The 71,850-nt window shown below is 32.4% G+C and overlaps 6 protein-coding genes across 10 annotated transcripts in view; 4 read left to right on the top strand and 2 right to left on the bottom strand.

The window, feature by feature from the left end:
- Positions 1-19,134: 19,134 nt before the first annotated feature.
- On the top strand, positions 19,135-24,022 carry LOC137826948 (protein TPX2). 2 transcript variants are annotated; one of them, XM_068633114.1, is made up of 18 exons: positions 19,135-19,494; positions 20,219-20,301; positions 20,382-20,477; positions 20,556-20,936; positions 21,012-21,110; positions 21,192-21,311; positions 21,410-21,562; positions 21,642-21,704; positions 21,819-21,899; positions 21,974-22,132; positions 22,213-22,347; positions 22,465-22,548; positions 22,627-22,746; positions 22,839-23,005; positions 23,095-23,203; positions 23,276-23,335; positions 23,433-23,527; positions 23,618-24,022. In XM_068633114.1, exons 1-18 carry the CDS (start codon positions 19,338-19,340, stop codon positions 23,718-23,720), a joined length of 2,265 nt encoding a protein of 754 aa, XP_068489215.1. In that variant the 5' UTR covers positions 19,135-19,337; the 3' UTR covers positions 23,721-24,022. The 2 variants fall into 2 exon arrangements, with proteins under 2 accessions (XP_068489215.1, XP_068489222.1); XM_068633121.1 differs by having other exon boundaries at positions 19,142-19,494; positions 21,977-22,132.
- Positions 24,023-32,967: 8,945 nt separating this feature from the next.
- LOC137837883 (uncharacterized) lies at positions 32,968-35,391 on the top strand. Its single transcript, XM_068647051.1, has one exon. It carries the CDS (start codon positions 32,968-32,970, stop codon positions 35,389-35,391), a length of 2,424 nt encoding a protein of 807 aa, XP_068503152.1.
- Positions 35,392-36,747: 1,356 nt separating this feature from the next.
- Positions 36,748-38,811, top strand: LOC137837876 (uncharacterized). The gene is made up of 8 exons (XM_068647039.1): positions 36,748-36,900; positions 36,988-37,441; positions 37,527-37,720; positions 37,825-38,059; positions 38,145-38,313; positions 38,387-38,494; positions 38,571-38,646; positions 38,723-38,811. The coding sequence occupies exons 1-4, from the start codon at positions 36,748-36,750 to the stop codon at positions 38,026-38,028; spliced, it is 1,005 nt and encodes a 334-aa protein (XP_068503140.1). The 3' UTR covers positions 38,029-38,059; positions 38,145-38,313; positions 38,387-38,494; positions 38,571-38,646; positions 38,723-38,811.
- Positions 38,812-44,717: 5,906 nt separating this feature from the next.
- Positions 44,718-51,045, bottom strand: LOC137824034 (putative E3 ubiquitin-protein ligase RING1a). 3 transcript variants are annotated; one of them, XM_068629460.1, is made up of 10 exons: positions 50,704-51,045; positions 50,572-50,614; positions 49,365-49,423; positions 47,146-47,227; positions 46,810-46,930; positions 46,697-46,738; positions 45,788-46,309; positions 45,594-45,701; positions 45,090-45,311; positions 44,718-45,000 (listed from the first exon to the last, which is right to left on the bottom strand). In XM_068629460.1, the coding sequence occupies exons 1-10, from the start codon at positions 50,837-50,839 to the stop codon at positions 44,974-44,976; spliced, it is 1,362 nt and encodes a 453-aa protein (XP_068485561.1). In that variant the 5' UTR covers positions 50,840-51,045; the 3' UTR covers positions 44,718-44,973. The 3 variants fall into 3 exon arrangements, with proteins under 3 accessions (XP_068485561.1, XP_068485568.1, XP_068485574.1); XM_068629467.1 differs by lacking the exon at positions 49,365-49,423 and having other exon boundaries at positions 50,704-51,016; XM_068629473.1 differs by lacking the exons at positions 49,365-49,423; positions 50,572-50,614; positions 50,704-51,045 and adding an exon at positions 47,763-47,941.
- Positions 51,046-53,523: 2,478 nt separating this feature from the next.
- Positions 53,524-54,084, bottom strand: LOC137837867 (secreted RxLR effector protein 161-like). The gene has a single exon (XM_068647027.1). It carries the CDS (start codon positions 54,082-54,084, stop codon positions 53,524-53,526), a length of 561 nt encoding a protein of 186 aa, XP_068503128.1.
- Positions 54,085-66,475: 12,391 nt separating this feature from the next.
- LOC137830387 (mitotic checkpoint serine/threonine-protein kinase BUB1) overlaps positions 66,476-71,850 on the top strand; it is a 7,649-nt gene continuing 2,274 nt past the window's right edge. For both annotated transcript variants that reach the window (XM_068637687.1, XM_068637699.1), the window contains exons 1-11: positions 66,476-66,632; positions 66,722-66,863; positions 67,771-67,928; positions 68,006-68,096; positions 68,240-68,350; positions 68,444-68,531; positions 68,970-69,073; positions 69,176-69,247; positions 69,323-69,412; positions 69,495-69,652; positions 70,193-70,253. In XM_068637687.1, the coding sequence (XP_068493788.1) occupies positions 66,550-66,632; positions 66,722-66,863; positions 67,771-67,928; positions 68,006-68,096; positions 68,240-68,350; positions 68,444-68,531; positions 68,970-69,073; positions 69,176-69,247; positions 69,323-69,412; positions 69,495-69,652; positions 70,193-70,253 (1,158 nt within the window). In that variant the 5' untranslated portion in view covers positions 66,476-66,549. The remainder of the gene's footprint in view (positions 66,633-66,721; positions 66,864-67,770; positions 67,929-68,005; positions 68,097-68,239; positions 68,351-68,443; positions 68,532-68,969; positions 69,074-69,175; positions 69,248-69,322; positions 69,413-69,494; positions 69,653-70,192; positions 70,254-71,850) is intronic.

The following is a 71,850-nucleotide window of genomic DNA, read 5'->3' as shown; positions in this document are numbered from 1 at the left end:
TGCACCTTCAAGGTCACCACCACTCTTAGGAGGACCTTGTTTCATCTTCAAACCGTGAAGCTTCCGCAACTCATCAACAAATCTGAAAATAGGAAGGCACAAATCCATCATGGATAAACACTCTTAACATTTTCCATAATGTTCTTTAGAATCTATGTATTTTGGCCATGTTCCTTCTCTAAGCTCTGGAATCCTTTTCTAAAGCTTTTGAATATTGCTCTATATTTTAACAACGTTTTGGCATTGTGCAACATATGCTCTCCCTATCTTCTTCTTGAGGGCAAGCTTTTTATAGGCACTCAACGAAGATATTCGTTGAAAGGTAGTTTATATTTGTTGAGAAACTTTAGTTCTTTTGATATGTCTTCCTTGTGTCTAACGAGCTTCAATGTGATAATTGCATTAAATGCAATTCATAACAACTTTAAATGTTCTTCTTCTTTATGCATCATCCTGGATTACTGGAACTACACACTTCCCTTGGTAGAAGAGCCTTTTGTACCATCTCATGGTAAAAGTGCACATCGTACATGGTAAATAGTTGTGTCAGGAGAGTCGGTGATCATTGTAGCTTAAACACACATCCCAAGAGATATTTGAACGTTGACGTTTGGTGTGGATCTTCTTGGGACAGACGTAGAAGACAATCTTTGTGATATAAACTCAAGTTTTAGGAATATTCTTTGACCTTATGTCAACTTAAAATTTGTATTGAGCTTACCATCTAATGCTTTTTCACTTCTTTTTTAAAATGGTCTGGTTGGTCTTTATGATGCTCTCTTTGTCTAACATTCATCAACATTTATTAGATGAAGTGAAAGATTTGTTTAATGATCTTTCACTTGTTCTTTAATATTCAACTAATAAACATTGTATTTTATCAGTAATCTCTTGTCGGCAGACAGACGATGCGTTAATATGATCTGATCTTCCTCCTATCAAACACAATTACATGCTTTGTTGGTTTAAGCACTAAATCAAAATTGTAGCTTGTTGAACTTTTACCTTAATTCATCACCTTCACAAATCATCGAGCATTCTCCACTCCTACAAAGTGTAGCATGATATCAATATGTTTTATTCTTTCGTGGTAAACTCGGTTCTTTGATATGTGTTATTTTTGTCACATTAGCAATGACAACTAGGTCTTGTGTGACATTTCTTAATTTTCAAAAAAAGCTTGTAGATTTATTTATTTATTATTATTATTATTTTGATAAAACATAATACTTTAATTACTATTAAACATTTTACGCATCTTTATTTTTGCAGATTACCATTTTGTTAGAGTCCTAACTACAATTATACATTTCCATACCCTTGGTAATATATATATATATATATATATATATATATATTTATAAGGGTTCTAACTCTCCCGTTTCTTTTGTTTTGAGATTGTCTAGTCCAAAGGCTTGGTGTACAGAAGATTGACATGAATTGAAGAGGCATAAATACTAAAAGTGATACTGATAGGGCTCGTCAGGTACTGCAGTGCGTCAGAGAGGGTAAGGAGTGTTGATCCTTATCCCCCTAAAAGTTACTATGTTATTTTGGGCCTCCACATCCCATTACATGCTCGAAAATGTAGCTTATTGTTGGACATTTCAAGGATCCAACTTTGTTGTTTGATGAAGCTATGTTGAAGACTTGTTGCCTTAAGTGTATAGCTAGTTTAGTTTTTATTTTTTGAGTCTTGATTTATCTTTTGACTTAAGAAATGATGACGAATCCAAGAACAAATATCTTTTTAACTGGTTAAAAAAAATTTCAACTGCTTTTAAATTGTTTTATGGAAAGTTACAAATTTTCAATATGTTATCTTTTAAATCAATTGATTGAAAATACTTAAAAGTTTTAGATTTTTCTAAAATATGTTTCACAAACTGAAAAATTCATGTTTTAATATGTAACAAATAAATTTTTCCAGTTTGAGTACTTTCTATTTGAGAAAAATTAGTTTTCACGCATATTAAATTTTCTAAGTGAAATCAATGAATTGTTTCAATTTTTTAACAGGTTGATTTTACTTAACTGCATTATTTCAGAAAAAGTTTATTCATACAAATTGCAATTTTACATTCGTAGGAGCCTTTGTGATTCAAGTTTTGAAAGAAATAGTCTTTGAAAGATCTTTAAGGTTTCTTGGAGCAAAACTTTCATCATCTAGGTTGAGGTGAAACATATTTCACTATTGTTGTGAATTTGAGGAATCCTGTTGTATTTCTTTATTCACATGACTCACATAACTTAAAAATCTAGAAATTTCTTTTTGTACTCCCATATTTTCTTCATGCAACCTCATATTTCACATTCCAGAATTTTTACTCACATTTTATTATGCATGTATCGTGAGAATAATATTATGAAAGCATTTACCTAATGCTTCTAAATAAATAAAAAATTATTCAAAATTTCTATTTAAAAATATATTTTTTATTAATTTAAAAAAAAAATATTTCTTATGTAGGCTGATCCACGGGGCAACCCTTATGCAATGTAGGATAGTAAAATCAACCCACATATTCTATGCGGAACAGGCCCAATGCGAGGTGGGCTAGCCCACCTTGTCATCCCTATGTTGCAATGAGTGACTTATATTCTTGTAGTGTTCAAGAACTGTTTTGTATTTCTCGTAAAGAAATCATGTTGTTTTAGTGAAATTCATCTTGGTGTGAGGTGGGACTGGATGTAGCTCTGTTATGAGTGAACTAGTATAAAATCTTGGTGTATTTTATGTGTTCTTTATCCTTGCTTTATAATATGTTTATATAATAATTTGTACTAGTATAATCTGTTAGAATGAATGGCTTTAAACTAGAGGGGGTGAATTGTTTAAAGAGGGTTTTCGCAAACTTTTAAAACAAGAATGAAATTATCTCAAGAAACAATTGATAAGAAATTCAGTTTACCAAAACAGCAATAAAAAACAACAGTACCATAAAAACAATCGGTTGTTTCACAGAAACAATCGATTGTTTATACCAGCAAACAACAAACAAAACTGAATTTAAAGAGTTAGGGATAGAGAGATTGCACACAGATGTTTATACTGGTTCACTCCAAATCGAGAGCTACATCCAGTCTTCTCATAAAACCTCTGAGGAAATCCACTAAGCAATCACACCTTGATCACTTACACCACAACCAAGAAAGTGACCTTGAACACCTCAAGACACACACTCTTCCTGGCCAACACACCAACACTAAGATTGATGATCTTGATCACCTCAAGAACACACAGCCAATCTCAGGAAACACAGAAACGAAACTTGTTCAACAGAGTACAAGGATTATACTTGTTACAGAAGATAATCTGAAATCAATACAAGCAGAATCCTATTCCACACACTTTGATCAATCACAAACTCTAAGCAATCTCAGCTCTTTGAAAAACTCAAAAACTCTATTCAAAAACTTGTTACTCAAATCTATTTTTCTGAATATATTCAAAAATTTGCCTTTCTTTTCCTTGTAGCTAGGCTTTTTCTCCTTGCTCTTGTTTGGACAATCTGCCTTTATATGACCTTGCTCACCACAACCAAAACAAGTATAGTTATTGGAATTAAAATCATTGGATTTCTTGTTTCCATACCTATCTTTGTTGTTGTCTTTGTTGCGGTTTCTCTTTAGGAATTTTCTGAATTTTCTTGACAGCAAGCTAAGGTTTTCCTCATCACTATCATCACTGGATTCTTGTTTTCCTTTGTGCTTGGAAGCTTGTTATGCTCCTTGTGTGCTTGTCTTTACTCTCTTGAACATTGAGTCTATTCATCTCTAACTCATGTTCCCTAAGCTTTCCAAACAAAGAAGTAACACTTAATGATGTTAGATCTTTAGATTCGGAAATAGCAGTTACCTTGGGTTGCCATGCTCTATCAAGACATTTCAAGATCTTGATGTTCAGCTCTTCCTTATCAAAGGTCTTGTCAAGACTCATGAGATGATTGATGATGTGCGTGAATCTTTTCTGAACCTCAGCAATTGTTTCTCCTTTAAGCATTCTGAACATCTCATACTCTTGGATTGGAGCATGCTTCCTAGCTCTCTTCACCTCATTTGTTCCTTCATGAGTGACTTCCAAGGTGTCCCACATTTCTTTTGATGATTTGCATTGAGAGACCCTGAAAAACTCATCAGAATTTAAAGCAGAGGTTATAATATTTTTGGAAGTGCAATCGAATTTGGCCTTTTTGCTTTCTGCATCAGTCCATTGAGACCATGGCTTCTCAATGAAAGATCCATCTTTTTCAAACTTTGGGACAAAAGGACCATTTTCAATTGCATCCCAAATTCCTTTGTCAAGTGATTCCATAAATATTTTCATTCTTACTTTCCAAAATTGGTAGTTCAAACCACAAAACAGAGGTGGTCTGTTAATTGAAGCACCTTCCCCAAAAGGTAGTCTATCAGCCATTTTAAAAACAGTTTTAGGATCACCTTGAATAACTTTTAAGAACCAAGCTCTTAATGCCAATTGTTAGAATGAATGGTTTTAAGCTAGAGGGGGGGTGAATTGTTTAAAGAGGGTTTTTACAAACTTTTAAAACAAGAATGAAATTATCTCAAGAAACAATTGATAAGAAATTCAATTTGCCAAAACAGCAATAAAAAACAACAGTACCAGAAAAATAATCGGTTGTTTCACATAAACAATCGGTTGTTTGTACCAGCAAACAACAAACAAAACTGAATTTAAAGAGTTAGGGATAGAGAGATTGCACACAAATGTTTATACTGGTTCACTCCAAATCCAGAGCTACATCCAGTCTTCTCAGAAAACCTCTGAGGAAATCCCCTAAGCAATCACACCTTGATCACTTACACCACAACCAAGAAAGTGACCTTGAACACCTCAAGACACACACTCTTCTTGGCCAACACACCAACACTAAGATTGATGATCTTGATCACCTCAAGAACACACAGCCAATCTCAGCAAACACAGAAACGAAATTTGTTCAGCAGAGTACAAGGATTACACTTGTTACAGAAGATAATCTGAAATCAATACAAGCAGAATCCTATTCCACACACTTTGATCAATCACAAACTCTAAGCAATCTCAGCTCTTTGAAAAACTCAAAAACTCTATTCAAAAACTTGTTACTCAAATCTGTTTTTCTGAATATATTCAAAGATGTTGTTTGTTATCAAATCTTAACAAACTCTTTTATTGCATTTAATGATTGGTCAAAGCATTTAAAGACTGGAGCGTAAGCAGTTAAATCATTTAAAGCTCAGTCAAAGATAAAACAGTTTTTTTGTTATGGTCCCAAAACAAACAATCGGTTGTTTCTTCGAATCAATCGGTTGTTTTGGTTCTAACAGTTCAACCATTTAAAAAACAGTTTTCAATCTTTTCTCAAAACATCTAAGTATAAAGAATCGGTTGTTTCGACAAAACAATCGGTTGTTTTAACTTAGTTTGAAAAAACATTTTTCTTTTACAAAGATTAAGAATGCCTATGCTTTAGATTTAATCAAGGGGTGGATTACAATACTCAAACTACCCCAGAACTAAACTAAAACAGCACAGCAACAGCAAGCTCAGCCAAGGCTTCAACATCCTTCAAAGGGTTTGGATTCTTCAAAGCTTGAACACCACTTGGTTCAACATAATCAATTGGTTGTCCTTTGCAGACTTGTTTGATTCTCTGTAATAACTGAAATTGTTGTGATAAGGGATATTGGGTGTTACATTGAATATTGATATATTTCATATCAATTTATATTAGTTACTGATTAACAATTTACATTGAAACAATTCACAGTTTAAGAAGTTTTCATTAATTTTGATATAATCAAAGGTTTTCTGAAAAACATTGATTGATACTTTTGAATTCTGCACTGATTATATAACCTGCAATTCTTCATCATAATAACAATCTTTTAATTCCAAAAATAACGTGTTGAAATTAATTCAGATATTTTTTTCTTTTAAAATAAATTTAGATCTTTTCAAATTGCATTTCTGATTTACAAGATTGTGTTCTAAGATCTATGTATTGAAGAGTTTAATCAATTGTTTTTTATATTAGTGTATTTCAACTACAAAATCAATTTGTTGTTTTTGAAAATAATCTATTAAAATTCTTTCTAAATTGTTGTAAACAATTATTTGTGAAAATCTTTTTAAATACAATTCACCCCTCTTGAACTTGACTTCCCCTTATTTCAACAATTGGATCATAGTATAAAATTATTCAATGTATGTGAATGTCATCTATTCACTTGAGGCTATCTATATATGTTTTATGTTATCATTTATGAGGAACATAGAAAAAGTGTGAACAAAAACCATAAAAAATAGATTAAATAATATAAAATTAAATATAATACTTGTATAAAGTTTTCATTACATTGAGGTACATAAGTATAAATTATTTTTTTTGCGATGACTAGTTAGGATAAATGAGACTATTCTCATTCATACAAGATTATTTCATATTCTCCAATTCTCATTTAAATCTTAAAGGTAACACCTCCAACTACATAAACTTGAGTGGACGTATATTATTAATTCTCCTTCTCCTAAGATATAATTTAAATGATTTTTAGTTAATAAATATTTATACATATAATTTCTAACGTGTATATATATAAAAACAAGTCTCACGTAATTGTATATATACTACAAGAAAATCATTAAATAACAATTAATTTTTAAAGACAATTTTTTTTATAATATATATTTAGAAACTAATTTATAAGTTTTTATTAATAATAAAAATTACTTTAATAATAATACTCTTTTAGTTTATAAAATAGTATTTATATTTAATAATTTTTTTAATAATAATATATATATATATATATATATATTATAATCCATTTATATATATATGGTATAAGTACATATATTTATTTTAAAATAGAATTTTAAAAAGGAAATTAATTGTTATATTTGTTTGTGTCATATATAGTATTTAGGGATAATGTTGAATACTATTATAGTCATAAAATAAATAACAATTTAAAAGATGACGTCATGGCACCTCACCTCACCCTTTTATTTGTAAGGAATGTGAATGCACTTAAATTGGAACAAGAATCTTGAAATACTTTTCCTATTTTCTTTTACTCTCTCACTCCTGTTTTTTTCTCTCCTCTCTAACTCTCTTTTTTTTTACTTGGTGATTATTTGTTTCACCGTCACTCGTATTTATAGGGTTTTTTCCCATATTATTGTAATTTTAATCCTAATTTCTGTAAATGGACAATTTTTTTTTTTTAATTTCAGAATTACATAAATCATATTTAACGGAAAAAATAAACTATAAACATTAACCAGAAATTAATATACTCTCAATTTTAAATTTTTAATTAAAATGTCCGATTTAATTTTAAAATATATGTTTTATTATTAATTAAATTATATTAAATATTACATGTAATTCTAAAAATCGCATTTTACGTGTATGATTTACTCAATTTTCAAATTAAAGTTTTTTTGTCCATTTATGAAAATTGGAATTAAAACTACACTAATATGAAAAAAAAAACCCTATTTATGGACGAGTATACGATGATTACCTGGTTTGTTTTGAATTGATTTTACCATGCAACTTGGTGTCATTTGGATTCATTTCAATGTTCAATTTCTTAGAGATTGGATAGCTAGCAGAGCCAAGGTTGTGCAGACTTATCATCTTTTTGTTTTTATTTTATTTTACACAAAATCATCGTTAATCAATTCTTCCATTCCTATTTGATTACTTTTAACTGAGATAGTATTATACAATTATTACAAAATATTAAATTTTAATAAAGTATGACTTCTTTCAAATAAGTCTAAGTTTTTCTTAATTTTTCATTTGAAAATATTTATTTCTGCTTGTTATATTTTGTTGGTGTTTTTGTGTTGAATAAAACATGACATTCAATAAATTAATCAACTAAAAAGAAAAAGAGCAAGAAAATATATAGGTATGTTAAAAATTAGAGTTAAATATATATTTTTATCTGAATATTATAACGCAAATTAGTTTTTTTCCTCGTCTAAATTTTAGATCTCCTGAATAATTGTAATAAGGAAATTGTTGGAACGGATCACTATCACTGTTTCTTTTAGGTAACAAACGAATTATAACATCTATGTCAACGATGAATAAACATGAAATATTTTAACATTCTAGTCCACTAGAAATCTGTCCGTCACCTAACAAAAATTGGCAAAGATCCATTTGAATAGTTTCCTTACCACAAGTACCCAAAAAGTATAAAGTTTGGACTGGGATGAAAACCAATTTCACGTGAAAATACAAAGACGAAAAATATATCTAACAGTAAAGATTATGATAGCAATAAATTAAAAAAATATAAATCAATGGTAATAATTAAGATGCTAATATCATTTCAAGCAAATTATTTATTATACGAATTAGGTGTAAATTTTAATTGCTTTTAAAAAAAATATTTCAATGTTAGTTTATATAATTTTCATATATAAAAGAAATTAAAATATATTTAAGTGAAGTAAAATCTTGAATAATTTATTTAAGTTATAAGATAATAAATAAGAATTTAATATTGGGTTACTTGAGTTGGTTTTAAACATTAATTTAGCTTCAAAGAGGAAAAAACACTCGTAGATTTAATGTATACATAAAATAAATAGATAAAAGAAATTTATAAAAAAATAGATATTACATCTTGCAACCTCAACTCTCTAGTTAAACCCTACCATTATAAGGTTTCTTTAACCAATTTTGTCATGACAATATACTATACTTCAATGATTGAAAAAACTATTACCTTTTTTAGACTAGCATTTAAGCTGATAGTAGTATCATATGTAGGAAACACATCACATGTTAGTGATTTTCTAGTGTCCAATCATCCATCATAATTTAAATACACAATTCCTTCTATTAAAGCATATCTAGCATATTATCTAATTATACTATAAACTAGCATTCTATCAACTAATCTCTTTAAATGTGGAAGGATCCACTTAAGCGTTTGTTAATGAGCTTGTTTAGGATTTGACATGAACTTGCTAGCAACACTCATAACATATATTATGTCGAGGCGAATGCAAACCATTGCATGCATCACAAAACCAACAACGTTTCCATATATTCCTCTAAAGTTTTAGGTGATTGTGTATCACTTAGCTTCTGATGCAAAATAAAAGGTTTGAAAATTGGTTTGAAGTTTGTCATACCACACTTGTCAATAGGGATGACAATGCGGGACAAGCTCACTAATATAGCAGGTCGACCTGCTTAGGCTCGCCCCACATAACCCGCAACCTGCGCGGGCCAACAGCGGGGCGATGTGGGTTGCCCCCTGGCCCTTATAAAAAAAATAATTATTTTATTTTTTCTACAAAAAAAAATCATACCCCACCCACCTATTATTGCACTGTGACATTTATTTTATTTTATTTTAAAAAAATTGAATTTAATGTACTAAGAAAATGAATTTTTTATTTTAATCATCTAAAGGAGTTAATATTAAGAGTGACAGTGGATTTAGTTTTAAGTAAAGTCTTATATTTAAAATTTGTTAATAAAAAAATAATATAAAGAAAAGATTTAGATACTCGTTAAAAAATTATTCATTTTCATTAAAATATTGTTCACCAAAACTTTGATAAGATACTTTGATACATTTACATACATATATAGGGAAAATAGATGCAAAACAAAACTTTAATTATTTTTAATCAAGCCTTCTAACAACCCTCATACTTGAATTCATATTTTTATCTTAATTAAATGAATTGAAACAATAAAATTTTATTTTTTTATAATTAATGAAAATTTATTTTATTTTTTAAATATTTTCCTTATGCGGCCTGGCCCGTGGGCTACCTCTTATATGAGGCGGGCCAGTCAATTGAGCTCGCACTCCTTGCGTAGGGCGGGTCAGCCTGCATTGTTACCCGTCCTTGTCAAGGGACTTTCCTAAGGTAGGTATCTTGAGACACTTCAAATCACACCATCTAACTATCTCAATCACTAGAATCTTCTTAGCAACTCCCAAATGCTTCATATCAAATTCATCATTCAACTCAACATTATCCTTCTCAACCTTAGGCTTACAATTGATCGTTATTAGAATGTCTTCAACATACAATAACAATATTACGAAGCGAGCTTGAAACTTGAAGTAGGGACAAGTAACATACAAGGATTTTTTTCAACTTACAAACATGATCCTTCTTGTCTCCTTACTCAAATCCTTCTAGTTGTTTCATGTAGATGATATTCTCTAAGTCTCCATATAGAAAGGTAACTTTAACATCCATTTCTTCTAGGTCAAGGTTAAGCTCAACAACTAGGGTTAACAAAATCTGAAGGGATATATGCTTCACTAAAGAAGAGTAAACATAATTATAATCAACTCATTCTCTATGTATAAACCCCTAGGAACTAATCTCTCCTTGAATCTTTGTTGATCAATTCCTGAATTTCCATCATTGAGTTTAAAAATCCATTTACAACCAACCAATCTAAAACCCATAAATCTACGAATCAGAGTCCAAATATTATTAAGATGAAATGACTTCATCTACTCATTCATGGATTCTACATTAAGACTTCTCCTTACTTGCAAGGGCGGATGATACACTAGAATATTCATCTACTAACACCTCACTTGCAATCACTAAGGAGAATGTAATAAGTTTTGCATGTCCATACCTCTCTAAAGCTTTGCTTGTTCTCCTCATTCTATCTCGGGAAATATTGTAATTATGAGTTTGTCTATCTTCATTTGGAAATTTCTATTCTTTCTTCTACTATGTAATAACAGTATGTTTCTCCTCTACCAGACTCCATCTTAATGTTTGTCTCTCACCATAACGACTAAACCAATGCTGACATTTTGAAAAAAATTGCTTATGAGTCATATTCGTTTCATTAAAGATGACACCACGATTCATTATACATTTCTTAAATCTTGGCTCAAGACATCATAAGCGATATGCCTTCATGCCTTCTAGATAACCTAGAAACATGCATTTAACAATACATGTTTCCAAATTTCCCTACTTTATAAGAGCATAAGAAACACAATCTTAGGTTTTCAAAGCTAGAGGAATGTCCTAACCAAATTTCTTGAGGAGTCCTCATATTTAACGTAATTGAGGGACATATGTTGATTAGGTAAGTAGTTGTAGTAATAGTTCAACCCAAAATACCTTTGGAACTCTATTACTCAACAAACATACATTTACTCATTACAAAATTGTCTTATTGAATCTTCTAGCTAAATCATTTTGTTGAGAAGTTTAAACTATAATCCAGTACCTCACTATGTCAATCTTCATACAAAAATTGTTGAACGATTCTTGTTCTCGTCGGTTGACCTCGAGTTGATTGGATGGGCAAGCTCCGCTTCTAGTTTGTATCCTCCTGACGCACTGGAACAACGTTCCTCTAAGACAGAGGGGGCTCTACCTGTTAATCACACTCTGACGATCAAGTCAGTGAGAGCATACAAAATAATAATAAGTTTCAGTCTCTAGTACTCAGAAACAGCCTACCTTTACCGGGGGTCTCAAGCCCCTTTTATAGTTATCCCTTTAATAACTTTCTCTCCAAAGAATATAATCTCAACTGAAAGCATAACAGAAACAATATTCTACCTACGAGTACCTTTACTCACGGTGCTAACAGTAGAAGAAAATCTCGTGCACCTTTATTTTCGGGTGCTCACCACTTAGCTAATATCTCTATATATTCAAATAACGGTTTTATGCATCTTTATTCTCGTATGCTCTCCACTTATTTAACATCTTTATATATTCAACTAACATTTATTCATATATTTATTTAACTAACAGTTTTATGTATATTCACATATATTATATTCTAACACCTTAATATATATCGACATATATATTTAACTAACAACTTTATATTAACATATGACCAAACTTATTATTTTCTCTATTTTAATTATTCTCCATCGGGCTTACCAAGCAACAGTACTTCCTTTGAGTTTGGTAGACGAATCTCACAGGAGTTAGTTTTTGAATGTGACTTGGTATCCTCTATCACAAAGTTGGCTTATGTTGAGTAGGTTATGTTTGAGGCTTTCCACATAGAGAACATCATGAATTAGAAAGCTATTTTCATTACCTATGGTGCCTTTTCCAATGATCTTTCCTTTGCTATTGTCTCCATAAGTCACATGCCCTTCATGTTTAAGAGTGATGTTAACAAACTTTGATGAATCTCCAGTCATGTGCTTGTAGCAGTCATTGTCCGTACCATAGATGTTGTTTTCACATCAAGAAATCCTGCAAAAATTAAATTCAGGTGGCAAGATCTGGTCCCCTAATAAATTTGGGTCCAGGAATGTTAATTTGATTGTTAGGATCTTAGGATTCTTGGGAACCCACTTTAGGAAAATAAAATTTGTGAATTTTACAAAATCTGACCGAGTAACCCTTTCTCATACAATAGAAACAACAAACAACTGGTTGTTTCGACCTTTCAATCGGTTATTTTTTGTAATGGTTGAAAAATGTTTTAAACAACCACTATTCTTGCTTCGTGGGATAAAACCCAAACCAAATTTTCCAAAAACACAACTTTGAGATGCTAAAACATTCTCAAAGTTGGATTTAACTTTTGAAATTTTGTCTACTGTTTTCATAAGATACAAAACTTTCTTTTGAAGAGATTCACAGTTTTTGCAAGAACTAGATTCACACTAGCAAGAAAAAATTTGATAAATGATTTCTAAGTTTTCAAAATCAATTTTTGAGTTGTTCAAATCTTTTTCAAAAACCTTGACTCTATCTTTCAACCAATTGTTTTTACTTTTCAACTGATTGTTTGAAAGGGTTAATCTATGAGCTTCTTTACGAGTCTCTTTAAAAGCCTCAAGAAGTTGATAATAACTATCACATTTGGTAGAGGAAGATGTACTTAGATTATTTTATGCAGACTCTTCTTTTGCCATCAGACATACAACCATTTTAGAAGCTGCAGTGGATGATCTAGCAAAGGACTCATCACTGTCTAGCCAAGCATTTCTTGAATCTTTATGAATTCTTTCAAGAGTATCCCACATCTCTTTAGCTGAGACACACTTTGAAACTTTAAGATGTTCATTAGAATCAAAAGCAGAAACAATGATGTTCTTAGCTACACAATCAAGATGATTTTTTTCATTTTTAGATAAAACAAAATTAGTTTCAAGCAAGTGTATGAAAGAACTGTTTGTAATGACATCCCAGATTTTTCTATCTATTGAGTCAACAAAAAATTTCATTCTTAAACACCACAGTTGATAGTTCTCACCACAGAATAGAGGTGGTCTATTTAAAGAAGCACCTTCCCCAAAAGAAAACTTGTCAGCCATTACAATAGTTTTAAAAAGAAACAAAACTTGAATAATTTTCAAGAACCTAGTTTTTTATGCCAATTGTTAGAATTAATGGCCTAAACAAGAGGGGTGAATTGTTTGATAAAATATTTTCGCAGAGATTGGCTAAGAATGAAGATTTATCAACAATCACAGAAAGAGAAATTAGGGAAGCCAAACAATCAAAGCAATTAAAACTGTTTACAGAAAAACAATCGGTTGAAATTTCGTTTTAACCGATTGTTTATAGAAGCAGAGATAAAAATCAAATCAAACAATTTATAATGAGTAAGAGAGAGAGAGAGAGAGAGAGAGATTGCACAATCAATTTATATTGGTTCACTCAACCCCTGAGCTACATCTAGTCCCCAGAAAACCACTGGGTATTCCACTAGCAATCAATTACAGATTACAAACCCTAAACACCACAAAGTGGTGATCTTGACCACACAAGAACACTCACCATTTTTGCTTTTCACACAACCACAGCCAGAACAACCTCTGACCTTACAGGTTCACAAACTTATGAGTATAGAAAATAAACAATTACAAGAATAAAAAAGGAACAAACTGTTGTTGATCAAGAGTGATCAACTGTTTTGAAGAATCCAAATCCTATGTGTTTGATGTAAGGCTGGTGTTGCTGCTGTGTTTTGGGAGGGATCTGGGTAGAATAGAATGTGATCCACTCCTTTGTTGAATCTAAAACTAATGTGATTTAAAACCTTTTAGAAAATAAAGTGTTTTTCCAACTAAGTGAAAAACAACTTGTTGTTTTGTTGAATCAACCGGTTGTTTTACTCTTAGGAGTTTTTGATAAGGTTGAAAACTGTTTTAGTTTGGTTGACTTAACAACCAAACCAAACAATCGGTTGTTTCATGGTTTCAACCGATTGTTTCTTTGAAAATCCTAACAGAATTTTGTTTTGGTGGTTGAATGTGCTTTAAATGATTTCCAACTGAATACGCTCCTTCATTAAATGCTTTGACCAATCTTTGGAAAATATAAATAGTTTGTTTATGTTTTCAAACGTAAAAGAGATAAAGATTTGAGTTTTTCAGTTGTGAAGAAGTTGATTTCAAGATTTGAACATTCACATCAAGCTTTGGGTTTTCAAAGAGAGTGGAATAGGATTGCAATTGTATTGATTTCAGTTTGTTCTGTAAACAAGTGTAATCCCTTCTCAACCTTCTGTATTTCTAGTGTTGTGTTGCCAAGGAGTGTTGTGTGCTCTTGAGGTGGTCAAGATCAATACTCTTGGTGTGTGATTTGCCAAAGGGAGTGTGTTTCTTAAAGGGTTCAAGGTCACTACTTTGGTGGTTTGTGTATTGTAATCTGGTTTGATTACTTAGTGGATTATCCAGTAGTTTTTTGGGGACTGGATGTAGCTCTTGGCTTAAGAGTGAATCAGTATAAATTGTTGATGTATCTCTCTCTTACCTTAAACTCATTTAAATTCTGTTTTAAGCTTTTCTGGTATAAACAACCGATTGTTTTTATGTTGCTTTGCTGGTTTAGTGCTTATATTCTTGGATAACCTAATTTCTGTTTTGGATTCACACAAAGAATTTTGTTAAACTTTAAAAAGATTTCAAAAACCTCTCTTAAACAATTCACCCCCCCCCCCCCTTTCTTTTAATGCCATATATTCTAACACAGATTACATCTGATATTTCAGGAATCACAGAGCTCCTAAGATCACTTCCTGAACCAATGCACAGTCTTTAGGCAATCTTGCAAAACTTTGAATCAAAACTCTTCTCAAAATCATTTTCAATCTTACTTTCTGTGTGTTTTTTAATATAAAGAGAAACCATATTTATAGCTTTTAAATCTAGCCGTTTTAGGCAGTTAATTATGAACCAAAACAGTTTTAATTCAACTGAAAACATATTTAACAGGTTTTTAAAAAACTGTTAAGAAATGTGACAATCAACCGGTTGAAATTTCGTTTTAACCGGTTGAATTGGTTTTGACAGTTAGTCAACCAAGTCAAAATCAATTTTGAAAACCTTCAAACAGCTGGGTGTAAAGCAACCGACTAAACCGTGAAATTAACCGGTTGTTTTTCACATGGCTTAGAAAAACATTTTTCTCTTTCAAAACAGATTGATTCAGCTTGTGCATAGGATTAAGAATGAACTTTACACAAATTCTAAACATCCTGAAACTAAGCTTCGATCAAGGCAGCAAAGCATCAAGCTCTTATCACAGATTTAGTTTCATCAAAGCTCCCATGTTCTACTAGTCGTACTGACACTAAGCTAGGTCGTCTTACCTGATACTAGATAACCAATTTACACGCAGGGTGCCTGTACTTGGATAGTCATACTGACACTGAGCCATGTCATCTTACCTGATATTAGATAACCAAATTTATACGCAGGGTGCCTGTACTCAGGTAGTCATACTGACACCAAGCCAGGTCGTCTTACCTGATACTAGATAATCAATTTACACACATGATACTAGATAATAAATTGGTTGTGTAGATCAAGATCACCTCTTTTGTTTTTGTTGCTGCCATAAACAACCGGTTAAAATGAAGTTTCAACCAATTGAAATTCTGCAAAACAGTTTCATTTACATTGTTTGATGACTTCCTTGATTACTTTTTCTATGATTGTTGTTAAAAATTCATTCTTAATCAATCTTTTCGAAAAAAAATTGACAAACAATTCACCCCCCCCCCCTCTTGTTTAAGCCATTAATTCTAACACTCCCTTGATCAATCAAGACTTGGTGCATCTTCCTTCCTACGGTGACAACAGATATCACCACCAAATCATTCTCGTGAGGAACCACGTCTTCCTAGTCGAAGCTCGCGAAGTAGAGAGTGGGCTCCGGGAGATGATCAAGTCTCCTCGCCTCCAGGGACATTACTACTTGCAAATATCGCTTACGTTTGGAAGCAGAGTTTCCTCCTCCTGAAAATCCTCCCAATATGGTGTTCATCTTTCCATGGACCGATATCTCATGTGCTGGGTCTGAGAGCAACCTCTCCTTTTGGCTCTCCCTGCTCAGCCTCAAGATACTCCTTCAAGAACCCTTCCTCCACCAAACTATCCAGATGGTGGCCAAAAGCTATGCACCAGGCATCTCTTCGTGATCCCACCGATCTGTCTTCTGGTGAAACTTCAGCCTGTCTGCTACCCCTGGCATACCCAACAATTCTTTGTAGGATACTCGGAACTTTGGTCGTGTATCTGACTCCTCCCTACCCTTTGTCTTGGGCTCGTCCCTCGTGGCTACGTATGACACATACCTCGAAACCATTCTCTTCTCGACCGAGGTTTCGTTGACTCGCAAGGGCCGAGCTCGAGCGCTTTCCTTAGTTCTAGGTTTTCTTAAATGCAAGTTTTCGTTCTTTCTGACTACGGCCTCATTTGCTCCGATGTGAGCAACAACTCGTTCTCGTACCTCAAAAAATGTCTCTGTTAGATTTCTAATTAACGAATCGTTGAATGGTCTCATCGCGATCCCTTGCTCGAAAGCGGCGATCATCATATCTTCATCATGCGTTTGAAGTCTTACCGTAAGTCCACTGAACCTAATTAGGTAATCCTTCAACAGCTCTCCCTCCCTTTGCCTCACGCCGAAGAAGTCATATATCCTCGGGTTTGATTGTTGGTGAAGAACTGCTCTCTAAACATCGATGAAAACTAAGAGAAAGAGGTGATATGACCATCAGGTATCCCACTGAACCATTGTAGGGTTGTACCTGTAAAAGTGCCCATGAACATTTTACATTGGATGGCATCCGTTCCTCCAAAGATAATCATTTAAGTGTTGAATGTCGTAAGGTGATTTTCAGGATCCTCTACCCCTCTAAAAAGGGCGATTTTCGGTGTGATGTAATGAGTTGGCACAGGCTCATCCATGATCTCCTTCGAGAATGGTTTGGGACTACTCCTTGTTGGAAAGCTTAGAGATCGCTCCCTAGTGGAATGTTGGGCACGTTGGTCCAGGCTCTTGCGTAATTCCTCATTGGTTTTGCACAACTCCTCATTGGCTTGCGTCTGTCCCTCCATTCCTACTCGAGATGCTTCAATTTCTACCATCAGGCGATTCTACAGAAGCTCTTGCTCAGCTCGGGCTTCTGCTTGTAGCCTATCCTGCTCAGCCCTAACTTCCGCCTGTAGCCTCTCCTGCTCAGCCCTGGCTTCCTCTTTGATCCGTTCTTGCTCTCGTTTATGACCCTCGTTGGCCTCCTGGATGGCCCTCATGGCATCCATGAGTTGTTGTAAAATGGGAGCATCACTTCCTTCAGATCTCTACAGTCTTTGCCTTGTGTTTCTCATCACGTCAGAAAGCTCAATTACGAATGCAAATGGGATCATGTTTTATCGTGTCCCACGGTGGGCGTCAAATGTTCTCGTCGGTTGACCTCGGGTTGACTGGATGGGCAAGCTCTACTTCTAGTCTGTCTCCTTCTGGTGCACTGGAACAACACTCTGTTGAGATAGAAGGGGTTCTACCTGTTGATCACACTCTGACGATCAAGTCAGTAAGAGCATACAAAATAATAATCAGTTTCAGTCTCTAGTACTCAGAAACAACATATCTTTTTTGGGGGATCTCAAGCCCCTTTTATAGTTACCCCTTTAACAGCTTTCCCTCACGAGAATATAATCTCAACTGAAAGCATAACATAAACAATATCCTCTCAACGGGCACCTTTACTCACGGTGCTAACAATAGAAGAGAATCTCGTGCACCTTTATTCTCAGGTGCTCTCCACTTATTTAACAACTTTGTATATTCAACTAACATCTTTATACATATGTATATTTACATATATCCTATTCTAACAACTTAATATATATCAACATATATATTTAACTAACAGCTTTGTATTAACATATGACCAAACTTATTATTTTCTCTATTTTAGTTATTCTCCACCAAGCTTACCAACGAAACTGTGTCGAGTCCATGACCTACCCTTTGGTCCAAAAACTAAGCTGATCATACCCAAATGCTTTGACCGAGGTCCCGAGCACACGAGCACTCTTGTCCAGTACACCTACAAATCAATTACAATAATTTTTACCTAAAAATAGAAAAAAAAAATTGTCGAAACAATAATAATGAAAGAAAAGAAAAATAGAAACAAAGTAAAAAAGAAGAAGAATTTCTTCATTTCTAATATTAAAATAAAGTGATAGTGACTTTTCTAATGATCAATAAGAAATATAGATTTACATTTTTTAGGAGTCAACAATATCAATAAGAACTTATACATATATTTTTTAATTTTTTTAAATACTATAAAATTGTAAGAGAACTTTAAACTGCAAAATAGATAATACCTCAACTAAGAGTATGATTTTATCAATGCTATCTCTTAAAATCAAAACTATACTAAGTATGATAAATGAGAGTAATTCCATTTTCTCATCACTCAAACTTATCTGTCACGCTCACATTTGATGAGCCCAACCAAATTTCTAATTTCCATTCAAGCAAAGAAGTTGTATTTAAAAATCAAATTACCAATTTATTTCTTGTTATAATACTATTGATTAATCATAAGTAATTGTAAGTATGGTTTTAAAATAGTTATTATAAAAGTTAACAATTTTATTATACATGTTAATCTATAATTTGTAATTAATCTCGTTTTAATTAAATTTAGTTATACTACTTGAATGATTAACTTTACAGCGTGTTCTCTTGCAACGTTTGCGATTCACCACACTCACTGCATGTTCCTCAAAACGGTGTCGTTTGAGGCGCGGTGTTGATGAGAAATAGCCGTTATGACACATGCGAAGCATATAAAGCAATCGGTTCGCTATATATGGGTTCATAATAAAGTTCAAAAAAAAAAAAATTGGACCGTTAGAGAAGTAACCGTTACACTTTCCGCTCAACATTACACACATTCCCTCTACCTCGTTTCTTTCCTTCCACAGAAGCACCAAATAAACACGCTCTCTTCCTCTCCCTCTCTCTTATTAATCATTGCCCGAATCCTCGACGTAAACCCTAATCGGAACGCAAAATGGCGGTGACGGAGGAAACCGGTGGTGCCACCGTGATGGACGAGACCTATGAGTTCTCGGCACCGCGATTCTTTGACTTCATTAAAGGAGAGACGGTGGAGGAATCGCAAAGGGTTGAGCTCTGGTTCGACACCGCTCTCTCTTACGCTCCTTCGCGTACGTTTCTGTTCTCTCTTTTATTTCTCTGTTCTTACACTACCTTGATCAATCGCCTTCATTCGATAATGGTGATAATAATATTGATTGGTTTCTAGGATTTTAGGAATTAGAATTGAGATAAGTTAGGGTTCTCGTCATTGTCTGGAGGTTTTGATTCGACGATGAGTTTAATGATGGGAAAACTTGGGGGAAATGAAGTGGGAAAATTAGTTTTTTCCTATTGGTTTGGATCATTGTGGAATCGCCTTTCTACTATCGAAGTAGAGAAACAAATTCTGTGATATGTTAAAATGACACACTATGGTGTGAATGCGAATTTTTCTTCAGTTTACGTTTCAGTTTCTCCAATCTTGCGTTTCGCTTAAGCTGAAGTTGTTTGATCTTAGCTTTGTTTCGAAATCTGTAATTTTGTCTTGTAGGAAATTGATATTCAACTCTTTCACTCACTCCAACAAAATTCAATGTGTCTAGTTGGTGCTATACATACATACATACACACACAAACACACACACATATATATTGTTATTAGTGAATGGCTCTCAGCCTTAACACTGTTCAGTTAAAGTATCCCGGGTTTATATATGTTCTGTTGTGAATGGTGAAATGGATCTCAGCCGAAACTTAGTGATTTCTCTACCATTTGTTACTTTAGAAAGTGATCAAAGTCTTTTGTGTTAATTACTTGGCTGAGCTTTTCTTGGTTTTCAAATTTTGTTGCAGCATGCATGCCTAAAATCAAGACTGCTAGATCTATTACCGTAGATAGCTTGTGTGATTTTAGTGAAGCAGACAAAATGCAGAAGGTAACTATTATTTATTTCAATTTTGGTCTTATGATACTTGAATTTTGACTCCTTTAACACACTATCTATTGTTTTGATAGATGTTAGCTAGTGTTGATGATAATATTCTGGAGACGAATATATACCCACAGATTACTGCCAAAACAGAGGAAGATGAAGTTCACAAAATACAGAAGGTACTGTTGCATTAGTTTTCATGATAGATGTGCAGTTTAGATTTGGTTAGTTTGACTGATTATATTTTATTTTACTAGGCATCAGCAAATGTTGTTGGGGAAGTTCTGGAAACTATTATTAAACCTCAGTGTGTCACTACTCTAAAGGAAGATGATGCACCTTGCACTGATAAGGAAAGAAGTGAGACTGATTGTAAAGGAAAGAGTGGATGCTTTGTTTCATCATCTGGAGGAGCATCTGCTGAAGTAGCAAAAGATGCTTGCACTCCAAAACCAACTTTGCTGAAAAAGGTCACCACTTCCACGAATTCCAAGAAGACACAGAATAAGAAGATTCTCACCAATACAAAACCTCAGCTAAAGTCAGCAACTGGGAAGAGCATTGCCGGGACTCTTCACTTGTCCCAAGAAAATCAAGCTATTAAGAGGCAAAAGTTGGATGCAGGAAAATCTAGACAGGTAATTTTGATCTTCTTTGTTGTTTTTATGGTCTTACATGAAATGTATTCTAATTTATATTTTTTAACTTTACAGATTCTGAATGTCAAGCATCAAACTTTGCCTCATGACAAATCAAAATTGGGTTTTACATTGTCTTCTAGCACTAGTAAAACTAACAAAGGGGACAGAAAGGTTTGTTTAGTCCCATTAAATCAAATTATTTATGCTTCAAATCTTTAGCTCTTTTGTTTACTTGAATTCATGTATTTGAAGGTTTATGTTCGTGAGACACCAACAACACCAGCCTCTGTACCATTTGTATCAATGGCAGAAATGATGAAGAGATTTCAGTCTAGTACAAGAGATCTAGCCCTGCCTAGCATTGTATCTCATGTATGGATCCAACTTTCTATTTCCACTTCATTTCTTAGTACTCTCCATTTGAATAATTTTTTCTACTAAATATTTATAATGGTGCTTCTTTCATTCAGACAAAACCAAAACTTACATTGACTAGACCTAAGGAGCCTGATTTTGAGACATCTCAGCGGATACGCCCAACTAGGGTGAAGAGTAGTCAAGAGCTTGAGGATGAAATGATGGCTAAAATTCCAAAATTCAAGGCTCGACCATTGAATAAGAAGGTACTATTTTCATTTTTCTTTTCTGTTATTTTTCTATTGCACGTTTATTTATGTGTTTTCTCTTTTTTTTCTATTCTAGATTTTGCAAACGGCAACTTTGCCTCCAATTCCAAGAAGTACACCTCAGCCACCAGAATTTAAGGTAAACAATCTCCAAAGAATAGAAGATTGAATTGCAAATTAAAATATACACACGTACTCACGCACATTACAAGTGCCAAATGGTTATATTTTGAAACTTCTTCATTCTCTTCAGGAATTTCGACTGGAAACTTGGGCTAGGGCCCATCAGAATGCAGATACAGCTTCAATATCTTCAACAGAGGTGTCTCATAAGGTATCTTTTGGAAACAACTGAATCAACTTTTGGTTTTCACTTCGATCCATTAGTCACTCCTTTTTGTTAAACAGCAGGGGAATTCATGGAAGCCTCACCTTACAGAACCAAAAACTCCATTACTCCAAACTTCACTAAGAGCCCGCCAACCCAAGGTGAAAAGCTCATTAGAATTAGAGCAAGAGGAGCTTCAAAATATCCCTAAATTCAAGGCAAGACCTATAAATAAGAAGGTAATAGTGCCAACTGAGATGTTTTACCCATTTCTAAGAATTTTATTTTATAAATTAATTAACCGAATTTTTTCTTTCAGATCTTTGAAAGTAAAGGGGATATTGGAATATTCTGCAATACCAAGAAACATGTTACTGAACCTCAAGAATTTCATTTTGCCACAGATAAAAGGATTCCACCACCTGCTTCTTCCATGGCTGATTTATTTGGGAAGGTAATGATGTCTGCTCAGAAAGATGTTCAGTAATCTAAAATGTTAAAAGAATATTTTTTTAAAATTCTGCAATCTTTTTTATCTGGTGAGAGTAATCATTTATTTCTCTGGTTGCAGCTTTCTTTGATGTCTGAACCTGAATGTAACCATAACCCAATTAAAAGAAACACAATTCCAAATCCTTTTCATCTCCACACAGAGGTTCATTACTTCCCCTTAGTTTGAAACTGCAGTGTTTTGCTAGAGTTCTTCTTATACCAACATTCTTAACCATGACAGGAAAGAGGTGCCGAGAAAGAGAAGAAACTGATCGTGGAACTTCTGCACAGACAGTTGGAAGAGGAAATCGCAAGGATCCCAAAGGCTAATCCATACCCTTACACCACCGATTACCCTGTGGTACAGAATTTTGTCAATCAGTGCTTTTTTTTTCTCTGTTTGCTAATTGAAAAAATAATTTGCTGATATTTAATGTGATTATCAATATGCAGATCCCACCAAAACCAGAACCAAAGCAATGCACAAGACCAGAGCCATTCCAATTGGAGAGCTTGGTGAGACATGAAGAAGAAATGCAAAGGGAGCAGGAAGAAAAACAGAGAATGGAAAAAGAAGAGGCCGAGATGAGAGAATTCAAGGCACAACCAATCTTAAAAGAGTAAAAAATCAAGACTTTTTTATTTTAATGTTCAGATGGGAAAACTACAAATAACTAATATTTTTTCCCGTGGATATTATTAAATGCAGGGACCCAATCCCTCTTCCAGAGAAGGTCCGCAAACCTCTCACACAAGTTCAGGAATTTAGTTTACAAGTGAATCATCGGGCTGTTGATAGAGCACAATTTGATGAAAGGGTAACCAAATATTCCGTATAGCTTTTTCTTGTGGTTTTACAGTAAAAGTACTCAAATAGCTTGTTTTTACAGATTAAAGAAAAAGAAATGGTGTACAAACGATACAGAGAGGAGAGTGAAGCAGCAAGAATGGTATGTTAACTTCACTCTGTTTAGTTGCATAGTTGATTGGTTGACACTGATAATATTGTGAACAATGATGAGTATATGTTCATGAACGTGTGCGCAGATAGAGGAAGAGAAAGCGTTGAAACAATTGCGAAGGACCATGGTTCCTCATGCTAGACCAGTTCCAAATTTTGATAATCCGTTTTGTCCCCAAAAGTATGCGTTTAAAACCGAACTACACTTTTTTTTCACTTTTAAACTGTACATTTCTAATTGCTTACTATATTCTCACCATGTTGCTTTTAGGTCTTCCAAGGACATAACAAAACCCAAGCCACCAAATTTGCGTGTACTCCACAGAAAGGAAAGCCGAAAGGTATTCAATGTTCCTGCCTCAAACATGAGATGATGAATCAAGTTTTTTCAGTTGAAACTTGTCTTATAAGTGTTCAAGAACTCTTGAATCCTCTCTCTCTAAGCTGTGTTGTGTGTTCAAGAAGAACTCTTGAATCCTCTCCAAGTGGGTGATGTGTCTGTAATACTATTTCTCATAGCTCCTTCTCAAATGTCAATTCTTTGATGTATATTTTTCTAAAACAAGTTAAATATGTAATAGTTTAAGCCGCAGAGGTGATGTCATCATTAACAGTGAGGTTTTTCTTGGTAGATTAATAATGCTAATTAAATTGATGTTCATGTGCTTTTACTTTATCATAATTTTTACATCTCTGCACAATGTTTCCTCTTTGTTTTATATTTTTTATTCACATTTTATCATTCTCTGTCATGTGTGTCTTTTCTATCATTATTTCATTAATGTAGGTGTACCTCTGTTTTTATCATAAATAAAATTGACTTAAATATGTATTAATATCTGAAATTTGATACATATTTATTTTTGGTTCCCAAATATTTTAATTTTTAGGATAAGATAATTTAATTTTTTATAAAAAAAAATTAAATGTTTCCTCTTTGTTTTATATTTTTTATTCACATTTTATCATTCTCTGTCATGTGTCTTTTCTATCATTATTTCATTAATGTAGGTGTACCTCTGTTTTTATCATAAATAAAATTGACTTAAATATGTATTAATATCTGAAATTTGATACATATTTATTTTTGGTTCCCAAATATTTTAATTTTTAGGATAAGATAATTTAATTTTTTATAAAAAAAAATAAAATATACATAAATTTCTTTTTATTTAAAGTACCATAAAAAAATAATTTATTTACTTAAAATGTAAAATTGAGAACTAGTCTAAAATCATAAAAAAAACAAAATAATGGCTAAAAAAATCTTAGATTAATTATGGAGATTCCAAAATAACAATTTAACAAAAACTTTAAAGGTGAGAAATTAGAAGTTATTTAAGCATTCTCTAATGTCACACAAAATTAATAAAATATGTTTTTAAACTCAACTTTATAAATTATGTTGTTTTACGTTTAACCTAATTACAAATAGAAAATGAATTGTTAACCAGTGTCTCTATAAGGAAAATAAATAGGTTTTTCTATGGGGTGGCAAAATACTTATTTTAAAATTTATTAATTATCATTTTTAATATTAATTATAAAGTGTAACACATTAATTTATTTTAATATAAATATAGGAATTCAATTTAATTTTAGTTCTCTTATTATTTTCACATATTTAAATTTGTTTCTATAGAAAATATTAAAAAAATTAAAACAAAAAACCTTAACTCAGTGAGTGTTGAATAGATTAAAAAACGATATTAAATATTTCTATAACTTGTAGTAGAAATATTTTATGGAAATAATTATAAATTATTTATGAGAAATAGTCAAAGTTTATTATATATGTGTAAATTAATAAAGCAGATATTTATTATTTTAATGGTTTATATTAGTTCACACTTCACTAGTTATCTTCAAGAAGTATAGTTATCTTCAAGAAGTAAGTAGTCAAGTTAAAGTCTATATTACACAATGAGATATTTGATGTCATACTAATTTATATTCGATTCTTCTTTTACGAATTTTTAATCAAATCATAACGACCTTATAGTTATTATTTAAATTCATCTGGATTTTGATGAGAATGTCTGGATTAGATTCAAATGTATGAGTAATATTTGAATTTTTAAATTAGGTAGAAAGGTGGAGACATCCACTTCTATTTTTTTTTCCATCTCAATACTTATTTTCGCTTTTTATTGGAACTCTAAAGAGATGGGTATGGGTATCCATTTCTCGATAGAGAAGGGAATTAGACAAAAAAATCATGCATGTTTGATAGGGGGATGAGGATGAGGATGAGATAGTCAAACTTGCACATGATCCATCTATTTGTGATCCCTACTAATTACAAATACTTAGGGATAGCTACATAGGGCAGACTATCTATTTTAACCCATTGGCAAAACCCGCCTAACCCGTAGCCCATGCAGTCCAAGTGTGGGGTGGAAACGGGTTGTCCTGCATATCTTAAAATTTGAAAATTTCTTTTTGCACCCCCATAAGTTCTTCCTACAATCTCATATTTTCAAATATTCTAAAATTATTCATTTCAAATTATATAATCCAGAATATAAATTTGTATTATGGATTGTACAATCCAAAACACAAATTTTAATTTCCCAATTCCATAATCCAGGAAGTCTCTAAATTCCACATTGTGAAATTAAAGAAAAGAATTCAATAAAAAAATGTCAAAGAGTAATTTGAGTATTTTTTGAAGTATAAGATGCAATAAGATATGGAGGTGTAGGAAGAAACTTCCTTCAATTCCTATTTCATAACATCTTCACGAAATTCAATAATGATTTTTTAATATTTAGGAGTTTTTTTTGTCTTTCTAAAATGCATAGATTGTTTAAATTTAAATACTTATTCAATGCAATAGTGAGATTTTAGTCTTTTTTATAATATAGTATTTTATGCTACTTTTCAAATTAAAATAGTAAGCATGTGTCTACATCTATTGCCTTTAAAAATATATAATTTAATGAAATATTTTATTAGTCAATTTATTTAATACGATTAAAATTTAAATTTCATTGAAAATCATAATATTATAATAAAAACAATTTACCCTTATCTTATTACACATGTGTCATGAGAATAATAATATGAGATCATTTATCTAATTCATCTAAATAAGAAAAATAATTCATTTAATAAACAAAAAATTAATTTTTTGAATATTTATTTTTTCATTAATTTAAAAAAAAATATGTAGGTTGATCCACATGCCCACATACATGCTAGTTTTTACGCGGGATGGGCCAATAATAAACCTACATATCTTATGCGGGACGGGAACATTTCTACAAATACTCTCTATGTCATGTGCATATTCACGTCCACATGTCAGTTCTTATGCGGGATAGACCAATAATCAACATGCATATTTTACTCAATGGAGGTCAAACCGCATTGACATCCCTACAAATACTCTTTATGTCATGTAATATTATCACGGTAAAAAGACAAGTTTTTTTTTTTTTTCATTAAGTCACTCATGACTTTTTTTAGGATTCTATAATTGTCACTTTTTATCTATAACAAATAAAATTGTTTGAAATACATACATCTAGAATAAGAGCATTTATTTATAAATGTTCTTTTGATAGATATCTTTACAAAGTAAATTTTTTATAAATGTTTTATAAATCTGATGCACTTTCTATATTGTTTATGACAATAAATCAAACTTAATCATTTGAAGCAGATAATGTATGCAGGGTATGCTAATAGGTGTAATACTGGTGAGACTTGCGCGTAAATCTTGTATTCTTTTATTTTAGATTTAGCAAAAGTTTGTAGTTTTTTAGTTAACATAATTTTTTGTTGCACTCAACTTGTAATACTTCAAAGTACATTTCATATATACTTAACATACATTTCTTGTACTCACAAGGTTAATCTAGCATATAGGGAAGTTGGTATACTGTGTCAATTACTTTATTGAGATATATAATTCAATGTTTTGGTAGTTTGTTCAAATGATTTGAAAAATTCAAAATGAATTTATATGTCTTGTAATAACTTTATATTAAACTTTGATTCTTTTTAAGTTTCTAATGAACTACGAATCTAATATTAAATGGATATTTTGATGATCTAACAAAAATTGAGTTTGTTTTCTATAATCTTGTAATTTTCCATCTTGAACATACTTAGAACAAAAATATTAGTTTATTAAAATTTGAAATTATTTGTTTATATCAAAATTGTAAATTTGTAATTATTTTGATAAATGAAGACTATAATATCATTTATCATACTATTAAAATAAGATCATTTAAATTATAAAATCTAATGATTATATATTACCGTGAGTATATTGTATCTCAAAAATCCTACTTAATCAATGGAACTACACTTCTTTAACTAAAATGGAACCGACCAGTCCTCGGGCGTTGACCGCTAGTAATGATGGGGCCTCATAAGTTGGTCCCACGAGCGGCGTGGGCCAATGTCTCGAAAAACATGTGAGCCAAGGTGGCGAAGAGTGGTCAGAGATCAATCACCAGGATGTGCTGATGTGTCCTCAGCAGCATGGTGAGGGCGATGAGACATCGGACATAGTGACTCAAACAACAGAGTTGGGCCACGAGAGGTGGGTCCCAGACCACACACCAGTTATCAGTTAGGGAGAAGCCTAGATCACGAGAGGTTCGTGCGTGTGGTGTGGATGACGCGTTCAGGCGTAACACAAGTAAAGAGTCACTGGAAGAGATACGACCCGTGAGGGTCACGTTCCAGGGGTGAGCTGCATGCATGACAAGTGAACAGCTAGGACACTCCCAGGACGGATGGCCCCAGAGATTAGGTGCACAAGTTGGTACCCAAGTGGTCATCCTGTCTGAGGTCGCACTCCAGTAAGGGAGCCTTATGCACTAGATTGCCCTAAGAGTGGGTGGTAGCGGCGCCAAGGCACACCCTCAGTAACCCTAATTGCAGTTAGCGGAAACAACGGAAACCCTAGAGTATACAAAGGGTAGAATTAAACCTAATAAGGTACGCAAGTTTTTACGTAGCCGTTACACTGATTACACAAAGAACTTTTTACAACTAAGTCTTGGTGTTTCCTAGCCCGATACTGACTTGAGCGTCAGAGTGTGAACGGCCTTTAGGATGCTCTTTGCCTTTACATTTTCAGGTGTTTGATTAGAGAAAGACATGAACGAAGACTGAGATAATTGGACGTGTGATCGACGTAGATGCACGAGGCAATCGAAGTCAACCGACATGAAAAAAATGGTTCACTTTTTTATATGACACTTCCCACAATCTTGAGCTTTAATACCATAATATTTCTTTGGTAAGCAATTTCTTTTAGTTTATTTTAAGATGGTGTATTTTTTATTTATTTTATCATTATGTTTTTTATTCATACACGTTACAAACACTTGTAAAAAATATTTAACAAATATTCATAAATATAGAGATTCATACATGATGAATTTGTTTGCTACAGGTGGGTAATGTGACCTGATGGCGTTGAAGGGGGAAGTTATCTCTTCCACTCAATTCTCAATACTTATTGCTTCCTTTTTTCATTTTAATCTCTTATGATAATAAATTAATAAAATTCCTTTTGGTATCAGTCTCTCTTGTATTTAAAATTTTATTTTACTGGCATTTCAGGAACATAATATTTCTTCTTTCTCTCAATTAACCAATTCATCACTTAGTAATAAAAAAATATGCAAGATCCAAACAAGAAAATTCAAGAAAATTAAAACAAAAATATTTTTAATTTTTTTTTATTAATGTTTGATAATAGATAATATAAAACTGAATATAAATTAGGTTGTCCACAAGTTAAAATAAGAAGAAAACATCAAATATGTTCATACGTAAATTAAAATTAGTTACTATTGTACATATTTTAACATATGAAAAAAGTTTTTTTTTCTTTTTATCTCTTTATTGAAAATATTTGTTCAAATGTATTCATAATCAATTATTAAAATATTTTACAAAATGCCTGAGATGTACATGAAATGACATTACAAATGAGTAATTAATTCATGATACATATTTTATTCATCTTGAGATACCAGGTTGACTTTGTGGTAAAAATAGAAAAAAAATTGAAGAAAAGAAGATAATATAGGTTGTGCTCCCGCCAAGAAAATTTATATTAATAATTATTTATCCAAGAATCATATGATACAGTTATTATATTAAGATTATTAGTATTATTATAATTACAATTATTTTTTTATGATTTTTACACTGAAAAGACATGCATTCATGGTAAAGACTTAAAAAAAATAGTTGCAAATAGAAGTGGTATAATTAAAATGACATAAAAATATTTTATTATTAAATTGAAAAGTGAAAAATTCATATAGATGGAGAAATCAATTATTCGGTTTCATTTTAAATTAATCATTATTTTTCTAGAAAATTTTTTTTTTTTCTAGAATTCTAACCACATCCTTATCGAAGGTTACCTTTGATCTTCTGATAGTGAATAGAGCAAAGTTATCCAATCATATTTTTATTAAGAGTAAATTCTTTTTTGTTTCTTTTTCTTTGAGTCAGTTTTGAGTATACATGTATTTGTATATAGTGTCTATGCCTTCAAGATTCGTCCATGTTAATTCAAGATCATAGTGTGTCCAGATCATTGATAAGGATTTTGTAATGTAGGTTAGGCTATCTCTATTTTCTTTAGGAGTTAACACTCTTTGTGAGTGCTTCTCCTTCTAGTTTTATTTTTAAAAACAAAACTCTGGGTTAAAGGATTTGGATGTGAATGTGACACTGCCACAAGTTCCAAAATTCTCTTGTAAGGTTTGTTTTGTTAAGTGAAATAGATGTCCTTTGATGAAAATGGTTTTGAAGTTAAACAATTTGATAGGTGGTTGAATATTTAAATTGATCATGAAGTGTATTTTGAAGTTTAAATCTTGAATTTACTTATTAAATTGTGATTTAAATGAGACATACTTGCTCTTGGCCTTAAATCTGCTCAATGACATTCCTTTGTGCTTAATTAGATGGAGATTCATTTTTAGAGGTTATCTTGACCTCAAATTCACTCAACGTCATCTCCATACGCTCAAGTAGATGGAGATGCAGTTTTTGGAGTGCTCTCTATCTCAAATCCACTCAGCACCAACACCCTACACTCAGTACCAACATCTTGCACTCACCCCGAGCCAAACCAAATTTTCAGCCCTAGTTATTTTTATTCAGTTACCTCTTGTTATTTTTCTATAAGTCATAAATTTAAATTTAATTTTTTGAAAAAATTTCAAAAAGACTATAGGTGATGAAACTCAATCAATAGTAAAGAACTGGGGTGTAGTAACATAAAAAATACGAAGAATCATATATATATATATATATTTTAAAGTCCCTGTATAAAAAGATAATATTTTATACACTAATACAAAAGATACATTTAATGATGACTTATTATGACGGTTATATTTTACCTGTCATAATAAGTGAAGCGGTGGCACAATGGTAATTATAAAAGAACTTATTATATCTTTTATCAAAAAAGCATCATAATAAATATATTTTATATCTTTTAATAAAGAACCATCATAATAAATATATTTTATATCTTTTACTATGACACCTGTCATAGTAAATTTTTTTTAGAGTTTTACCTTTTTACTAGTTCATCTCTCCATTCTTCCACTAACACTGTCTCCGTATTCAACAAATGTTCATGCTTATGCTTTTTTACTCACATCTTCCTACTCTCTTTGCCTCTCTACGTAAGTTCAGTTCTTCTCTTTTCCTAATTTCATTTTCACCCTAATTTCTCATGTGTGCTTTGTTTGTGGATGTCTCAAATAGATTTCCAAAGTGTTAGAGACATTGAAGGTCTACACATCTCTCTGAAATTTGCAAGTTTGCGTCGTCAAAATTTTTTTGCTGCTTGTGCTTCCATTGCGTTCAACAGGTATTTCTTCACTGCAAATCTCGTTCCATTTCTTCTTTTTGTGTCTTCCATTGTGCTCAACAAGTATTTTTAGTTGAAAAATATTATTCTAGTAGGAACTTTTTAGTATGTAATAAATTTGAAGTTGGGGAAAAAGAGAATGGAATGGAAGATTTAGGAGAAAGAGTGAATGGGAGCAATGCTGGGAGGAGTGTGCTGGGAGGAGTGTGCTGTAGCATGAGTGCCCAGAAATGAGATAGGGAAGCGTGAAAGTGCAAGGCATGGTGCGCATAATTTTTCAGAGATGTACGGATTTACTTTTTCTACTTTTTACACTTTCTACACTTTTTTATTTTCATTACCCACACAGAATTTTTTTAATAATAATATTACTATCTTTTATTTAGTCAATTATAATGTAATCTTTAAATATTATAATATATATATATATATATATGAATAACTTGAAAGTCTAATATCTAAATATTATATTATATTTAATTTGGGTATATTCTGTATTGATTTAAATTTTTGAACAAACAAAATTTAAAGGCAATTAGAATGCAATTAGAATTTGTCCTGTAAAGTGGTTTGTGCAATTAACTTAGCTTGTCTTGTCTTGTATAATATTTATATTATACATAAATATATAATGTGTATCATAATTTCCTTTCTTGTCAGCCAAAATATATAGTGGGAAAATTTGATACAGACTCCATGCATTGATCTTGTGCTGTGAAGACCAAGTTCCTATCCAAACTAAGTTTATTTAATAATCCAAAAAGGTATTCCCAAAACCTCCAAACCTTAAAATGAATAAGTGAGTGTATTGGTGATTATTATTCAATTTGAAGATAAAGTGAGGAATTTCGTTGAAAACGTAGAAACTAGGAGAAATTAGGAACACATGGATTTCTGCAAAGTTGGTTTTGTTTGCATTGAGTGTAATGTCTGATTGAAGTTGATTTCACGTGTCATTCATGAGCTCGTAGTATCATAAAACAAAACCAATAATCACAAAATCCAAATAAATACCATCACCAGGTTGTACCGGAGAGTACTTATAGGTCCTTATATATAATTTTGTGACATGATGATTTGGAATATTTTTTTTATTTAATTGTGTGTGTCTTGATCTCTTTCCTTACTATAAGTTGTTAGGAAAATTGATACATAAAAGTGTTTGTAAGATGTAAATTATTATGATTATAACAAAATATTTTTATACATTCTTACTTTTCTATGTTTTTCTTTCATTCTTCAAATGCACCAGCTTTCTTGTTTTGTCTCTTCCCAAGTTGTCGTTGACTCTTTAACCTACATTGTCTAAGGTATGTAAAATATTTATTTGTTATTAATATTTATTTTATTGTATTTATGATTTGTATGCTATTTCAAATTTGGCAACATTGTATGATGATATTCCGAAAGACAATCCAACCTGATCCGTAAATACACTAGTACCCATAAAGTTAAAATATATAGTTATTTGTTGTGTTATGTCAGAGAACATAACAATGGATCGAAGTTGGATCAATTACAAACGCACAACAAATGAATATGAGAATGGAGTACAACAATTTCTTGAATTTGCAAAGGTGAATGTTCCGGATAATAATGGAAGATTTTATTGCCCGTGTGTGAATTGTTTGAATGAGCGAAGACTACCGACTGAAGTTATTCGAGAGCATGTTCTTTGTGATGGTTTCCTAAAAAGTTACACAAAGTGGATATGGCATGGTGAATTAGTAGGCATACCAAGTGTTCATATGTCTGAAGTTGAAGCACAAGAAGTTGATTTAGAGATGGATGATCAACTAGAGGAAATGATCCGTGATGTAGGATATGATGCCTTCCAACATGCACATGTGTATGAAAATTTGTGTACTGATGCTGAAAAACCTTTATATCCAAGATGCACTAAGTTCACTCGATTGTCGGCGGTATTAAAATTATTTACTGTGAAGGCAAGAAATGGGTGGACAGATAAAAGTTTCACAGAATTGCTTGAGTTGTTAAGTGACATGCTTCCTGAAGATAATACGTTGCCAACACGTAATTATGATGCGAAGAAGATATTGTGTCCAATGGGTATGAAGTTTGAAAAAATTCATGCATGTCCCAATGATTGTGTGTTGTACAGGAAGGAATTTGATAAGTTACATCAATGTCCACATTGTGGGATATCACGATACAAGAAGAAATATGATGATTTTGAACATGATGTTAAGAAGGGTCCTCCTGCAAAAGTGTTGTGGTATCTTCCTATAGTTCCAAGGTTGAAAAGATTATTCAGTAATGCGAATGATGCAAAACTTGTTAGATGGCATGCAGATGAACGTAAAAAGGATGGTAATTTAAGGCATCTGGCAGATGGTTTGCAATGGAAGAAAATTGATTCCATGTTCCCAAATTTTGCCAATGATCCAAGAAACATTAGGCTTGGACTTGCAACAGATGGAATGAATCCATATGGTAACTTGAGTAGTAAACATAGTTCATGGCCTGTGTTGTTAGTGATTTATAACTTACCACCATGGTTGTGCATGAAACGCAAATATGTGATGTTATCTTTGATGATCTCTGGTCCAAGACAACCGGGAAATGACATTGATGTTTATTTGAGCCCGTTGGTTGAAGATTTGAAGATGTTATGGCAGGAAGGTGTTGATGTGTTTGATGGGTACACAGGTGAGTCCTTTAAGTTGCATGCCATGTTATTTTGTACGATCAATGACTTTCCAGCATATGGTAATTTGAGTGGATACATCACCAAAGGCCACAAAGCATGTCCTATATGTGAAGAAAACACATGTCATAATCAATTACAACATGGAAGGAAAACAGTGTACCTCGGACATCGGAGATTTCTTAAATCAAACCATCCGTATCGTAAATTAAAGAAACCATTTAATGGGTGTCAAGAAAACAAATTAGCTCCAACAGCTTTAACTGGATTGCAAGTATATGAGCGTGTGAAGGACATCCAAGTTGTGTTTGGAAAGACACAAAACAAAGCCACAGGAAGTAACATATGGAAGAAAAGGTCAATATTCTTTGATCTCCCATATTGGAGGGTGTTTGATGTGAGACATTGTATAGATGTCATGCATGTAGAGAAAAATGTGTGTGACAGTATTATCGGAACACTCCTCGATATTCAAGGGAAGACAAAAGATGGTGTCAATGCTCGTTTGGACATGGTTGAAATGGGTATAAGAGAACAATTAGCTCCACAGTCTCATGGTAAGCGCACATACTTGCCTCCGGCATGTCATACGTTGTCTAAACAAGAGAAAAAAAGTTTTTGTGAGTTTTTACAAGGCGTGAAGGTTCCACTAGGTTATTCTTCCAATTTCAAGAGACTTGTATCCATGAAAGATTTGAGATTAGTTGGCTTAAAGTCTCATGATTGTCATGTTTTGATGCAACAAATATTACCCGTGGCTATTCGAAATATATTGCCTAAGAATGTCAGATATGCCTTAACTAGATTATGCTTCTTTTTTAATGCAATATGTAGTAAAGTTTTGGACCCTGAGAAGTTGGATCAGTTACAAAATGATGTTGTAGTCATATTGTGCCAATTGGAGATGTACTTTCCTCCATCATTTTTTGATATTATGGTTCACTTGATTATTCATTTAGTTAGAGAAATTAAAATTTGTGGTCCAGTATTCTTACGATGGATGTACCCCATGGAGCGATACATGAAGATATTAAAAGGGTATGTAAAGAATCAATATCGTCCTGAAGCATCAATTGTTGAAAGATATATTGCAGAGGAAGCCATTGAGTTTTATACAGAATACTTATCAGAAGTTGAAGCTATAGGGGTACCTAAGTCTCGTTACCATGGAATAGGTGTTGGTAAGGGTACTCGAAGTGCAAAAGTTATAACATTGACACGAGATGAAGTTCTTCAAGCACATTTTTATATACTGAATAACACTAAAGAAGTCATCCCCTACTTAAATGCTCATAAAGATATTGTGAAGAGAAATAACCCACGAATGCCTGAGAAGTGGGTGATTAATGAGCACAAAAAAAGCTTCTTGAAGTGGTTTAAACAACAAGTTCAAAATGATAATACAACTTCTGATACATTAAATTGGCTAGCATCTGAGCCAAACTTTGAAGTCATAAGTTGGAGTGGTTATGATATAAACAATTTCATTTTACACAAAATTTGAAGATGAAAAAAGCACCATGCAAAATAGTGGAGTAATGGTGGTGGCTGAATCAATGCATTTCTCTAGTTCAAAAGATCAATATTCTGTTATGGCATCAATGTGCTACTTTGGTGTAATTGAAGACATCTGGATGATAGATTACACAATTTTTAGAGTGTCTGTCTTTAAATGTAAGTGGGTTGACAGTAATAGTGGCGTGAAGACTGATGATCTAGGTTTTACCTTGGTTGATCTGGAAAAGGTAGGTTATATTGAAGAGCCATTCATCATGGCATCTCAGGCAAAACAAGTGTTTTATGTTACTGATCTCACTAACAAACGGTGGTCAGTGGTTCTCCATGGAAGAATCATGCATGGTACTCATGAGAATGATAATTTAACATTCGATATAAGTGAGACTCCATCTCTCTCCACAAATATGCCAACCTTGAATGTCGATAATGAAGTAGATGATGTGCATGCCACACGTGATGATCATCATGAAGGATTGTGGGAGAATGTTCCAATTTGACAATGTAAAACATTTATTTATGTTTATCCTTTATATTTTTAATAACTATATCTTTAGTTTTTTACTAATAATTTACAATCTAATAATTTGAACAGAGATATGTCTAATCCATCTGATATCTTCCCTCCTTCACAAGATGGGGACAAGAGTCAATCATCTACCCATAAAAAAGGTAGGCGTGGGACTAGGTTGAGAGAGTTGACTATCAGCCGCGATGCTAATCAGAGATTGCCAATCCAGTTTGATATGCAGATGGGTAAAGCTTTGGGAGAGCATAGTACAAAATTTACCAGCTATGTGGCCTTGCTTGGTAGAAGCAAAGTTAGTATTCTTATTGATGATTGGGAGCATGTTCCAAAGATGGTGAAGAATCAAATTTGGCAGAGTATCATTGTACGAAATCTTAACTTATTTGTTTCATTATAAGCATACATAATTGCTATTTAACATATATAATTTATATTTATTGTACAGATCACATATGACGTCCCAAACAATAACTTATTGAGCAAAAAATGGATTTCATATGCTGGGGCACGATGGAGGGGTTTTAAGAGTGACCTTACTAGTCGTTATATTTATGGTGCATTGGGTGAAAAAAACCCATGTGAGCAAAATCAATTCCTCGATGAGGAAACATGGCAGACTTTTCGAGAAAGGCGATTAGACCCTACCTTTCAGTTAAATTAATATCATATGTTGGTTAAGTGTCTAATTATCATGCATTATAATAATTTAATTTATGTATATAATAGGCTAAGAGGAAAGTTGCACAAGAGATTCAAAAAAAGAATGTTCACCCTCACAGACTGTCTCGTGGGGGTTATGATAAATTAGAGCAAAAAATGATTAAAGAGATATCTTCCTCTCACTCCACTGAGGACTCAAATTGTAGCATTATAACCCGTCCTCCCCGACATGAAAAATGGAAAAGAGCTCGCCAAAGACCATCAGGGGATTACACATCTGAAGAAGTTCAAAGCGTAACTAAGCGCATTGTTAGTAACTTATATTGTATGTCATGTTTGAATGTTTATGTTTATTTGCACATATTTTAAAATAAGTTTTAAAAATTTGTGTTGTAGGATGAGTTGGTGGAGCAAAGCACGCAGGGATTGTTCATTCCACAAGGGCGTGAGGACATATTGACAGTTGCCATTGGTCGCCCAGAGCATCCTGGACGTGTTCGTGCTGCAGGACGAGGGGTGGGAATTCGAAAATTCTTTGGTCCTCCACCTCGGTATTATAGTAAATTACATCTTAGTGAGACCGAGATGGAATCCCTCAAAGAAGATATTAGGAAGGAAATTAAAAAGGAGGTATATTCTGAATTGAAGAAAGAGTTGTTATTAGACATGCGAGAAGAGTTAGCATCCATGTCCGTTAAACCTTCTGTTGCCCCTTCAGAGCCTTCCCCTATTCGTATAAGTACAAAGGAGAGTTGTGATGCTCCTGAAGGATCAGAGGAGGTTGGTCCTACTATCCTTGCAGACTGCGAATTGTATATTGATGATCCCCTCGAGTACTTGGTGGCCTTAGGTAATTTTTACTTTAATGATATTGTTTGATATGTTTTAGTCTAATTATATTATTTAATTTCTTTCAATTACATTATTTGTGTTAGGTAAAATGTATACATTAGGGTCAACTATCCACCACCAGAAAATTGCAGATGATATGATAAGAGTGGTTGTTGTAGACGTTCGGGATGCTGTTGCTCGAATCCCCGTGCCTACTAAGGAGGTTCAGACGGTCGGAGAAGCACCTGGGAATTTCATTCTTTGGCCAGCTAGATTAGCAAAACCAATTATGTTGAGAGTAATTTTCTTTACTTGTTTTAATTAGGCATATGTCTTTTTGTAGGTATTATAATTAATTAAATTGATATACTAGTGTTACTTAATTTTTTTATATATGCATAGAATGATACTAAAAAAGCAAAGGAAGTTGTGAATCATTCACAACAACATCCAAGTACTTTTCAGCAACTCGGTGCAATGGCAGCGACTATCAGGATGCAACCTATACAATTAGATATGCCACTGGAAGTTGTAGGCAGGACTAAAAACATCCCTTTTTTTTGTGCCAAAGGGATATTTTTGATATTCTCACCGGTACTGATATGATATGCGTATCAGTAATACAACTTTGGTTAATGTAAGTAAGCTTCCTATAATAACTTTTAATAAGTTTTAATATATTCAATATGTTATTATAACAATATTTTTTTTCAATGTTCAAGGTATTTACATCATCTGTGCATTGAGAAAAAAAAATGTTAACATATATGGGTTCCTTGACCTTGTTGCCATTCAGAGTGTTGGGAATAAAGCTAGTGAGGTGCAGATGTATTTCATAGACACATTTCAAAATGGGAACAAAGAGGTGTACTTAGCACCTTACTTGCATCAGTAAGTATACATTTATAAATTAATGCACATCTATCAAAAATTCAATTGTTGCTAATATTATTTCATCTAGTAGGGGCCATTGGCAATTGATAGTAATTATTCCTCGACAATCTCTTGTTGTTCTCTTGTGTTCATTGCACAAGAAAATTAATAGTTTGGCAATTAGAAATATACTGGATGCGTAAATTTTCAATTATTTTGTTATGTTATATGATTTTATAAATAATATAAAATTTAATGTATCTAACTATTGGTAGAGCTATGGAAGCTCATTTAAGGTTGCAAGGACTTCCACATATTGCTAAGAAGAAGCTACAATACATTGCACCAAATGTAAGTCATTCATCTTACTAGTATGAAATTGTAATGTATAAATTATTATATTATTCTATTTGTATTTAACTTGTAGTGCTCATATCAACCGGGAAACTATGAGTGCGGGTATTATTTGATGAGACATATGCATAAAATTATATCAGCTAAAATTAAGGACTCGTGGAAGGAGGTAATATATAATTAACTCAAATATGTTAAATATGTTAAATGTGTTAAATATTAATTTCATCTTCAATATTTGATTATGTAGATATTCAATGATCCATCTCCATTGAAGTTGGAAGTGCTACAAGAGGTTCGATAGCAGTGGGCATCATTTCTTTTAAGTACTGTAAATTCTCATGTTAAAACTAGTTAAATGTTTTGTATGAACTTCAACATATTCACTTTTAAGTATTTACTCTAAATGATAATTTTAGAACTAGTTAACAATTTTGTATGAATTTCAACATATTAACTTTTAGTTAAATATATCATTATTTATATGCTAGATCGTTAAGATTTTATTTTAAAAATATTTGCTTGAGAATTGTGATTATTATGCAGGGTACTTTACGCATGTAAGAAAATGAATATATCAAAAAAGAATTAAAAAAACGCATTCTATGACGGTTAAAATATTATCAATCATAGAAAATAACATATTTTATGATGGTTAAAACAATATGTGTCATAAAAAGTAATATTTTTTATGATAAGTGTAATTTTAACTGTCATAAAATGTGTTATTTTCTATGATGGTTAAAAATAAATTAGTCATATAAAGTGAATTTTCTATGATGGTTTTTTTAAATATGACATAAAAAATAAAGACTTTTTATGTTGCCTGCATCTATAACGGGTCTAAAACCGTCATAAAAAGGTATGTTTTACCCGTCATAAAATGTCATTTTTCTATTAGTGATAATACAATTTTATAAATCGGTAAATTATATTTATATATCTATATATTACATTGCATAATATAATTATTAGGTAAGGATAATTCAAAATGTTATACTCAGGCACATATTATGTATTCAAATATTTATTACCTTAAAATATATATATATATATAACTATTACTTTTATAATTTAATTATTTTTATAAGTAATTAATTAAAAATACAAAATAGTATAATATATATATAATTTTATACATATAATTTAATAACAATAGTATTGAAAACTTATATAGTCATTATTTTTATAAAAAAAATAAGTATTTATTTATTTTGAAATAAAGAAAAGTTGTTTGATTATTTATTTCATTAAATAAATAAATTATTTTTATTTATTAAAAGACAAATTATGCATATTAAAGAGTAAATTATTATATATATATATATATGTTATTTTAGAAGGAGAAGTTATTTAGTTATCTTAAAATAAAGAAAAGTTATTCAATTATTTACATTATTAAATAAATATTTTATTTTTTATTTTTTAAAGGGTAAATATATAAATACTGTCTACCTTTTTCTTTCTGAGAAAAGAGTTATTATTATTATTATAATAATTATTGAAATAAATATATATTATTAAATTATGAATTTTCTTACTAAATGTAATTTTAAAAATAAATAATTGTTTTATTTTATTGTGTATGTGATTTTTCTGTTGTGGTAATTATTTGGAAACTTTTTATGGGTGGCTTCCTACATATCATCATATTCAAAATAAAGATCTGTATATTTGTTCTATGTGTACGCTTTATGAAAATCACAAGGAATCTATTCAATATTTATTTTTTGAATGTTCTAATGTTTTGCGTATTTGGAGTTGGGTTCGACAGATTTTTCCTACTTCTCATTTCTCTAATAAGGATTATATTCTCTCTTTTATTAAAAGTGATGGTAGTCCTTTGGTTAAATTGATTAAGTTTGCTGTGATAATTTTTCTATTTGGATGATATGATGTATGAGGAATTATGCTCGATTTCAGGATAAGATTGAGGCTTTTAGGACTATTTCGGTTATTAAAGATTTAACTCGTCTAGTGGGAAATTCGTCTAAAGCTTCAATGAAGAATGATATGTTGGATTTCTACATGATCAAGTTTTTTGGTATTAATACTCGTATTGGTAAAGTTCTTCGTCCTCTTCCTATTAGATGAGAGTTTCTTTCACCAAGCTGGGTTAAAATTAACACTAACGGGGTTGCTAGGGGATATCATGGTCTTGCTATTTGTGGAGGTATTTTCCGTGAGAGTATGAGAAATTTATTGGAGCTTACTCTGCGTTTCTTGAAGTTCAGACTGCTCTGGTTGTTGAGTTTTATGGGGTTATACATGCTATGAAGGAAGCTCAAAAGATGGGGCTTACTAATGTCTGGCTAGAATGTGATTTTGCTTTTGTTTGTGTTGCGTTTATTGCTAGGACTAATGTTCCTCGGATGCTTCGTAGTTGATGAAATACTTGTCTTAATTACTGTGGAAAAATCAAGTTTAAGGTTACTTATATTTTTCGTGAAGGAAATGTGTGTGCTGATAAGTTGACTAATTTAGGATTTATTCATAGATAATCTTTTCATTGGTATAATAGACTACCATCTAGTTTGTTCTTAAAATTCTTTATGAATAGATAAGTCTACCTATGTATCGTTTTTGTTAACATATGGATTTTGGTCTAGTCCCCCATATTTTTGTATTTTATTTCTTTTTTTAATAATATTTTTTTTCATGTGATGACAAATAATTGTTGTTACTTGAGGTGTCAGCATAGTCGAGATGTCAAGTTGTATAGTGATGCATAACATGAAAGCTTTTATTTAAAAAAATATATAAAATTATAAGAATATGTATACCTAAAATAGATGTATTTATTATAATAATTATTAAAATAAAAAAATATGTGATCCGGTCGGTCATCGGTAGTCGGTGACGTCAGCAAAGGATAGCCACGTGGACCGTTCTTAGGGGAACACGTGGGCCAGGGAAGCAGACGAGTCATTGAGAAAGTCACCCAGGGGGGGTGATCGGTCGTCAGAGGATGTGCGATCAGCGCCTAGATAAGCGCCTAGAAGCCGAGGGCGTGGCGCTATGGTGCACCGATCGGTCATCCGGTGTGAGTGATGGTCATCGGGTTTTCGTGTTACACGTAGTTAAGCTGGAAACGAAGGACGTTTCCCAGCGAGAGTGTTGCATACGAACCTTGGGTGGCAGAGTATCAGAGAAAGGAGAAGTTAAGTGTTTAGTAGTGTCGTGCCCGAGAATGGCCTAAGAGAGCTAGTAAGCCAGTCGGTGATTGGTTCTCTCTTAGCCCATAACGTGCATGGCGCAAAGCAGAGGTGATCGTTCACACAGTAGGTGATGCCTGGTGCGTGCGCTTAGCCAAGCCACACTTGGTACTCACGCTGAGGTTGCACGAGACACCTAGTGAAAGAAACGCGCTAAGTTACTTCATACACGAATAACTTAGGTGCGCAACAGAGGGAGGTAAGATTCATTCTTGCAAGTTACTAGTTTACACACACAGAGAGAGAATCACAGAGTGCACACGAGTCTCGCTGAGATTCTTAGTTCTTAGTTCTTTGGTGGTTTTGCGAGGCTGACTTGAGTGTCGGAGTGCAATCGGCTGCTAGAGGCGCCGTTTGTTGTGTTTCGCAGGTTTGCTTGGAGTTCTTGTGGAGTGCTTGGAGCGTTCTTGCGGAAGACAGAGTTTAACGTGGCGAATCCTTTGACATTCGAATCCCCCGCGAGATCAATATTGAATTATAAAAATATTTTCATTGAAAGTAGTTTTAAAAATAATTTTTTATTTTATTTTATCGTAGATAATTTTTTAATATATAAATGGCTTTTTTTTGTTTTGTTGGTAGTTATTTTTGAATTTTAAAAAATAGTTATTTAAGAATAAAATTATAAGAAATTATGTGAAAAAATATATCATCTTTATATATTATTATTATTATTATTATCTAACTTCAAATATTATTATATTTAATAATATTAAAGAAACACATCTAGTATAGTGGTTTGATAATATAGTAGACTTGGGTTTTGTAACATCCTTAATTTTACTATCTCAAAAGAAATATCCCTCTTCATAGGAATTTAATATATACATCAAAAGTTTTAACAACAAAACAAAGCATTCAAATAAAACTATCTCATTCTCTATTACCTGCAATCTCATCTGCTCCCGTGTAAAACACGATCATCACAGATAAAGAAACAAACACAAACAAATAACAGGTAAGCTATCTATATAAAAAGTTTTGATATAATTTAAATTTCAAATTAATAAGCATAATTCATCAATTCTCATATGATTTCTCAAACGTCTATTACATTCATAAAATTCATCTGTCATATGTAAGACTTTTACTGACTCACAACACACAGACACTTGACTCTACTTCCGGAAGACTCGTGTATTGAAATTAGCATCCAGAGACCTGCACCTGTCATACTACTGCTGTGAAACCCACACAACCATGCACATAATTATCTCAATATCTCATCATCTTCATATGACAGGGTAAATCCATTTGATATGCTCTAATCAGTTCTTTCAAACCTCAGACTCAGCCAAATGGACCTCCTTCGACTCTCACCAACTGACTAACTTCATCTATGTGATTCCATTATATCAGTAGAGTCATGATCGTCTCATTCACAGGACACTCACAAATCAATACACCCTAATAACAATCTCAACATGGTATTTCCTTTCCTGAAAATACTACGTCTTGATCACACTTTAACCTCATTACATACATCATTTAACATATCAATGCACCACTCAATCACTTCATATTTAAACTTTTTAAACAATCCAAATATATCTCAAACTTTACTTAAACACATAAGTAATTCCAAATACATGATCTTTAAATCAGTCATCATCTGAAATCACACAACCACTTCTCATCAAACATCTCACTTAAGTAATTCAACAAAATATTCAAAAAGAACCGTTCAACTCATTCATATTATCATTCAAACACTTTCAATTCTCAATCACAAACACTTTCAACAAATTATTCACCTTAAAATTAATATAAAAGATTCAAAATCAACCATTCCAATCAATATATTACTTTACTCTTCAAAACAGACAATCCTGCAAGCAAAAACAATTGAAATTGGTGACCACGTCACCTCCACATCCAGAATAAGATTAGCTTTCCTTACCTGAACTTTAGCTGATGCTCACTAAGAACTCCAAATCTACCTAAAAGCTTAAAGGTAATTAACCTGCACCACATAGTCCTAATCAAAATCTACATGTAAAACTCATAGACAACCTATCAAGTTCAAAATTTGACTCAAAGAAAAGGGCCAAAAATGAACTTATTCTGCTTAGGATTTTGATCGGGCAATCTTGTAGAGTTCATTGCCAGGAGTCCAATGGCAGACTCCGATCTCCGATCGTCAAACAGATGAATGAGGAGATCAGAATCTTAGAGAGAAGGAAGAGGAAGGAAAAGGGAAACTTTTAGAGAGATAGTAGTTATTTTAAAATGAAACCTGAATAACTGAAATTTCTATTTATATGTCATTTTCATTTTAATAATAAAATATTCAGGTATCATTTAAAATATTCTAATTTTTGTTGTTTATTTTAAAAATTTGGCTTAACACAGGTGCATGCAGAATTTGACTAATTATATCATGTGACAAATTTGTTTCTTCGGATTTAGTTAAGGTACATGCATTTTGAACAGGTGTTTATGTTCGAAATGCTGAAAGTACAAAGGAAACCTTGCCAAATTCTCTATAAATTTAGAAGTAATGCTTGAGAAATTAGTTTGCTAAATCTGCTTAAATGAGCACTAGAGTTTTTTGTTTTTTTGTCAATTAACACCAGAGTTGGCAACGGTATCCATATAAATACGACTTTTTTTTTAAAAGAGATGGGTATAAAATAAGTAGTAACCTAATTACATGTGATCATTTCCATTATATCATAAAATAAATAGAACCTCTCTTTACATGTGTGCCGAATAAGTCCAGCATTAAACGTGTATTCTTTAATTGCAAGAACCTCTGCGCTCAGTGCTGGATAGTTTAAGATAAATAAATAAAATTAAAACTAATCAAATTTTGAGGGTACAAACCAAAGTACCAAACTTGTATGCAACAAGTTGAAACAAACTCTTGTATATAAATAACCTTTCGGGAGGTTCATATAAACTCACTATAGTTTTAAGTTGAAAATTTTCCTATGTACATGCAGAATAAGTCCTGACATCAATAATATCAAAACTGTCTATATATATATATAACCTTGGGGAGGTTCATATTATTTAACTATATATAGTTTCGTAGTTAAAATTTTCCTATGTACGTAGAGAATAATAAGTCTTGGCATTTATAAGTCTAAAAGCTGTCTTTAATGTTTCACTCCTTCCGCCTGTATGCCAGAATCTGAAGCAGCAGAAAAGGGTAAAAAAAATTAGTCAGTACTTGAACAAGTAATAATATTGGGTGAAAAATAAGTCTTGATTGATACTCACCAAATGCGCCCTCTGAGATATGCATTTGGATTTAAGTTCTGCCAAAGATTCATGCCCTTGCAAAGTTTCCAGTTCATCTTTGCTAGGATCTATAATCAGCGTTGTTAGCTCATCAAAGGATGAAATCTCATCAAATGACTTGTCACAAACTGTACTGTAGCATCCTTTAACTGCCAGTATCTCAACTTCTTCAATTGGCAAAGATGTCTGGCGAGCAACATACTATGCAGAAAAAGGATTCATAAAAAAAATTAGAAAATCATCATCAGGCTTAAAATTGGATCATCCAGAAAAGACATCATGCAGTCACTTTCATTAATAAGAGAGCATTGGGAAAGTAAAAGCTTGTTATACATACTGAAAAACATGCTTTTATTGCGTAAATATCAACAACTTCTAGTAAGCATGAATCAATGAAGTCTGGTATTGATTTCACAACGTTGTTAAAATTAACTTGACTACAAATTATCATTGCAAGAAACAAGTGATCAAAGAGAACCTCACCTCACAAAGGTGCTTCACAGACAAAATTGGTCGACAGCAAAGGTGTGGCTGCTGCAAGCTTGGTGTACTTTGTTTGTCCAGAGACAAAAGAATGAGATGGACATCTAACTGCAAAAATGAATATAGCCTCTATAAATTGAACTGAAACTGGGATATATTCATCATTATAGAGGGAATTCAGCCGTAAGCTGTACCTCATCAGTGTTTTCATTCAAGTTACGGAGATAATCAACTAACTTAGCCAAGCGGCTACTGCGGGCAGTTTTGCTATTGATACCATTGCCACTGCCACTGCCATGCCGTGTGTGACTCCTAAAACCACCCCTTCCCCAAGTTAGCTTTTGATGTTTTGACAACGGTCTAGAAGAAATTCCTCGATTCTCTCTTATATCCACATCACTTTCCATGCATCCACCATCAGGACTTGCTGTGGATGACGATGGCTGAGAAGGACGACCTCTGATCCGCCTCTTTCGCCTTCTGTGCCTAATTTCTGTACATCGCTCATCTGTGGAAGATGAGTCCTTTTCATTATTGTCATTTTCATCCTCATTATCTTCAGATCCTTGATTATCAATTACTTGGTTTTGTCTCCTAGAAAGAACATTGCGTTGATTCCGCTGTGATCTTGTTACAAATGAACTAGGTGTCTCTCTACGTCTCTTAACCAGTGCTTCAGATTGTCGTTGAACAACTTTTGCAATTGAAGCTTGAATCTGTCAGAAAAGCTATCAAATGACAACCTAGTAACAAAGTACTCTTGAACATGCTAAGATCTGACTATTTAGAGAATGTTGTTGACGAGTGATAAAATTCAAATAAGGATAACTATGAACAGTAAGCAAATATAAATTGATGGATGAGAATTTTGGGGCCACCAAGCCACTAGATAGTCAACAAATCTGATTTTAAAGAAAAAGCAAAGATCATCAACAATACGAGCATTCCCCTCAAAAGCTATGATTTGAGCCTTCATAATCCAGGAGTGTGATGCAGTCAATAACAATTTCGCCGTGAAACTTTCCTTACTGGTGTAACTATTGTACACGATACATCTGAAAGTTGAAGCATACTTAAAAATGATTACTCAAAAAAATATTTACCAGCTTATTGCGGTTCTTGTCCTCTTCACGAAACTCAAGCTCCTAGCAGGTGTGATATAAGTAGTTAAACATTGTGAAAGTTTACATTAAATACAAAACAAGTGAACTTATACCTCTTCCTCGTACTTCTCGATGTCAGGATATAAAGCTGCAATTAGAGCATCGTAGTTCGGATCATCTCTCAAAGAACGACGACTGGCACAGTGTGTCCGACAAGCAGGACATTCATTGTTCCTGAATTACACAATAAATTAATAATCTAGTTGCATATAGTTTTTCTGATAAAAGAAAATCTAGTTACATAATAAGTGTGTCCTGAATTACACAATACATTATAGCTATAGTTTTTCTGATAAAAGACAAAATAGGCAAGAAGAAGACCTAGTTTATAATTATCAGGAGCACATTAACATAAAAGAAAAAATCTGGAATAGCTTCATTTCACCTACCCTAGTCTCATCGACTTGTCAATGCATTCCCTGCAAAACCGGTGCAAGCATTCCATAACTGTTCGTGTCTTCTTAATAATACCTGTTAGAGGAAACAGAAGAAATACTTAGTAATTTCTTCAACGAACAGGACGTTTTTATTAGAACTCGGGTATAACATGAATAGCAGATTTAAAAAAATTCGTTCAAGGATAAAATCCAGCTCTACCAGGTAAAACCATAAATAAGACTAAAGGCACCAAAAACAATGGCCAATCAACATTATGGTAGACGTACAAACACCAGATACAGTGAAAAAACATATAAAATTGCATTCATTAAACAAACTATTCAGGCAACATTGAGATCTTAAATCTTTTTGAAATTTTATTTCAAAAACATGACTCAACAAAGTAATATGCATTTCAAATAAAAACTTATTTAGTCATTCATAAACTTGAGCTGCTGCAACGGAATCACTCTTCCCTGCTTTATGTAACAAATTTAGAGTTTTAGTTTAAACACTGTTCAAAAGCCTTGAAGCACCGAAAATATCTTGAGATCGTACAAGATATTTTCTTTCGTCGTACATGATATTTTCTTTCGTGTTTGTAAGTTTGCGTTGATATTTGGCACACCTTCACAAAAATATCTGTGAAATGAAGTTGCAAATCTCACACAGTTGCCCCGAGTGCACACTCCCAAATGACCTTTGAGCAGAGTATTGGAAAGTGACAACAGAAGCCATGAGAATGAAAGCTGATCTTACTGGTCCTAAATAAGAAATGCATCCGTCTCGGCGAAGACCATAATCTCACTGAAGCAAAACAACAAATGGGTTTTGGGATTGACAATCAATTAAATCATCATAATCAGTGAACTTTGATCACCGCCTTGATTGGCTACTTCAAAATCAGAAAATTCTTCCCATCAAGAAAAACAACAATGGAATAAAACAAAGACACAAGTCTAGAAACAGGAAAGCTGAAGTTTAAAACAGATTTGACTGTGAATACATGCCTCAGGGTCAAAACAAGCTGATGATACCAAATTAAATTAGACTTTATGGTAGTAGAGAAAATGGTAGAAAGCAAGAGAAAACAGAAATTCAAGAAAGATTGATCATTGAGAATTGTAGTTATGATTGATAAAGAACTTGTGTGGTTCTTGTATGTACAGGAGCTGTTACAAGTTGTCAGAGATGCCTCTTCTGACTGACCAACCAATCACTAATTTTCTAATGAACTTCGTATCACGCTTATACAAATTCAATTATAAGAAAATTGCAGCTTTGCTGACACTACAGCACAGACAGTGCTATTAAAATGAGCTAACAGTATAAACTCTACTGGAGGGGAATCCACACTTTTTTGCTTTTGGTAATAATGTTCCAGAATACTATTTAAATCACAGGAGAGATCTTTGCATCTTGGACTGGGAGATTTAAAAGGGACAAAAACTGTGGCACAGTGGTAGTAGGAAAGAATTCCACTCAAAGTGATTTGATGTGAAATACATCCAAAACAACTAAATCTAATAAGACCCTTCAATACTTCTCTTCAATTCAAATTTCAAACCTTCCTCTCCTTCCACCCAACCAAATATAGCACAAAAACAGGTTTATCATAAAATTCCTTTTTCTATCCAAATCCACCCACCCAGTGATATCCATTTCTGGTATACACATACCACCACCAGCTTCTCTCATCCAAATAAAACATAAAAGCAGCATTATCAAAGAAGACACCAACGTCGAAATTAAGTGTTAAAGAGAAAATGTCTGTTGAGGCTTGAATACTGATCTCTTTATCATAGTATACAACAAAGATCAACCTTGAGTTTCTTTGTAAGTTGGTTTGAGATGTACTCATCAAACATGTCCAAGAGTCAATGTCACAATGCATATTTTTTGAAGATGATAGAGTAGTTGTGCAGAAAAAATAGGGAAACACATGGTTTCGAAGGACCTAGAAGTATGGTTTCCATGTTTAGCATAATGCACCAATAATAGTAACATTAACAACACCAGTCATAATCCACCATGAGATTCCTTTGATAATATTCTCACGTGTCCTAATCTCCATCCACCATTTTTTCACATGGCTAAACCTACATGATCTACTTTCATCTCCGATGCATGCCTTCCTTACGGCAACCAAGAAGAAAAAAAATATATTCTCGCTTATAGTTTAATAGCAGAGTTGTACCAAGAGCTATCGGACAAGATAAAAAACACATACCAAGGCAAATTGGACATTGGACTTCTTTGCGTATTTCCAGAAGTTCTAAAAATACAAATCTGCAAACAAAGCATGAACATAACTTATTTATACAAACTTAATAGGAAAAAAAATTAATATTCCAGATCTAAATAATGTAATTTATAGCTGGTATATTCTAATTGGGTAGCCACAAAAATATTCACTAACTTAATAGCTAATATTAATTTGTTAAACAGAGCTAAGTTGCTATATGATTGTAAGAAAAGACTTCATGGACACTACTCATAGCCGCCAGAAAAGGACGAAATGCAGTTTTCAAACTTAAGTGGCTGCTTGCAGATACCCATTGTGTGAACTTTCATTTGAGATAGTTAATTTGCTTTTGTATAAAAAAGAAAAAAGATGCAATCCTTTTAAAGAAGGTTAATTATGACAAAAGAATTTCATATTGAATGCACCTTTATAGTAATTCATTGATGGACACAAACTTTAAATTCAAATAAAAATATCTGTGATCCCAACCCAAAAGAAAATTACAGCAATACCATTGTTATTTCCAATTCTTCAGTAAGGACAAAACTAAACCTAAATTTAGTTTATGATCCCAGTCATGCTTCTCATTTTCGTCACAATTTTGAATATCTAATAGCTAGCTGATAGAGATCCATCAGTTGGTTAAATTAATTTCTTTCTTCACCAAAATACAAGATACAACGTTAGAATTTCAGCAATTGTTTGTAATAAAATCTGCGACCACAACCAAAACTATTCTAACCTAACCTACGATAGGAACAAAATAAACACTAAGCAACCTCCTATTCAACTGCAACCACTTCAACAAAAAATGATCACCAATCCAAAACTTCACGCAAAAAGTGATAAATCATATTCTGATTCAGAAATTAAAAAACACATTTCAAAACCACTTCGAGCGAGATCTTCATGCTAATCAACATCACACAAAGCAACGCAGAAAAACACTTAGGATTCAGAGCTAGGACCTAATACCAAAACCTATGCTAAAACTAAAACAACAACGTCGCACACACGCAACAAGAAGACGAAAATCGAAACATGCAAACGACGAATCAAATCGGAGGAATTTGGAAACAGAAGGCCTTCGTAACTCGAACAACACGAACTGGATCAAAACGGTAGCATAGAGAAGCAATATATAAAATAAAAGCTAGATAATTCGTATGATGCAAGCTGAGAGATATAGTACTCAGAATTGTCTTCGGAGGGAGAGGACGGAGGACGGTGAGAATCTGAGAAGAGAATGAAGTCACAATAAGAAGAAGAAAAAAAGAAGAAAATAGAAGAATCTATAAGGAAGGAAGGGGAATATAAAAAAAACCTGAACCGTTTGATTCGTAATTATCCTCTTCTTGTTGTTGTGCTTCTTCTTCTTCGATTTTTTCTTGGTGGTGGTGTTTGGTGTGACGGTGGTGATCGTGAGGAGAATCGGGGAAAGAACGTTTCTGAGCGGGCATTGCTATTGGTATGGATGGCAACTTCACTGTGTGTGGTGGTGGTGGCGAGAGCAGGGAGAAGGGAAGAGGAGGATCAGCCACTCGAGATGGAAGCGCAGGAATGAGATTCGCAATTCGCAATTTTGGTGTCAATGCCTTTCTCTCTCTCTATGTATTTCCTTGTAGCGTGTTATGTGCTGTAATGATGATGTAGTTAGGTGAATTTCACGTAGATAAATGGATTTTATTTTTATTTAATATACATGGTGTAAGGTTTAGATACATGTTTTTAGGGGGTGATTTGATGCATAGATAAGATAATATGATATTATTGGATAGATAAAAAATAAAAATATAAAAGATAACAAAGTTATATTTGATATATGAAAGATTTAACCTTTTCAAAAAATGTTAATTTTTTAAAAACAGGAACTAAATTACACAAAACTTATACTTTACTTATATAACTATTTTTATATTATTAAAAATTATATAAAAAATTTAAATTATAATTAATATCTTAAAAAAATTATTATTATTATTTAATTTAATACTTTAATAAATAATGTAATTTAAATTTATATGTTACAATAATTGTATAAATACATATGATATAAGATAAGATAATAAGTTAAGTAATAGATTATGATATATATTATCTTATAAACTAATTTTAATAAAATTATATATATTTTATTTTATTTACAGAATTTCTTTTTCTTAAGATTATAAATAAAATACATAGCATTTATGAATAAATATTATTATTCAAATACTTTTAATATTTTTATTTGCATCAATGAAGATCTATTGAGTAAAAAAATACTTTTATCATTGTTTCTGTCGATTGACTCGATTATCTTCGCGCGCCTACATCGATCACACGCCCGTTATTCCTGCTTTCGTTTGTGTCTTTCTTCTATCAAACACCTGAAAATGCAAAGATAAAGGGCGCCCTAGAGGCCGTTTGAACTCTTACGCTCAAGTCAGTGTAGGGCTAGGAAACATCAAAGTAAGCTGTAAAAAGTGTTAGAATATATGGCCTTAAACGAGATGGAAGGTGAATTGTTTAAGAGGGATTTTTGAAATCTTTTTGAGTTTTAACAAAATTCTTTGTATGAATCCATAACAGAAATTAGGTTAGCCAAGAATAAGAGCAATAAAACAGCAAAGCAGCAGAAAAACAATCAGTTGTTTTTGCGAAACAATCGATTGTTTATACCAGTAAAAACTAAAAACAGAATGTAAATGAGTTTAAGGGTAAGAAAAAGATACACCAACAGTTTATACTGGTTAACTCTTAAACCAAGAGCTACATCCAGTCCCCAGAAAACCACTGGGTAATCCACTAAGTAAACAAACCAGATTACAACACACAATCCACCAAAGCAGTGACCTTGAACCCTTCAAGAAACACACCCACTTTGGCAAATCACACACCAAGAGTATTGATCTTGATCCCTCAAGAGCACACAACACTATTTGGCAACACAACACCAGAAATACAGAAGATTGAGAAAAGATTACACTTATTTACAGAACAATCTGAAATCAATACAAATGCAATCCTATTCCACTCGCTTAGAAAACCCAAAGCTTTGATGTGAATGTTCAAATCTTGAATCAACTCTTTCACAACTGAAAAACTCAAATATGTTTCCTTTATTTGTTTGAAAACATAAACAAACTATTTTTATTTTCCAAAGATTGATCAAAGCATTTAATGAAGGAGTGTATTCAGTTGGAAATCATTTAAAGCACATTCAACTACCAAAACAGAATTCTATTAGGATTTTCAAAGAAACAATTGGTTGAAACCACGAAACAACCGATTGTTTGGTTTGGCAGTTGAGTCAACCAAACTCAAACAGTTTTCAACCTTTTCAAAAACTCCTAAGAGTAAAACAACCGGTTGATTCGACAAAACAACAGGTTGTTTTTCACTTAGTTTGAAAAACACTTTATTTAAAAAAGATTTAAAACACATTAGCTTTAGATTCAACAAAGGAGTGGATTACATATAAAGCTACCATGATCCCTCCCAAAACACAACAACAACACAGCCTTGCATCAAACACAAAGGATTTGGATTCTTCAAAGCATAATTTGAATTCTTTAAAGCACTTGATCACTCTTGATCAACAATCTCCCCCTATTTGATGAAGACAAATCCCTGGTTGCTTGTGTTGGTCTTTGTTTGAATCTGAAGCAGCACCTGCAAAGCAAAACTTATGCATACCAGAGCATCTTTAACAGCAGGTTAAAATAGCACATTAACTAGTTTTCTGCATGAACGCAAAAAAACCAGCATAAACACAATACTATATCAGACAAACAATCGGTTGTTTCCTCGAATCAATCGGTTGTTTCTATCAGCAGAAGCAGAAAATCAACCTTAAAAGCATAAATTAAAGAGATTTAACAGTTTGAAACAGATCGTAGAGCAACACACAACCAATTCTCTCCCTATTTCTCTTCACAAATAGACTTTATGCATAGAAAACAGTTTAAGAGAGATTTTGAGAGTCAAGAATGCCTAACTCATTTCTTAAAAAGAAAAACTTGTCTTTTGGCAAAGGTTTTGTGAATATATCAGCAAGCTGTAGTTTTGTTTCAATGAACTTCATTTCACAATCTCCATTGTTCACATGATCTTTTATGAAGTGATGACGAATCTCAATGTGCTTTGTTCTTGAGTGTTGAATCTAATTTTTGGTGAGATTTATAACACTTGTGTTGTCACAAAGCAAAGGAACCTTGTTAATCTTCAATCCAAAATCTGCAAGCTGCTGTTTAAGCCAAAGAACTTGTGCACAACAGCTCCCAGCAGCAATGTATTTAGCTTCTGCAGTGGAAAGAGCTACACAAGCTTGTTTCTTACTATGCCAATAAATGAAACTTGATCCAAGAAGATGACAAGTGTCACTTATGCTTTTTCGGTCCAGCTTACATCCTACAAAGTCAGAATCTGAATATCCAATTAAATGTATAGGTGAGTAAGAAGGATGCCATAGACCAACATTGGTAGTTCCTTTGAGATATTTGAGAATTCTTTTGGCAGCCTTGAAGTGAGATTCCTTTGGATTTGCTTGATATCTTGCGCAAAAACATACGACAAACATGATATCCGGTCTACTTGTTGTGAGATAGAGTAAAGAACCAATTAAGCCTCTATATTTTGTTTGATCTACCTCTTTTCCAGCAGCATCTGCATCCATATAACAACTTGAAGACAGAGGTGTGCTAGCTTCCTTGCAACTCTCCATCTCAAATTTCTTGAGGATTTCTTTGCAATACTTTGATTGACATAAGAAAAATCCATCCTTTGATTGTTTAACCTATAGTCCAAGAAAGAAGGAAAGCTCTCCCATCATGGACATTTCAAACTCACCTTGCATTGCAGCAACAAACTTCTCACACAAATTATCTTTGGTAGCACCAAAAATGATGTCATCAACATAGATTTGGACCAAAATAATTTCAGAATTTGCTTTCTTGATGAAAAAAGTTTTGTCAATCATTCCTCTTTCATAGCCATGAGATAAAAGGAAGTTGCTAAGCCTCTCATACCACTACCTTGGAGCTTGCTTAAGCCTATACAAATCCTTTTTCAACTTAAAAACATGATTGGGATGTTGATGATCCTCAAAACTCGGTGGTTGCTCAACATACACTTCTTCATTGATGAAACCATTGAGAAAAGCACTCTTCACATCCATTTGAAAGAGTTTGAATCCACTCATACAAGCAAAGGCCAGCAACAACCTCACAGCTTCCAACCTTGCAACAGGGGCAAAGGTTTCACCATAGTCAATTCCTTCCTTTTGATTGTAGCCTTTGGCAACTAGCCTTGCCTTGTTTCTAGTAATTACTCCATCCTCATCTAGCTTGTTTCTGAATACCCATTTAGATCCAATGACATTCATCTCATCTGTCTTGGGGACAAGAAACCACACATAATTTATAGCAAACTGATTCAGCTCTTCATGCATTAATTTTTCATCTTGAAGAGCTTTTTCAATAGACTTTGGTTCAACTTGAGAGACAAAAGCAATGTGCCTGCAGAAGTTTGAGATAGAGCTACGTGTAGAAACACCCTCCTTTATCTGCCCAATGATGTTCTCCACTGACAGATCCCTTGGTATTCTCCATTCCTTAGGCAACTCATCCTGCTGCAGAATTTCAACCGGTTGTTTCGATGAATCAATCGGTTGTTTTTCTGGACAGCTATCTAATTTCTGCATAATGATGTTCTGTTCATCCTCTTCAGTGTTGATCTGTGAGGGATTCAAGACTTTGTGATCAACTTCATCAAATACCACATGAACATATTCTTCTACAATCATGAGCCTCTTGTTGTAGACTCTATAAGCACTCTATTCATCACATAGCAAAAGGTGCTAACAGCATCAACCCAAAAGTACTTGGGTAGGGAAGACTCACTTAGCATGGTTCTTGCTAATTCCTCTAGAGATATGTTCTTTCTTTCCACTACCCCATTCTGTTGAGGGGTTCTTGGTGCAGAAAAATTGTTCAAGATCCTAGTTTTCTCACAAAATTTGCTGAATTTCTCATTTTGGAATTCTCCTCCATGATCACTTCTTATTGAACCAATACTGAAGTTTCTTGTGTTTTGTAAGGCTCTTGCAAGCTTCTTGAAAGCCGAGAAAGCATCACTCTTTGATTCTAAGAAGAGTGTCCATGTGTACCTAGAAAAATCATCTACAATAACAAGAGCATAATAGTTGCCACCAAGACTCATGGTTCTTGAAGGTCCAAATAAATCCATGTGGAGCAGCTCAAGGGGTCTTGAAGATGAAACAACATTTTTAAGTTCGAAGGAATTTTTAACTTGTTTCCCCTTTTGACATGCTTCACATATGTGGTCCTTCTCAAACTTAAGTTTGGGCAACCCAATCAAAAGATCTTTTGAGATTAATTTGTTTAATTGATTCATGTGAATGTGAGCAATTCTTCTATGTCATAACCAAGATTCACCATGCTTAGAAAGAAGACAATTAATAGAACAAGGAGAAGAAATATCCAAGAGATAGACATTGTTGATTCTCTTACCAATCAACATTACCTCTTTTGAGTTGGGAAGGCAGATTTCACAAAAGTTTGTCTTGAAGATGACTTGATAGCCTTTGTCCCACAGTTGGCTAATGCTAAGCAAGTTGTGTTTTAGTCCCTCCACATACAAGACATCATGAATAAGTAAGATACTCTTGTCTCCTATAGAGCCTCTTCCAAGAATTCTTCCTTTGTTGTTGTCTCCATATGTTACATGGCCTTCTTGTTTGAAGATGATGCTCACAAACTTAGATTTATCTTTTGTCATGTGTTTTGAGCAGTCACTGTCCAGATACCACTGTTGCATGCTTTCCATCAATTTTCCCTACAAAAGACAATTTCAAGTACAAAGATTTGGTCCCCTTATAAATGTGGGTCCTTTTGATTTACATTCATCACTGGAAACTCCAGAATCTTTAGGAATCCATCTCATAATGCCTTTAGGAACAAAATATTTCCTAATTTTACAAAATCTAACTGAATGGCCTATTTTCATGCAGTAGAAGCATGTAACAACCGGTTGTTTCGATTTAACAATCGGTTGTTTTCTGGCAGTTTTGAAAATGACTTCGGAAACTTATCTTGCTTGTTTTGTGGATTAAAACATAATCCTACTTTTCCAAAAACACAATTTTGAGATGCCAAGACATTCTCAAAGTTGGATTTACCCTTTGAAAGCTTATCCACAGTTCTTACAAGATAATGAACTTTATTTTCAAGATTTTCACAATTTTCACAAACAAGAGAGTCACACTTGCAAAAAGAGTTTTTGTAAAGAATTTCAAGATTTTCAAAATTTGTTTTTGAATTTTCCAACTCTTCTTCCAGTGATTTAACTCTGTTTTCAAGCCAGTTGTTCATTTCCTTCAACCGGTTATTCAAGAGAGCCAATTAGTTAGCTTCTTCATGAGTTTTTTTAAAGGCTTGAAGTAATTGACTATAGTTTTCAGCATTTAAAGAAGCATAATAACTTACGCTACTTTCATGCTTGAATCATCCTCCTTTTTGGCCATAAAACACAGATTGAGACCTTTTTTTATTTTGCCTCCTTTTTCTTCTTGTTTGACTTCTTGTCTTTACTTTCTTTATTTCAGTGATACTCTCATGAGTTTCTTTAAGTGTATCCCACATCTCCTTAGCAGATTCACATTTTGAGATCCTGAAAAATTATTTAGGGTGTGTTTGGATTAGGGAGTGGATGTGTGAGGATTTGAGGGAGTGGATGTGTGAGGATGTGAGAAGAAAGTGTGAAGAAAGTGAGGTTGTTTGGATTGGGGTATGTTAGAGTGGATGTGTGAGGAAAATTTATTTTTGTGAGTGATGAGATGATTGTGAGGAAATTTTGATTTTTTTTAAATGTGTAAAATGTAAGTTTACAAATTTACCCTTATCTTTAAAAATATTTGAATAATAAAATATAAAGTATTTTTGCGTAAATTTGAGTTAATTAAAATTTTGTAATTATTTCCAATATCATTGAATAATTATTTAAAAAAAAACACGAATTTCTTATCATTTAACGCATGAAATTTTTTGATAAAAATAATAAATCTGTAAGTGACATGATGAGTATGATTGAAATTTTAATTAATGAAAACTTAAAATTACAACTTTTTTTATATTTAAAAAAACTAATTTATTTATTTATATAAATAACTATATTTAATTTTATTATATTATAATTTTATTTATTATTAATAATAAATAATAATTATTAAATATTTGATATAAAAATAATTATTATTAATATTACTATTATTTAATAATTTTATTTAATTTATATTTATTATCATTATTTTAAAAATATATTTTATTAATAATATCATTAAATATTTGTGTTGGTTAAATTTATTGTAATAATTAATATTTATATTTAGATAATTTTAATATTATTTTATTTGTATTATATTATGTTATATATTAAGTAATCTTCTACTTTTATGCAAAGACAAAAAAATGAGACTAAAATGGGAAAAACACACTTGCTTATGTGGCTTTCTTCAAGGTTCTTTGCAATATGAGGAGAAGTAAGGGAAGTACTGTTCACAGTGATCCTCTCTTCCTCTTCCGCGCACATCAGCAGATCCAAACAAGGGATATCACTGCACTTCCATTCTCGTGAACAGTACATCCCTTGAAGCAAACAGGCCCTTAGAATCCAAAGCAGAGGTTATGATATTCTTGGCAATACAATCAAACTTGGCCTTTTCACTTTTTTCATTAGTCCATTGGGAACAAAGTTTTTTAATAAAAGATCCACTCTTTTTAATCTTAGGAATGAAAGGGCCATTTTCAATTGCATCCCAAATTTCTTGATCAATGGATTCAACAAAGATTTTCATTCTAGCTTCCCAATACTTATAATTCAAACCACAAAACAATGGTGGTTTGTTAATTGAAGCACCCTCCTCAAAAGGTAGTTTTCCAGTCATAGAAAAAAGATTTTAGGAAAAAACTTGAATATTTTTCAAATACCAAGCTTTTGATGCCAATTGTTAGAATATATGGTCTTAAACGAGATGGAAGGTGAATTGTTTAAGAGGGGTTTTTGAAATCTTTTTGAGTTTTAACAAAATTCTTTGTATGAATCCATAGTAGAAATCAGGTTAACCAAGAACAAGAGCAATAAAACAGCAAAGCAGCAGAAAAACAATCGGTTGTTTATACCAGTAAAAACTAAAAACAGAATGTAAATGAGTTTAAGGGTAAGAGAAAGATACACCAACAGTTTATACTGGTTCACTTTTAAACCAAGAGCTACATCCAGTCCCCAGAAAACCACTGGGTAATCCACTAAGTAATCAAACCAGATTACAACACACAATCCACCAAAGCAGTGACCTTGAACCCTTCAAGAAACACATCCACTTTGGCAATTCACACCAAGAGTATTGATGTTGATCCCCTCAAGAGCACACAACATTCCTTGGCAACACAACACCAGAAATACAAAAGGTTGAGAAGAGATTACACTTGTTTACAGAACAATCTGAAATCAATACAAATGCAATCCTATTCCACTCTCTTAGAAAAACCAAAGCTTTGATGTGAATGTTCAAATCTTGAATCAACTCTTTCACAACTGAAAAACTCAAATTTGTTTCCCTCATTTGTTTGAAAACATAAACAAACTATTTATATTTTCCAAAGATTGGTCAAAGCATTTAATGAAGGAGCGTATTCAGTTGGAAATCATTTAAAGCACATTCAACCACCAAAACATAATTTTGTTAGGATTTTCAAAGAAACAATCGATTGAAACCACGAAACAACCGATTGTTTGGTTTGGCAGTTGAGTCAACCAAACTCAAACAGTTTTCAACCTTTTCAAAAACTCCTAAGAGTAAAACAACCGGTTGATTCGAAAAAACAACAGGTTGTTTTTCACTTAGTTTGAAAAACACTTTATTTAAAAAATATTTAAAACACATTAGCTTTAGATTCAACAAAGGAGTGGATTACATATAAAGCTACCATGATCCCTCCCAAAACACAACAGCAACACAGTCTTGCATCAAGCACAAAGGATTTGGATTCTTCAAAGTACTTGATCACTCTTGATCAACAATCTGACGGGATGACCACATGGGTACCAACTTGTGTACTAACCTCTGGGGCCATCCGTTCTGGGAGTGTCCTAGCTGTTCACGTGCCATGCATGCAGCTCACCCTTGGAACGTGACCCTCACGGGTCGTATCTCTTCCAGTGGCTCTTTACTTGTGTTACGCCTGAACGCGCCATCCACACCACACGCATGGACTTCTCGTGATCTAGGCTTCTCCCTAACTGATAATTGGTGTGTGGTCTGGGATCCACCTCTCATGGCCCAGCTCTCTTGTTTGAGTCACCGATGTCCGATGTCTCATCGCCCTCACTATATTGCCGAGGACACATCAGCGCATCCTGATGGCCGATGTCTGACCACTCTTCGACACCTTGACTCACTTGTCTTGCAAGACACTGGCCCACACCGCTTGTGGGACCCAACTTACGTGGCCCCTCACTATTAGCGGTCAACGAAACCCGAGGGCTGATCGGTACAATCATTTTGATGGAGAAAATCCTAATTATTTAAAACTGATTGTGATTGGTGTCCGTGTAAAAACAACATTAATTAACATAAATGAGAAATAACCCAAGTTAAAAAAAATACTTTTATCATAGTAAAATCCTAATTAGTTCAAACTGAATGTTATTGGTTTCAATGTAAAAACAAAACTAATTAACATAAATGAAAACTAACATAGGTTTATGTTGATAAAAAAATCATGTTAGATCTTATAATATTGATGATATAACATTCATCTATTTTCAGACAAAAAAAATCAATGACTACCAAAAAATAATTAAACTTAAATTTAAAAAAATATAATCGATATCAATAAAAAAAACAATGTTCTATCCGTAACAACCCAACTTCAATAGTATCAAAGATATCTTTATTAAAATTAATATAATGATCTTTGTACCGCCCTGGTGGTCGGGTATGATGACGTGGCATCCTGCTGAAGTGTAGGCGTGTTGACAAGGCGCCAGGTTGGCAGTTAGGAAGGAAGTCGGGAGGCACGTGTAGTCGCCGATTGTTAAGTTGGCGTGTTCCGATCTCCAGCTTACCAGAATAGGCGATCGCCAGGTTGAGGATGAAGTCGCCAGATGCAGACCCAGGCGACCAAGCAGTCGGAGATCGCCAGAACAAGCACATCGCCGAAGATGAAGGAGAAGCAGATTATGAAGGCGGCCGGCGAGACCACAGGGAAGGTGTATGAAGGCCCTAACTCGCCAGTTCCAGTATAGATCGCACTCCTAAGTTAGCTATGCACTGGGCAGTACCATGCATAGGTAACTTAGCCGAAATGAGAGTAGAAGCAGCGCCAAGTCAGGGAGCCTCCAGATGATGGCACGTGTACAGTTGGATGCGAGCCACGTGTCCAAGTCTGTAACTGCCAGGAGAGAGAAAACCACCAGGTATATAAGAGTTCTTAACAGATTTTCTGAGGTACGCACGTTCAGTTCATACACTTTACGCTTGCGAGTGACAGAGCTGTTTGTGAAAGGATTTGCACGGTTCTAGTTCTATCAGTTTTTGGTGATACCGTCACTGACTTGAGCGTCGGAGTGCGATCGGCCGCAGCGGCGCCGTGTCGTTTCTTTGCAGGTTCTTGAGGTAGATTCCGGGGAGGAACGAAGGTGAGAAGCGGTGCGCACGTCGATCCTTTGACGAGGCATTCTCCAGCGCTCCGGTCAACAGGCAGGATCAATCTTAATTGAGATCCAATTAAGAAATTATGAGAGAAAGAGCTTAAAATTTATTAAAATTCTAAATACATGTATATTGTCATAAAATATCTCAAATTCTTTATAAAAATAACTATCTTCTAAAAAAATTTCTTCAAAACATATTATTAGGTTATTCTACTAGTACTCCCAATCTTTTTATATAAAAATAATATTATATTTAGGTAAAATAAAAATAATTTTAATTTAATTTTAAAACATCTTTAATTAGTTTAATTTTAAAAATTACTTTTCAAATTCATAAATTTGGTTAGATAATTTTTTTTATATTCTAGTACTAAAATTAAATTTAAATTATGTAATTTACTCAAAACTTGTCATTTGGTTAAATATACATTTGTATGAAAAAGGATATCTACAATCAAGTTTTACATTGGTTATTTATTTAACAATCAACTATAAAAAACATGATCATAAAGTTATAAATATTTATAATTTTTTGACATTGTTAGTATAATAATTCATGAAGAATTTAGCTTTCATAGTCAATTCTAGACATTGAAAGTTATACATGCTTATTCTACAATCAAAGTAAGGAGGTGAATTAAAAATATTAGTCACAATTTGTGTTGTCATTTTTTTTAGTTCTTGAATCTTCTTTGTTCTTACCATTTTATGATTGTTATCAATTTTACTTATTATTATTATCATTATTATATTTTATTATTATTGTCATCGTTGAGTTGTGATGAACTTGTTCGCATGTCTCTGTCACTTGGTTATAATTGTATTACTTGATTTTATACCATCTTTTAATTTATAAATTTTTAATTTATTATAATAAAATTGTTAAATAGTATTTTTTTTTAAAGAGAGTGGAATTAAAGTTTAACTTAATATCAAAATTGACTTATAATAAGAGATTTATATATAGTTATAATATAATTTAACTTTATTTAGTTTATGTGAACTCTTCAACACACTTTCTAGTATTAAAGACAAGACAGTATTAAAGACAAGACATATTGAACGTGGTTGAATGATTATGAGATAATCTAAAAGAAATGAATTTTAAGCTTGTACGGTTGGGGTTGGACGAACCATGTCACCTGGTACCAGAGGTTGTCCGACCGACTAAATTTAGTGCACCAAGGTAATTAAAGAAGATACACGATAAATCAGGTAATTCCATATAAGTTATGATACACATTAAATATGACCCATGATAGTTGTTGTTTTGTTGTCAAATTAAAATGAATCATGTGTATAGTCTAACAGATAATAGTATAATTGTGGGAAGATGACCTTAAGTCGTCTCTCAACGAATCCAATAGTGAAATCAGTATATCAATGATTAGAATCTATCTGCAAGCAAGAAAAGTTAGCAATAACAATAAAGATAAAAAAAAGATTGAGATTGTTTAACATAAAATATAAAAAAGGATTAAAATAACAAATAAAAAGTTGTTGATCCCCAAATCGTTGAATTCTTCACCGGTTCTCTAAATAATAGTCATTTCTTAATCCTCAAACAAACAGAGTTAAACCAGATTAAACATGCCCCAATTTGATTCAACTGAAGTTCACTTGTAAAACATGGTTTAATCAGTACTCACCTTGTCCCATGCGTATACTTCATGAGAATTCTTATCTCCTCTCTTTTAAATCATGTGCCCAATAAATTAATTAGAACAATGCGAACTAACTAAGAAACCACAATTTAAGATAAGAAAGACTCTTAATCATGAGTTCAAGTACAATCTATCACAAAAACCAGTTTTCCAAGAGATTAGAGTATTAAAACAACTGCTATAGAAAATTGAAAAGCAAAACTTTTATTGATCAAAACTTCATAATTCAATGGGGGGATTTCAAAGGAATCAACCAAAAGGTTTAGCCTTCCATGCGAAGAAAAAAATACGAAGATAAAAAATGTAGAAAAATAAACAACGGAAGCAACTTTGCACTCAGGGATATTCGTCTCCTATGTGTTTCCCTGACTCTCCTTAAATAGGCATGCTCCATGCAACCTCCTCCTCATTCCATGTTGGAGGCACCACTTTTGGTGGAGAAGATAGTGGAGAAAACGATGGAGAAATTCAAGGTGGAAAAAATCTCTCTTACTTTGCATAAAATCCTCTCAAATATTTTGTTTTGTTTTGATTCAAAGAAACAACTTGGACTTTTTTTGCATATTTGACCCATTCAAAAGGTAGACACTTCCTTCATACCATTCACTCTAAAAACACAAAATTAACAAAAATAATAGTGGCCCAAATAAACTCAATTATATGAATCTTAATTAAAACAATGGATCTATTTATTATTATACTCCAATAGTCTATGATTAAAGTATTGAGTGTGAATAAAATTATGCTCATCAAATACCCTCACACTATCCTTTTGCACTTATGGGCAAAACAATCTATGGACTCAAAGAAAATAAAAAAGAAAAACAGTGTAAATAACAAATAGCAAATTCTAATAACGCATTAGGAAAGACATGATATAATGTCAAAAAATTAAGAAAAATGTGAATGGAAATTCCTATATTATAACACACAAACAAATAATTGAAATCAAAGGTTGAATCAAGAATGATAGAACTTTCACCAATCGCTCTCCAACTCTCAAGTGTGTAGGGTTTGTATTTACACTCAACACTCAGGAAGAAAAACACTATCATTTGCTTAACAAAACTCTAATATTCACAACAATTGAAAAACATACAATTAGATATCAAAAGGACTTCATAAGGGATGTAATGAAGCTAAGGTAAAGGTAGGTAAAATGGGGAAAAAAGCTTAAAACCATAGAAAAACAAAGGAACAATGGAGTATAGGTATAAAAACAAGTGTAAGTATCATGAAAATTCAACTCCTCTTTTTTATTTCAAGACATCATTTTTTATTGTTTTTCTCATGCAATAGATAATCTAACCAGTGTATTAGACAATCCACTCTTATGTTCTTTATTTGTTCTTCTTTTCATTATTTTATTTCTTTTTTTCTCTTTTTCGATAATGAAGAAGTAAACTATGAAAATGAGGTACACCTCCACACTTATTCAAGATTCAAGAACCTATTCCCAATTTGATAAAACTCATTTATCTTCTAACGTAGGGACAAACATGATTTTTGTTTTGTTTCACTAACTAGACACTTACCAAGTCTTTCCTGATGAGAGTTTTTCCTTTATCACTATTACAATTTTCCTTAATTTTTTTTTCTGGAAACTTAAAAATTAAAAGGAAAAAAAACTAAAGTTTAAGTTAAAAACAAAAATAAAACTAAAATTTGTAAAAAAAAAAGCAGAAAAATATAAAAATTGAAAACAACAATAGAAATTAAGAATAAAAAAAAAACAGAAATAAAAAAAATAATTAAAAAAATAAAATAAATAAAATAAGATCTAGAAAATCAAAATAAGATATAAGAAAGTAAAATAAAATATGAGAAATCAAAATAAGATAAAGATATAAGAAAATAGAATAAAATAAGATAAAAAAATATCAAATTTTTTAATTTTTATTTTTTTTAAATTATAGTAAATAAATAAAACTAATCAAAAGAAAACAAAGTTAGATATAAAAAAAAGGAAAATAATTTTTTGTCATATTTGAATTGGTTATTAGTTTTTTTTCTTTATCTACATAATTTGACATATTTGACTTCATAAAGGTAGACATTTTTTTTTTCCAACCATTTACTCTAAAACACAAAATTAACAAAATAATAGTTAAGGTCAAAATAAATCAAATTATATGCAGAAACTGGTTTCGGGGAAAATACCAGTCGGGCAACTGACCGATCGGAGTCTTTATCTCCAACGAATGGTTCTGCTCCTATATTTCCCACAGCTATCTCAGCTATTTGTGCTTGGACTCGATCCACCGGGTATGGATCCGAATCATAAACTCGCCATGGGATTGCCACAAAAACCGGCACTGAATCTAATTCAGTTGCACTTGCCTATGACTCAACCTTAGCTGAGGCATACGGATGAACCAGAACTCTCTTTCTGTCCGGAGGGAATCATTCTTTCTCAATCAATCATGCCTCAACTGGATAAATTCACTTATTTCACACAATTCTTCTGGTCATGCCTTTTCCTCTTTACTTTTTATATTCCCATATGCAATGATGGAGATGGAGTACTTGGGATCAGCAGAATTCTAAAACTACGCAACCAACTGGTTTCAAACCGGGGGAACAAAATCCGGAGCAACGACCCCAAGAGTCATTCTTAATTAAAACAATAAAATTAATTATTAAAGTTCAATAATATATGATTAAAGCTATTGAGTGTGAATAAAATTATGATCATCAACACATCAACGAGAGGACCCATTACAAACTCTATAAATAAGCATGATTATACGATAATAAGTTATGTTTTTATCAATATATTATCATACTCAGACACATATAACTTACTTCATTGTCTTTTGTATACACACTTTTGACCATGAACTAAGGATCGAATACGAGAAGGAAAGAGAAAAATGCATAATAGAAAGAGGAGTATCAATTGTTGAACTGTTAGCGAATAATGTCTAAACCTATGCAAATATAAAACTTAACCTCAAATTTAACTTGTATGTATTAATTTTATATCTTATAATTTTATGTTATATATAGTTCATGGATGTGAGTTATTCAACAAATTTAATTAATCAGAATAATGTTATTCAGTGTATTTTTATACATTCATTTTAAATGTTTCATTATTAAACTATTAAAACAAAATATAAACTTCAAAATTATACTTCATATTTCAATTCATTATATATTTCTTATATATTTTCTATTTTTTATAAATTTATATGAATAATATTATTATAAAGTTTTATATTTTATTTTATCTTTCATTGAATATTTTATAAACTATCATAATAATAAAAAAAATTATTTTTGATTATATTATAAAACTAAAATTGAAATTATATTTAACTTTTGTTAAAATTTATTTACATTTTTTTTATTTTGTTGCTTCTCTCAAGGAAATTAAAATTAATCTCAATTTTTTTAATTAATTATTTAAAATTAATTTTATCTATTATAATTTTTTTATTTTTAAATTTTTTTTTTTAAAAAAATTTGTAAAAAAAGCTAAAATTCAAATTTGGAAGAGTCTAATTCTAATATGGTTTTCAGCATGGAGTCATTGTGCACACTTAAGAATTTGAGCATTTGAAAGGAACTTACACAAATTTTACAAATTATGAACTTACATAGTAAATATATTTAATTTAAAAAATGAAGTACATTGTTTTTAATATTGGGGGTTTTAGAAAATAAAATATGTTCTATAGGTCCAAACATTTTTTTAATTATAGAAAAAGGCTATGTAGATTTAAAACTGTGCATTTCCCGCTTCAACTCCAGTTATCAGATTCTGAGTGAGTTCAAGGTTCAACTCCATGATCACCACCACGCTCAGCCGTTCACCCGGTTTCACAATTGCGGTTGACGCATCCAAGGATCCTCTCGTACCGTTTCTCTGGTTCATCCCTTTCTCTCTCTCGAACACTTGACACACACAAAGTTCCACAATCTCATCAATCTTATGCGTATTTTTTTGTGTGAATTTAGGTCTATCAAGGAAGCCCTAGAAGCTTCGTCGGACGAATCCACCTCGAACCTCAGTAACTTACTCAGAGATTGTATCAGAAACTTCAAGAACAATGACCGGTATCGGAACGACGTCAGATTCCTCAAGATCTGGCTCATCTATGTAATTCCCTCTTCTCTCTCCGAAAATTATTTTCTTGATGTTGAACTCAACACGCTCTAGGTTATAGTACATACAGAGCTAACAATTGGACACACAACAGTGTCTTAGGCTCTATTTAGATAAATTTATGGCCAAACACTTGTATGAAAGCAGAATATAAGAAGCAAAGCAAGTTACATTTTTTCTCTCAACTTGTGTACTTCAGATTTTGTAAACTTTGGGTTGTTTGTGCTTAAAAATAATGAGATTGTAAATAAGAAGCAGAACAAAAAATAGAAAACTGTTGTATTTCTGTTTCTGCTTTCTTAAATAATTTACCTAAAGTTGTAAAAATTTCTAAGAAGTGATTATTTTATTAAGAAATTACGCTTCTCTGAACAATAGTTTAAACAAACATATTTGAGATGGAAGAACTTCTCTAAAGATTGAAACTCAACAAGATACTCTTTGAATAAATTCTGGAATAAGTACTGTAGAAAAAATGCAGAAAATAAAATGAATGAAGTTTCTTATATAAGATAAAATTAAGTATGAATAAATTAAAAGGATTCTAGAAACCAGATTATACATAAACCAGTTTTAATTTATAGGCCAAATTTATTTCATTTTTTTTTTCTTATTTTATAAGTGTTTGTTGACAACTTTATCTAAATAGAGTCTAAGTTGATTTACACATTCTTTTCTTCTTTTATAAGTTTATTTTAACATGTTCACATATAAGTTTGTTTGAATGGATCTTAATGCTTAACATAGTAACTTGTGGTTGCGCGCATGTAGTAATTAAGGAAATCATTTATATTGTTGGAAGTTTGGAATGGTTTACGAGCTAGAATGTGACGTGGAGTGTTGTTACTTTTAAGGAACTTTTGGAAGGGTTGACATTGATTCTGTTGGTTTCTTTGTGCAGATGGGAGTTACTGATGATTTTGTCAGTGTTTTCAAAGAAATGCTGGACAGTAATGTATGTGCCAAGAATTCTTCACTTTATGTGTGGTCTGCAAGTTTATTTGAATTGAAGGGAAGATTGCGTTATGCTCTCTTCATCTACCAGCTTGGGATTCGCAGGTTGGTTTTGTTGATATTGCAAGTGGAATAATTAGAAAATGTAATTTTGATTTACTGTTTGGGTCAATGTTCGATAGGAATGCGAAGCCAATTGAGTGGTTGAGGAAGGCGCTGACCTTATTTCTCAATAGGATGTCTGAAATACAGAATGCTGCTTCAAACCAGAAGGTATGCATATTGGAACAATCTCTTAAAATTAAAAAACAAAATTTTGTGTACTATTATTTTTTATGGTCTCTACACTTATGACAGTTCAATTTTGAGATTTCTAATTTCTAATTCAAGAGTTGTTATATAATGTTTGAGTTCAGGTTGATGATCTAGAATTCATGAAATTGGAAAATAGTGGCATTAATCCTTGGGACACTTCCGCCATGGATAACCTCTTAAAGACTATACATCCTTTAATTATAAAATTTGATGTGAGATATTTTAATCCTTTGATATCTACTCGCCTTGATTAACACATGTGACAAAGATTCAGTTCCCTTATGCTTCATTCAAAACTCTTTCAGGGGTATCGTTCAAAGGCTAAACCATACTCAGGAAAAGTGGTCTTATCTGCGTTGAAGAATTCATCAAGGAATAAAGTTATTGAGATAGGTTGTTCACTCTTTAGTCTTATAGTATTTATTATCTGAAATCTGAGAATAAAACACTATTTTGTTCTTGAAAAACTTGGAGTCAGGTGACATTAGTTCCTAAAAAGTAAAAGTCACACTATTTTTGCTCTGGAAAGATGAAAAAAAAATCAATTTAGTTTCTAGTAATATCGTGCAAAACAATCACCAAATTATTGGCGTGTATATGTATATGTATATGTATATGTATATGTATATGTATATGTATATGTATATGTATATGTATGTATATGTATATGTATATATGTGTGGTTGCGCGCCCCCGCGAGGATTAATGTTTCAGAATGGATTATACTATAGTTTTACTTATTTCTCTATAAGCTGCTTCCTCATATGTGAGCTTCAATTTATTTTACTAACAGTTCTATTACTCCTCTTTGTTCTTATCATGACATTAAAGGTGGAATGAAGTACCTTATAAAGGGATGCGCTGGACAGGGTGGTTTTGCCCAAGTATATAAGGCTAATGTCAACAGTGATCCTGACAATGTTGTTGCTCTAAAGGTGATGATGGCCTTTCAAAGAATTTTTCTCCGAATTGAAGACCTATTGTCTCATTAGAATTTAGATGTATTTTGAATTGAACTATTAAACCTGAAATGGCAGATACAAAAACCAGCTTTCCCGTGGGAATTTTACATTTACCGTCAGCTTGATCTGCGCATCTTAGACAGAGAGGTGTGTTGTTGTCAACTATACCATCGACCCACTTTTTCTAGGAACATCTGATAATTCTGACTTTTACTTTATCAGAGGTCAAGTTATGGTTTCGCTCACGGAATTCATCTGTATTCTGACTGTAGTATACTCATCTGTGACTATTTAGCTAATGGGACACTACAGGTCCGTTATTTATTTCCTGTGATTTTCCTTATTTTCTTCAATATCCCTTTGGTATTAATCTTCAACTGAAAATGCTATGCAGGATGCGGTAAACTCATATGTGGTCTTAGGAAAATCCATGGAAGAAGTGTTATGCATTTATTATACAATTGAAATGTTACACATGGTTGAAACTTTGCACGGTGTTGGCTTGATTCATGGTGATTTCAAGCCTGATAATCTGCTAATTCGATATGCTAGGTAAATTTAAGCTTATGTACAGTTCATGCCCACGTTACTTATTTTCACACACCTCATGCTTGTACAATCAGTATTCTAATACTTCAAAACTTTTCCTTTTTTTTTTCAAATTATCCATTTCTAATTTCCTTCATTCTTTGGTTTGTTTGTACCTTACAAGACTGTAATCTTAAATTTTTTTCTCCATTCTTAATTTATGATGGTACGATTAATGTATCTAAAGGAGGGGTATTTTCAAACCATTATTTGGTCCTTGTTATTTTATACCCTTGTATCTAAGGATTTGAGGTTTACAAATGTCCTCTATATCTACCCAAGCATCATCTACTGGAGGAAAATGGAAAGCAACATCAATATAATCATATAAACATGCTTTCCATATTTCATGAGAGGACTTGCTTGCAAATTCTTGAAAGACTTTTGTTTGATGAGCATTGTATATGATGTGCAACGCAGGCTTAGTAATTGCGTGTTGTGTTAAGTTGGTTACATGATTTTTATTAGTGGATTGTTCTAATTTCATTTCTTGCTATTTTTCAGGGGTAAGGGTGACCTTACAGAAGATGGGTTCTTGAACCGAAGTGGTCCTTGGTGTGATCAGGTTAGTTTTTCTCCGGATGATTACAATTGAAATAACATGTTAACTCTCGGAGGAGGAATTGAATAGAACTTTTAAAAAAATGCTCTGAAACCTTTTTGCAATAGGATGATGATTACACAGTTTGGGGATGATCATCTAATGGTCAGAAAACGTTTCAAGAGGATTTTTGCAAAATCTTGAAAACGCTATCCGATAATTGGTACAAGAGTATTAGACGAGACAATGAAACACTTTTATATCGGTTAACCTCAAAATTGGGTTATATCCACTTCTCCTTGTAAAAGTTTCGTTAATAAAAACTTATTACAAACTTATCAATATCACTTTTCGCTTACACCAAATAAACAAAATCACTTTTAACTATTTCTTAGGAAAATTAACTAAAATTAATTCATTTTCAAAACTACACAAATGTACAAATGCAGAAAAAATTAAACATTTCTTAGTCAAGGTTGCCTGTAGACAATTTTAATTAAATTTAAATTCATTAATCTGTCATTTATTATTTTATTTTTTTAATTAAAGTTGTCAACTAAATTGACAATTTTAGTCTAAATTTAAGTTGAGGTTGTCAATTTTGTTGACAAGTTAACTTTTTTAAACAATTAATATTTTTTAAAATAAAAAATGTATATAATAAAATTAAATTACTGAATATAAGTCATTAAAAGATGATATTAAAATATTTTATGATAACAACATTATAAATGATGATTCTACTGTCTAAATGGACCATTTCTTCTATTGTGACCTTCATTGCGATAGTAAGACCATTTTTTTTGGCTTGTTCTGAATTGGTTGATCCATTTCATTATGCAAACGAGTTGTAATTGATTGTCCCGACTCTTTACGTCGCATGTAGGGGGTCAAATATGAAATTTGGCCCTGTATAAGTAGACCAATAATCCTTGTTTCGAATGGGATGAAATTCAACTTGACATGCCTTTCTAACTGTGTGGAGGTTGTAAATTGGATCATGGAATGTCGTCATTTGTAAATGACAAGAAGAACAAACAGTAATAACGTGACGACAGGAAAGTCGAAAAGCTTGGAAGTGGTCACAATAACACCACCAATCATTTAATCTAACTTTTATATGACTGAGATCGTCCACCATGTTGGTGGGGGTGACTAATTTTTGGACATCAAATTCATAATTATCTGTATTAAACCTTTCCACAAAACACATAGTCAAATCTTGTTGATTTTTTCTAAGTAAGGTTGTGATATCTTCTGGATAATAATGATCCCCAATATCTTCTAGATATTTTTTAAATTATTATTATATATATATATATATTATTTATTTATTTATTTTTAATTATTTTTAAAAAAATTAACTGAAATTGTCAACCTAATTGACAACTTCAATTTAAATAAAATACACTAAAGTTGTCAATCCGGTGTACAATTTCTTTACATTTTATTTAAGCCGAAGTTGACAACTTTAATTAAAAAAATAAGAAACAAATTAATGAATTTAATTAAAGTTGTCTATACCATTGACAACTTTAACTCAGAAATGCCCATGCATTTGCCCATTTGTGTAATTTAGAAAATGGATTACACCATTTTAGTCAAATTCCCTATTTCTTAT

This window comes from Phaseolus vulgaris, chromosome 11, assembly GCF_000499845.2.
Source record: "Phaseolus vulgaris cultivar G19833 chromosome 11, P. vulgaris v2.0, whole genome shotgun sequence".
NCBI lineage: Eukaryota > Viridiplantae > Streptophyta > Magnoliopsida > Fabales > Fabaceae > Phaseolus > Phaseolus vulgaris.
Note: the sequence above shows the minus strand (reverse complement) of the source record. Positions and strands in the feature narration are given on the sequence as shown.

What these genes read in the sequence shown, in the direction of transcription:
- LOC137826948 (XM_068633114.1), top strand. Translation starts at nt 19,338, where the DNA reads ATGGCGGTGACGGAGGAAACCGGTGGTGCCACCGTGATGGACGAGACC. An exon ending in ATGCAGGAAAATCTAGACAG is followed by an intron (nt 20,937 to 21,011) that starts GTAATTTTGATC and finishes TTAACTTTACAG; the next exon opens with ATTCTGAATGTCAAGCATCA. An exon ending in TGCCTAGCATTGTATCTCAT is followed by an intron (nt 21,312 to 21,409) that starts GTATGGATCCAA and finishes TCTTTCATTCAG; the next exon opens with ACAAAACCAAAACTTACATT.
- LOC137837867 (XM_068647027.1), bottom strand. Translation starts at nt 54,084, where the DNA reads ATGGAGAGTTGCAAGGAAGCTAGCACACCTCTGTCTTCAAGTTGTTAT.
- LOC137837883 (XM_068647051.1), top strand. Translation starts at nt 32,968, where the DNA reads ATGTCTGAAGTTGAAGCACAAGAAGTTGATTTAGAGATGGATGATCAA.
- LOC137837876 (XM_068647039.1), top strand. Translation starts at nt 36,748, where the DNA reads ATGATTAAAGAGATATCTTCCTCTCACTCCACTGAGGACTCAAATTGT. An exon ending in AAAGCGTAACTAAGCGCATT is followed by an intron (nt 36,901 to 36,987) that starts GTTAGTAACTTA and finishes TTTGTGTTGTAG; the next exon opens with GATGAGTTGGTGGAGCAAAG. An exon ending in CAAAACCAATTATGTTGAGA is followed by an intron (nt 37,721 to 37,824) that starts GTAATTTTCTTT and finishes ATATATGCATAG; the next exon opens with AATGATACTAAAAAAGCAAA.
- LOC137824034 (XM_068629460.1), bottom strand. Translation starts at nt 50,839, where the DNA reads ATGCCCGCTCAGAAACGTTCTTTCCCCGATTCTCCTCACGATCACCAC. An exon ending in CCCTCCGAAGACAATTCTGA is followed by an intron (nt 49,424 to 50,571) that starts GTACTATATCTC and finishes CTTTGTTTGCAG; the next exon opens with ATTTGTATTTTTAGAACTTC. An exon ending in CCAATGTCCAATTTGCCTTG is followed by an intron (nt 47,228 to 49,364) that starts GTATGTGTTTTT and finishes TTCCTCTAACAG; the next exon opens with GTATTATTAAGAAGACACGA.